We start from the raw sequence: 72,089 nt of genomic DNA on the forward strand, positions 1-72,089 counted from the left end.
ACTATATAACCGTAAAACTTTTGTATTTAGGTTTTCTCCGTATAAAATTGGTTTTTAAGACACGAATTCATAATTTGAAAGCACATCTAAAATTGTTGTAACATCGATGTATTCGATTATATCGATTATATTTTTTAGATTCAAATCATGGGATTGAAATGAGGAATCTAATAAATCTGTGATAATATTACTCCAAGAAAATACAACTATATCCCTTAATAATCTATTTTAAATCTTTTTTCTCTTTGTGATTCCGTCTTCTGAGGCACGAGGTCCTAATTTTGGTTAAAGTACGTCTAAAATTTCTGTAATCTCAATGTATTCGATTACAATTTAAAATCAAAGTCTGTCATTTAAATGAGGAAGGAAAAAGACTTTTAATCTGAAGAGGTCATTTTATTCAGAAAAAAATTGTAAAAAAGAAGTTATAATTGCACCATCTTTTTTTAATAATTTGTCCCTTTTGCAATTCTGTATTTTGAGGAATGAGGTTATAATTTTGGAAATATGTCTAAAATGTTTGCAACCTCGATGATTTGACAATTTAAAATTAAATCGTGTCATTTAAATGTGGAAGACCTTATGGAATAATATATGTAAAAAAGCAACGATAATATTACTTAAAGGAAGTAATTCACTCATAAATATAGAAGCATTTGAAAACTGTGCCATTTAAATGAGGAGGGAAATAAGACTTTTATTGTAAAAAGTTAAAGACGAACGAATTGTATAAGTTGTAACTTCGATATATCTAACTAGAATGCAAAATCAAATTATTAAATGAGGAAAGAAAAATATCAGAAAAGTCCATTTTATTAAAAAAGAAATTATTTCTAGTAAAATAGTGGTGATTTTACCTAAATAATGTTAACCATATAACCTTTCCTTTTATAATGTTTTTTTGCACTAATTTTTGTCTAAAATTTCCGTAACCTCGACGGTTTCGATTACAATTTAAAATTAAATTGTGGCATTTAAATGAGAATGGCAATTGTTGCATATTTTATCTTGTAATATTTTCATAGGCGTGTATCGCGTCAACTTCGGCGAAGGTGCATCATGCATGATACCTATCAAAGGCGAGCAGGGATGGTATGGTATGTTTTTATCATGTCAAAACGGCATTAAAGAGCTTTAAGCGACAACATAAGTAATCTAACGAGCCGAATCAGCCGGTAGACAAAGTGGCTATTTGTCTGGAATTCTTTAATAACACGTACGTACAAACAATTATTCGCAGATTGTATCGTAAGCCAAGAAGTTCACTCAACTTTTGAAAAATCCAGAGTTTATCTTTTAAATTACATAGATTGCCTTGGCTTGATGTTCCAGATTGTCAAGACAAAAATACAACAATATACTTAACTGATTCCGTTTTGTTCCTTGTTACTTTAATTAAATAAGTTTTTTTTTTGATAAACTAAAGGCAACAAAAATTAAAAACGATGGATAAACAGTAAGTTTTTAATGTAAACATTTCCAAAGTTAAGAAAATACAGAGATGTAAGTTTATATAAATTGTAATTAAATAATACACATTTATAATAAATTTCCGGTTGATGATATAAAGATAAAAAAGAACGTATTAATGTGTCAAACATAAATTTATGTATACCAAAATAATAATTTAAATTTGTCAATTAGTTATATAAGACAGTGGTGTCGTAGTTGGCTAAAAATTTATTTTTATTGCATAACATTCTTTCATAAATTCCGAAAACATTTTTCAACGGAGTTCGTAACTGTGGCTAGCAAAACCCGATCCACTGTAAGAATGTCGCCTCGGCCATAAGAACGGATATTAATTTTCCATGTATATAAATAATAAAAGTCGTCGTTTTTGGTGTGAGGTTACAGTTATTCCTCTATCAGTAGCACATTTATCTAAATAGCCGATGAATGTGAAATAGGACCTTATAAACGACCTACTGTTGGTTATGTGAAAGATGTTGATTATTGCAACATGCGTCTTCATATATTTCGAAACAAACAAGTTATACATACATACATATTGAATCTACAACTTTTAAAATGTTTATTTCATCCGTACACTGTATACGCTACTTATACCACAACATGTATTTTAAGGCAACCATAAGAAGTATCATTTTTAAATAATAATCGTTTCGCAAATTCGCATAAACCAGCATTGAGTAAAAGGGTTCGGTTTCATTAAACGTAACGTTCAGTTCCATTGAATTATTCGCCGACGGTACGGCGTGGACTGCGCTAAAATCTGGGAACGAAATTGGAGTAAATGGTTTTATTGTTTTATAGTGCACCATCTGCAGAAGGTAATACCGAGGGGAACGAAAGAGGTAAAAAGAGAGAGCGTCTGATCCTGGGGGCGAGCGTGACCTGGGCAAGAAGGATCTTAGCCCCGAGTGACCAACGCTACCAACGTCGAACTCGACCACCAACATTTAACTTTTGCACGGACGCTGAAATTGTACCTCATTATTTTGCGGTCGGCACGCCGCAATTAATTTTACAATAATTTCATTTATTAAATTGTTATATTGCCCCGGATCGAATCACAAGTCAGTTATTGACCACTATCCGTCAGCAACTGCAAAAGGTGAATGCAGTGACTGCTTCCTGCCTAAAGTCTTATGAAATTTACATTAATCTACTTTTTAGAACGTGAGGTTTCCCTTTTTCGAAAGGTTTAAAACAAATATATTTGCAAATAAATGTACTAGTTTATTAAAAAAAATTGTAACTAAATTGCTGGTGACTTCGCTTTTCTCCCGATGTCTGAGAGTAAGCAAATTCATATTTAAAAAATTAAATATTATTTTTTGTTGTTCATTTTTGAATTTATGATCCCCAATGTTTTGAATTATGAACTATATTACTATTGTATCACATTAGACCATACCGTACTATACAATATAGCATACTATGATATACCACATTATACTTATGCTATAATACATATTAACTGTAAAAAAGCAACATCACCCAGTACATATTTTTATAAAATTTGGTATACGAGTAGACACCTATTGAAATAAATAATGAATAAAATTTGAAGTCAATTGCAAAACGTATTGTCGGTTTCCTTCATATCTTTGAGATATCTCAAACAAGCGTGTGCTTATTTTCTGACATAATTTGCTTTAATCAGTAACTTATACCAAACGTTTAACATGCCTAGAGTATAAAGAAGAAATAATTTTAGCCTATTAAGCGAGTCTGAGAGAGATAGAATAGTGGACCTGCAGAAAGTTTAGAGACAGCTTTTACTGTAATACGATGTTGGCAGTCATGAGTAAAGAGGGCAGAAGAGGTAGAACAAGAGGTTCCGGAAGACTCAAAGCTACCACAGAGCCATAAGTCTTAGAATATTGGCCCTAAGGGCCAGGATGAGTTTAATGCGGGTGATTGCTGATGAATATTTTTGCCAATTGGTATTCGATCTATTTACCTCTGTATCGCCAACATAGTAACTATTGTGTGGGATGAGGGGCATGCACGAAGTTCATTCGTTAGTAAGACTGCAACGTAGAGAAAGAAATGATCTTCGCCTTGCTGTGGAGAGTCATAATCATAACATTATGGGTTTAACGGTACGGGATGCTATTGCTTATGGTAGTTGGTCCCAGCGATATGTGGATGACGTTTTGGAGCCTTGTTTTCTTCCCTATATAAGAAGAGATCTCCGAGTAATTTTGAAACAAGATAATGCCCGTTCACATATTACCACAAATTAAAAGTTTCTTATTCATTTATGATCCTTAAGATTTTGAATTCTGAACTACATCATACTGTAGTGTATATGTCACGTTGATGTCTTTTGAACATCATTTCTTTGAATTTCATTGATATGTTTATTTTTTCATATAATTATATTTCTGTTGAAACCAAATACTGTGACCAACTAAATGTAAAATTCTTAAGGTTCTTGAATTTTTGGAAAAAGAATATTTACTTTCCAAATTTTGATATTTTTAATTTTTTTACAAACCAAGCTGTCTTTATTTGCTTGCTGATGTTTTATCCATTTTTCTCAACTTAAATTTGTTTTTATAACACTATTTTTTTATTGGCCCACTCATCTAATGACGTATTTGTGGTTTTCAAGTTATAATTGTACTTACTTAAATAAAGTATAGAGTGCAGGGCAATCCCAATTGTGATGATGAATCGTACATTGTAGTATATTTGAAGTTGAAGTTGAGTTGAAAGAAATTTTTTGATTGCGATTCTATAAAGACCAATATGTCATCTATTTCGACCCAAAACCAAATCCTACAGGATAATTTTTTAAGCTGAAAATTGAAGAAATCATACAAGCAAATTTTTTATATAAAAACACACTGGTTTAAGCACCTTTTGAAATGGGCATATGCTAAAGTTCATAATATAATCACTATATAATTATTTATCCAATAGTTCAAATCGAATAAAAAATAGCTGAGGAGATGATAAAGTTTCAAATTCTCGAATCATTCAGATGAAGAACATTGCTAGAAATTATCAAATATTGAAATTACTACATTACACTAACATATATATTTGCATATTGAATATTGTTTTAGAATAAATATTAAGAAAAAGACTTATTTTCAAAGGTTTACTTTATTCTTACGTGTAATGGGGTATAAATCAAACCGCGATAGTACTACTACTCATATTAGAATCTATAAGCAACAGGTTAATGATTTATAATTCAATAAATGTATTGCATTATGATCAATAATAAATTACTTGTCAATGAATATTCATAAGTCAACCGTTTGAGGTTGAGATTGCACACATCAATTCCATATCTGACTATCTCCTATAAATTTTGTAAGTGACTTGTCACCAGAATTTATGCCCCAGCAACGACATTTATTGCAGCAGCTTTAAACGAATCACTCTGCATATAATATACTTAATTAATACACAAATGTTTTTATACGAAATTAATTAGCTGGCGTGAGTCTGGCGGCGTTGCTGGTGCGAGCGACTTCCTTGAAAATGTGCCTTTAACGCATTATTACGTAAAACGGCTACTACAACTAGTTTAACATTGTGTAGATTTTTTGTCTCGGTTTACCTACGAGGTACTTTTCTGAACACCCCCATTCTAATTGGATGATAATTAGATAATTTTTTGTTTGAGTAATTCCTACAAGTCTTGAATAGAATTAATCAACATTTTTGCGGTATATTTGTAGTCAATTATCTTTTAATTTAAATATATTTGATAATTAAAAAAACTTGACAATTTATTTTTATAAATGTATTTATAAAAAACTTGTTTAAAATCTTAATTTTACTTAAGTTACTGGTGCCTAAACTAAGAAAATATTTCAGAAACTCAATTCACGGTCATATATAGTACTTTCATCTGGCACCGAAGCATTTCCGAAGAGCTAGTGTTTAAAGAAAGTTAACATTAATCCGTCCTCGTATTATTGTCGTTCGTGCGTAGCGTAAGTGAGGCAGGCCCTAGGGCGAAATTAACCTGAACTAGATAATTTTTCACAATTAAATGTTTACCAGTAAATTAATTACCTGTCGACCAGGAAACTACTAATTAGTATTTGACTCAATGTCAACACCGCAATTTGCTATATTATATTTATTTTCTAATCAACTGACAGTTTGCACCGCTACACCCAACAGCAACAACGTTATCTCAAACCGCTCTACTCTTCCTACATATGCACTTAACAATTTACTTTACACGCTAGGGAAACACTTAAATAGTGTGAAACGTTTATAGACTTTTTATTTCAATTGATTGTAAACTAATTAGGTACAAGAACTTTATTTATTTACCCCAACAATGGTGAATTAAGAATAATACTTATAATTAGTTGCCAATTTATTGATGAGAATTCATTTTAAAAACTAAGAGGTCAACTGTTACAAAATGACGAAAAAACTTAAACAAGCATTTTGTTTTAAGTTCAAGACACCCTGGGCAAACACTAAATTGAAAAAGACTTTTTATTTTATTAAATTATCAACTAAATAGTTACCAGATTTTATTTATTTACTCCAAGAATGGTGAATAAAAAGAAATGCTTATTTTTATAATTTAGTTTTCGATTTATTAATGAGTGATCATTTAAAAACTAAGATGTTAACAATTATCAAATGATCAAAAACAGTCAACTACTTCTAAATTTCCAACAAAATTTTACATACTAGAACACACTTAAATAGTTTGAAATGTTTATTTTAATACATTTTTTACTTTTAATTAGGGACTTACCCCAATAATAGTGAAAAAAGAGATATACAGATACTGTTTTTATTCATGATAAATCATTTGAAAATTCAAGATTTTAACAGTTACCAATCGAAGAAAGTGCTTTGAACCATTTTATTATATGTTTACAACAAAATTTTACTTCCTAGGAAAACCAATGAAATATTTATAGACATTTTATTTTAGTTGTGTACTAATTAGATATATACTTATAATTAGAAGCCTTTTTATTAAAAAGAAATCGTTTTAAAAATCAAGATACTAAAGTTGCCAAATGAAGAAATATCCTTGAACAGTTTCATTTTAAGTTTACAACTTCACATTTAGTAATAAAATCCGTTAGAGTTAGTTTATAATATACCAGACAGTTAAACGAAACTAAAATAGCAAAAGCATATTTCTGGTTGAAATTTGTAATAAATTCACCACGTTCTGATATTATTGCTCGGACATGTGTAGCCAGTGTGCTTTTGTAAGAGAAGTAAGTGCTTGAAATTGTTCATTGTCATTGTATGGTAATTGCAGCCCTCTTTATAAAACACGTGTAATTTAATACCTACGACTTTTCTTCTTTCGAATCGACATTAAAATACGAGGGTTGAGGACAATGATTCATAATAAATTAATGCTTTATTATGGTATAATTTTCGGCGTTGCCCAGTTTCAACGCCGCATATAAATTAATATTTACACCTCATCAACGAAGGCACAGCCTGAATAAATTTCGTTCAGGTATTGCAACATTTACTATAATAGAAGTGTCATTTATTTTACTTTTGTTATATATATTGAAACAATAATTAGCCGCCTACGATTAATTACATGTGTACGGTCCAGTCGTATAGTATTACATGAAGAACTTGTTTACTGAATTTTTGAAAACCACAATCGCACAAAAATGTTTAACGTAACGCTGATTAAATCTCATTTATTGGTGCCGAAACATGCCAGTTCCTACGAGAAAGTATTGTGTTGTTTAATTAAAATTCCTAAAACGTTTAATTGGCCACTCTTTTAACCAAAATCATTAGACATTTGGGAGTAATTAGTGGAAATTAACATAAAGAACAGGTGAATTCTTTCCCATTTGGTCACGGCCCAAAATAAAATTGGACAAATAAGGGTAAATTGAAGAACTTCGAAAATATATTTGCCAAAATGTTGTTGTTAAAATGTGCATACCATCAACAAATAGCAATATTGTTTTTTATTCATTCACTTTTGACTAACTAAAAATGAGCTTAACAGTTATGCAAATGGTATTGTCTGAGAAGATCGTGAAGTTAATTGAATTATTTTCGTGTGGGTTTAATACTACACCAAGCCTGTGAATTCACAAGTGAAATGGAATGTTATTAATAAATAAAATCAGCCGGTTCAAGTTTTAATGTTATGCTCGAAAATGAACACAATAATTTCATTGATAAATATTTAAATCAATTCAAATATTCAGCAATGCCTGTAGCTCCTTATAATGTCGAATTGTATCACATAAATTATGTTATTATTTATGGTTCTTTTAGATTTGGTAGTTTTGCAAGGTTTATTATTGTCGAAAAGTAAATCATCAATATGTACATTTTTATCACTCAATTATTGATAACAATTGTTCAATCACAGATTAATGATCAGATTGTGACAAGTGAAATATAAATCACTTATATTGAAGAAGCAAGGTTACTTACCTAATTGCATGTAAACTAGGTTTAGAAGACCAAAATTTATTTACATTTATAACTTTTTATTTGACAACAAACGACTGTTTATAACATAACCTATTAATAATAAGTGACAACCAGTGTTTATGGGAAAACCACCGACCATTTCTCAATATACAAGGTTCGTAGTGGAAAACACACACATAACGAATGCACTTTTTAGAACATATCATAATATATTTCCTTGATATCTTGTAATCTTGGTATCCTTGACAATATTTGACCTTTAATATTTCAAGATTATGGCTTGGCGCTTGCCTTAGCAAAAACTGTTTTATTATGACATAAAATACAATAACAAACGTCGTTGCTTTCACATTTAGACGTAATCGTGGACAAATCCTAAAAAATAATTGTACGAGAAATGATGTCAACAGTTGGCCTCCACAAAGTGGCGGCACTAGTGGATAAGGATCAAAAAAATTTGCATTTTTCACAAAGTCTATCAATATTTAGTATTGACAAAAGGTTGAAAATATCTTTGTCGTAACACGTTTTTTTCAACATCTTCGTTGGATAAAATAATTTTCTCTAACTCATTATTATTACGATCATTATTTCACAAAGCTTCACGAAAATAAATAAGAAAGCATAACAATTTAAACAAGTAAGAAAAAAATGTATGTATTAATAAGAACTTAATTAAATAAAATTTAGAGACAATCAAAAACAATACATTATAATTAATATAATTTTTATAATTGGTAGTACCTTTATAAGTAAATAAAGACATTTTTTTTAATGCATAATATTCAAGGTGGACAAATTTAAATACTGTAATAAATTTCTTCAACACTTCATTTCGTTGTTGGCCATATTTTAAAATTATGCTTTAATTACAACGTGCTTTTACGTCTTCAAGTATAGTAAAGATCATTTAATTTAAAGAAAGCGTCTCGACTGTCATGCTATTAAAAAATTAACGACCCACGATTAAAATGAATAAAGCAAAATAATGTAGTAAAAGCACACCAATAGTAAACAGCTTCCACAAACAATATAATTATTAAATTAAATAATCCAACCAAAGTGATTTATAACTGAATAAAAATAATTATTATCTGTATAGTTATGTAAATAGATGAAATAATCTTACATAAATATAAAGAAGGTGGACTTAATTAGAAATACCTGTTGTAGTTATTCTACATTTTATGCAGATTATTTAAATTCATCATAAATGAAACATTTTACAAGGTCAGAGCATTGTGGAGAAACAATAATTGGGAGATAACTCAGAAAATTGATTATCATTTTAATAAGCATTATCAAATTTTAATTATACAAATAATTGGTGTTTAAATGAATAATTCATAGTATAATGTCTAATTATTGCCTTAGAGGTGTAAAAATCTTTCACTCTTTGTAATTCATTCATTCATTTAATAATTTATTAACTAATTCATCAACTGTTTTCTGTCGCATTATGGTGATTAATTGTTCGTTGATGGCAATTATAAATATATAAAATATAAATGCCACCGTCCGTGACGGATCTTAAATTTGACTGTGGGGGATTAGGTTATTTATTTATTTATTTTGTAATGTGCAAAAATATGTACAATTTTTCACATTTGTTGCAACCTCGAAGAAATTCGTAATAACATTTTTTATCACACTTTTCTTAAGGGGGTGGGAGTAATTCGATGCCATTAATGAACATCACAAGGCATTTTTTGCGATATTTAATGATAAATAATAATAAAAAATTACTAAAGAATGCACCACTTCAAAAAAAACATATTGAAAGAAAATTTAATTTAAGAACTTAGGAACATATAAATGATATACAAAAATTCTAACTTTGGTAGACACCTACACACACTTATATACATAAATTTGAGAATTGGGGAAACTTTTACAACAAGAAAATAAGGGGTTAAAGGAAACCTTCAAAATAATCAAATTAATTTGAATTTCTGTCAATTTTTTTACCAAATTAATTGAAGTTAAGCTACCATCCATCAAAATTCTAACAATTCTTCGTTCTTAAAAGAAATCAATCAATTAAACAAATTTAATTACCTGTGTTTTAAGAAAGAATTTGAGCACTTTGACATTGAGTGTAATATATTTGTTTTTAATGTGGTATATTTTTACCTTATTAATCTTAATTATATGTAGTTTTTCTTATGATGATATGTAAAGATGGCAACTAGTAAATAAATAATACAAAGTAAGAAAGTATTTTAAATTTTATAATTATTTTTACTGTTAAAAATTTATCGTTGGAACAATATTGTATTTTACAAATAATAAATAAATTATCAACCTAACCTTTTTATTAATTTTTTTTCTTTCAGTAAAGCTAAAATTCCTACTAAAGAAGCAAAGTTAATTTCAATCATTCAAATGCAATTAAACATAGTATGCTGATGCAAAGTGACATATTTCACATACTCAAAGATTTACGTCTCGATATGGTTATCGAATAATTAAACGTTTCCTGACGGTTTTTTGCATATTCAATTGTCTCATTCTATTATGTTATAAAACCGTTCTACGTGTACAAAAAGTGTGATTTTTTTGGTTACCTACTGTCATTAGATTTCTATATACATCATGGGCATAAAGGATAATGGCAGTTCTGGTTAGACCGATCTACGTCACAGAGTCGCTACGTGATAAAAGGTACGCTTATGAATGTGTTGGTTTCCCTGTTACCATATACAACCTGGCAACCTTAAAATGGAATTCCACGTGGTACATTAGTAACTAAGTCTGGGGCTTCTTCAATGTGAATATTTTCATGAATATATAAACCAGTTTCTTAAGTAATGTAATTAGTTGAAACTGGGGAAAATATATATTTTGAAAAGTTTGGTACTGGGATATAAGTTTTATCATCTTGCGTAAAATTAAGTTTACAGATATTAATTTTATAATATTAACGTAAAAATGCGTTTTACATACATGCTAGGCATCGTAGCTGACGCTCCAAGTTGCTTTATAAAGGCTATTGAAAATATCATAGAAGTAGTATTCAAATGAAAAAATTTAAAGAATCAATCAGTCTTCTATCAAAGAGTAACAGTAGACAAGGCCAAATATAAAAACGGTGGCAGGACAGGCATCGAACAGCAGTGATGATGACATTCCTCGCAGGTTAATCGAAGTATGTAAGGAGTGTCCATCACGTATTTGGTGACATTGTGAAGAGTTTCAGGACACATAGCGCGACACTATGCATATCAAACGGCTCACGCACACATACACATACCCCGCTGACAATTGACAACGCCGAACTGCATTCGAAGGTCACAAACATCAATCACAAGATCGATTATTTCGATCAAACATCAATTTCAACATATTAAATTTTGCAATATATCTAATTAGAAACTTGACAATTTTTATATTTAAAACAAGGGATTAAATGCTTTATTTACGTATTTATGCCTTTATGGATAAAATTGCACACACACGTGGACAGTTACACAACTGTCCACACTGACATTAAAATTCTGTTTAACTACATTTATGACTAAGACAAAATTGCAATTTAACATCTTCCTAGGATGACCAATTGCATATGCAATAAGGGGGCTCATTATCTTAGCCAAATTTATTGTAATATCCAAAAGTATCGAAGTGACCATGATACTGATGATCACTGCCAAAAAACAAGTGATTTATATATCCTCTTAAGCTTCACATATGAATATTAATTGTTGAATAAACGATGTGTTCCTGTTTTTTGACGTAAGCTAAATTACGTCCATACGAATTTAATTATTGGCACCATTATGGGACAAGAGTAATAAACTGATACATTGTTATCAACAATTTAAGCAGTAACCAAATTTACGTCACGTTAATAAATAACACCTACTACAGTATCATATACTAAATAGTAAAACTGTAAAATAAAATATATGTAGTGAATTTATTTATTTTATTATTTATGATGTTATTGCCTCAAATATACAATGAAATTTAAACGTGGATTAGCAATTCAAATCAAAATTAACAATATAATTTTCTTTGACAGCTCTCGGACGTACTGCAATTTCGAACAATGAGTAATGCCAGTAGTTCGAGAGCAAGTAGCGGTTTTACTTATTAATTATATAAATTATTTCAAAAGGTATGTTAATGTTATAATTTCTAGTCGGTACTGACCAATATTTTCTCAAAACATAAATAATTCATATTTTAACACTTAATTTAAATCATATTCATTATTCATATCCTTCAACGTCAATATAATTGAAATTTTCATACGTGTGCATGTTATTTATTGTTGAGATACCGGCCAAAAATTTGAAATTCATATCGTTCTTTATATTTTTATTTTTTTGGTTGAAAAATAATAATTTCAAGACGGTTCATTGTTATGCAAAGATTGATTTCTTTTAGTTACCAATTTCGATGTAAATTTTATTGTTTCTTTTTTCGTCAAACATGTAATAGCCGGAATGTAATTAAATACGTTCTTTGAATAATTTTAGGAGAACATTTTAAATGCATTTTAGGGTTAACCCAAAGGCATGCATATATTAACTGTTTAAGTCAAGGTACATGTATGTGAAAATATGTATTTTGCAAAACATTAAATGTTTCTTAAAAAAAACAAAACGCGTTTTATTGCAGTTATGAGATATTTACAGCAATTGTTTGCGGAACAATATTTTCATAAGATATAAATTATTCGCTTATTCTTTAAATAGCAGTATTGTGCAGTTGTTGGTGGCGTGTGTGTGGAAAAACGTGCCCCCAAAATATTTCATTATTTATTCTAGATTCGCCCGGTCTTGCATCCGCTTGCCAAAAATTGTTGTTTCCTGTTTCCACATTTATTTGCACTTCGTTAGTCCTCTTTGTGGCCCGCACTGTCATGTAAATAAATTGTGCAGTAATTTTTCAGCAGGAGTTTTATAAACGGTTTAAGATTTATGGTCATGAAAATATCAAATGTAAATAGTTAAGGAATATGTTAGTAAATCAACTCGATGCATCGTTTTCTATTACTTCTAAACTGTTAAGATAAAACAAAAATGTTATGTCGTTAAACAAGACACTAGTTATTTTCAGTTATTCATAATTTCTGATACTATTTAACAATTTCGGTGCGTTAATGTGTAATTCTATATGTTATATGTTGTTTTCTTATTTGGAAACTGGTATATCTAAGAAACAATATTTTTTAACAGAACTTTTTCAATTTTACAAATACTCAGAGAGATAAATTTACCATTATATTATCAATTTCCTTAACTTTTTTGGAATTAAATATTCAAGGAACATATAAAATTCTACTCAATGGGTCGTTTTTTTACTTTAAAATTGTCAGAATAAAATATTAATATTGTCAAATGTTGATACTATTGTCAATTTCAGAGCTTTAAAGTATCGTAGAATAAAAATGTTCATATTTAAATATTAAAAAGTTCATCCGAGGTGTGTCCTAATTTTTTATCATATTTTTACATTTACATCTAAGAAAGAATATTTTTTATCAGAAAGCTCCATATATATTTTTTCAAAATGCTGTACTAAATAAAAGTAGATGTCTTAATTATTGTGAAAAATAACTTTAAACACATTATATTAAACTTATTTATATTTTAATAAATTAAATACTTTGCATTACCAATTTCTTTATACTTTTGTTCAATTTCAAGAAATATGTACAAATCAATCCAATGCAGAGGTACTTTTTACTTCAAAGTTATACTGTATTACTACACGAAATTTTGAATTAATTCACCATTTCAGAGTTTTAGAAAGTAGAAGGAAAGCAATGTTGATATTTAATATGTTATAATGCTCATTCATGTTTGAAACCATTTTATCTAACAAAGAATATTTCTTATCAAAAAATTTCTATTTTATTTTTTCAAACGCAGAACTAAAGAAAAAGTGGATCCCTAAAGTATTTTGTGAAATACTTTAACTTATCAATTTATTCACATTTTTGGATAATTTTAATTATCTTCTTTGGAATTAAATGAAATGTACTCATAAAAATATGAACTCAAATATAAATATTCAAGGAATATATAAAAATTTAACCCAATGCTTCGTTTTATATTTCTTCAACGCTGCCAAAACAAAACAAAATATTAATATTGTTAAACATAATAATTGTTATCTCCTATTTTTCGAAATTTTGATACTATTGACAATTTCAAAGCTTTAGTGTGTAAAAAAAGGAAATTATCATATTTCATAAATTAAAACGTTCGTCCAAAGTGTATCCTAACTGTTTTTATCATGTTATAAAAGTATTATATTTAAGAATATTTCTTATCTAAATTTTGAATTAAATATAAAATGGGGAAAGGAGATATTTTGAAAGAATAATTTATATCACATTTATGTTTTTATTGTATTAAATCCATTATATTATCAATTTCTGTACATTTTTTATTAGTTTTGTCCAACTTCTTTGACATTAAATGATTTATAAGTCATGGAAAAATCAAATTAAACATAAATATTCAAAAATATATATACTACCCAAATAAATGTAGAGCTTCTTTTACTTTAAAGTTGCCAAAATAAAATGGAATATTAATATTATTAAACATAATACTTATGTATGTCTTTTTACATGAAATTTTGATACAATTCGCCATTTAGGAACTTTATAGTGTAAGAGATAAGAAATGTTCATATTTAATATGAGTTTCCCCAAAGACTCTTTTTATCATGTTTGAAAAATATTATATTTAAAAAAATATATTTCTTATCAGAAAGTTTCTTTTTTATTTGTCTAAAATATTTTGGGGGAAGGAATTTTTTCTAAATCAAGACACCAGCTGATATTATTGTGAAAAAGCTTTATTGTAAAATATAAGTATTTAATATTTGTTTTGAGAGGTGACATACAACTAGTACTAGATACTAGTACCAAACCTTCGTATTTCCAAAACTTATAGAAATACAAAAGCTCACACGGGTCAGTTTTTTATCTAACGGAATTGTATTACAAAAAAGTTTCATATAACTGTTTTTATAATACAATTCTGAAACCAAAATTTAAGTATCGCGTCCATAAAACTAATTTCAATTTGCGAAACCGCTACATATGTGACATCTGCAGTCGCACACCGACATTTCGAAACCGTATCCTTTTCCGAAACAAGGCACAAAACCACAATTAAACGATGATTGTGTGCAATTATCGTAGCGAGCATAAAGCCGAGATTAAAATGTTCACAATTCTGGGCGCGCTCGCGATAGGCGGCCCCAGGGGAGTGAGACGGCGGCGCGGATCTACCCCCCCGGATTCGGGACGACCCGGCACAAAAACGGGTACGTTTCTCCCGGTGGAACCGCGGAACGCACGTGCGATTTGAACGACTATAAAGCCCGCCGTGGAGGGATGTTACTATCAATGATATCCGACGCCGATAGCGCATTTTTTTAATCTTGGATTTATTTTGTTGGCTGGTCTGAATGGGAAATCAGCACGGTTCCGAGATTAAAGTTTAAATTGGAAGCCGGGTTTTATGGCCTGGACGTATATTACTGATATTATTGCCTTAAGTGACATTATAGGTGTAACGTTTAAGGAAATTAATTGAAGGATTTCAATAAATGAGTAATATATTTTCCCAACATCGAAATGTTTAATTTTATTCGATTTGAGTACGTGGAAAATCTAATTTAAAACGACATCCGTCCATATATTTTTATAATTGCCTATTGAATTAAATAAAAATATATTGAATGCGGTAAATTTTAACAATTTATAAATCTTTCTGACAATTGAAATATGTTTTCTCTTCCTAAAAATACCAACAACAGAAATTGTAAAAATATTATTTAACAATTGTTCGGCGGAATAATTTCGCACTCTATTCATATAAATAAAATATGGGCGACACTATATTCTAGCATACCTAGTCATCATCATAGTTAAAGGCTACCGCATACATCATAAATTATGGCTTACCTGCCAAATGTGATATATTATTTTTACAAAAAATATTACTTGGACGGCACACAAACCAATTAAGTTGACATGTGAAATATTAACCATTTATTCAAATTTTGAAATATTTTTTGCATGATTCGATGAGTAATTTCAATTGTAAGTTACCCAACAAACAGCTTAATCTTCACCATGATATTATTCAATGTCACATGATAACTGTTCTTTTCCAATAAATTTGTCAGACAAACAAATGTTTGTTCTGTCACTTTATTTATCATAAATCGATGAAAATTTTCTATGGTAGTTAGGACAGTTATAGTGCTACTTTGTAACTGATAGATAACTTTGTCAAGACCATTCAATTAAATCAATTATTCATTGTTTGCGCTTTGTCTCATAACTTTCTAGAGAGATATTTTAATTTTTTATTAGAAAACTACTACTTATAATTTTAACTTATTATTTTAAAAATAATCTCAATAATCTTCCACTTTTGGAAAATTATACATCATACCTTGTTCTTAATGCTTCTATTAATTGAATTAAGAAAATATTTAGACATTTTGTATTTTTATAAGCAATTAGTAAATTTAACATTTATAACACGTGATTCATTGATTATTAATGTTGGTCTGTCCCTTTGCATCTTGTGCATACTTGATGTAATAATAATATTCCAAATATAATTAGTTAATCACATTATTTTCAAAAATTCTCAAGGATTGCCCATACTGGTTCTAGTAAGGTATTTATTGTATCTTGTTCTTATTGTCTCTTAAAAAAATGTTCCTGATTATAACTTTAATAAAAAGCTCCTAATATAACTAGATCATCATAATTGAAATTATAATGTGGTACATATCACAATTTGATGTAACTTGGGCACACGGCGACTCCAATTACTCCATCATATCTTAACGTTCTTAACGCTTCTTATTATAACCGAATTAAGACAAATTATTCTTGGCAGGTACACTTGCGGCGGCACTGTAGCTACGTTACGTACGTATGTAGAAGGGACGAAGAGAATGGTGGCGCAAAACAACCAGGGGTAGATTGCAAGTCTGAAAGAGCTTGTTAGTATTTATCTGTCCCAAAGGACGGCAACTCGGCGCTACGAGTGCCAAAGATAGAGCCATACCGGCCTACAACCGAATCCAGCCATTGCACTCCATCATTTCTCGTGTTATCAGGCGCTCTTCTTGATTAATTTTAATTATTTTGGGGGGAGTGTAACTCCCATAGCATGGCGGAAATGATTCACTATTAAACGGAGATGATAAAAGTTCGCTCGTTCGAATGTCTACCGTACGATTATTGCGAATGATAAGGTTAGGAAAAATTGCACATGAACGTGTGGAGTCATTAAAATACTGTAATTGATTGAGATATGATGTAAGTTGAATGGGGTGATATCTGTGCTATTTAACGCTGATGACTGAAAATAATTAAATGATTTCATCTGGATTATTATGGCGCACTGGGATCAGAAGGAAATAACGAAATTACAAAATAAATATTTACTTACCCTATACTAGTGCGATGAAAATAATTATTCTTAATTAATTAAGTTTTATCAATTATTATACTTATAGGAACTACAGAAATTAGAATTGTACGATACGAAGATAAATTCAAAGTATTTCCTTAGCCTTTTCAATATATTGTTTTAATATTTCATATTCAATTGCAATATCAAAACTTGACATTCCGGTTACAAATATTTTATATTTCTAATTATTAATAAAATCAATAAATCAATCAATTTCAATGTTAAATGTTAACGAAAGAAAGTATGTGTTTCTGTTATCTTTGTGGTGAAATTATTATACCCAAGTAAATATACACAGTATACACAGTCAAAGTGTTTAGGGAATACTCCGAAAAATGGAATTAAATTTAATTAAAAAATAATTTAACTTATAAATTATAAAGTAACATAACTAAATATGATAGAACACACAGTATAAAACATTTTTAATGCAAAAAAATTAATGTTTTTTACTATTGTTTTATTGACCCAATATTCATAAAATTTTTATAAAAACAAAAATTCAGAGCAATTGGGATAATAGACGGTGGGTCATCACAATGTGAAGTAGCTCGTCAAATGGATACATCTATGAGTATTATAAACTGATTGAGGAGTTCTAAGACAAGAGCTTCTTAGGACCCATAATGTGATTGTGTCAGCTCAAACCGTCAGAAATCGTGTCCAAGAGTTCAGAGACAACCTGTAAGAGTACCCCAATTGCTCCCTGCACATCACGCTGCTCGTTTAGCTTGAGAACAAGAACATCTTAATTAGGGTCTTGATGATTGGAGTCGTATTCTCTTTTATAATGAGTCAAGATTTTGCTACCACCCAGATTCTCGAAGGATACGTATCTGGATAAAACCTGGAAACCAAGCATGGCTACAACTTGTTCGTAATTTGGTAAATTTTGAAGGATGTGCATTGATGTTTTGGAAAGGAATTAATACTGGCTGAAAAAACGAGCTCTTTTTAATAGTAATAGACAACATAGTTTTACCCATTGTGTTACCCAATATGGACCCAAATTCCATTTTCCAGTAGGATCACGTACTGCAAAGATCGTTGGAACAGCATTCGAATAGAATGACGTAAGTGCTTTAACTTGGCCACCAAATTCCCCACATCTTAATCTAATAGAAAAATATGAGATACTACGGAAAGAAGACTTTTGAATCGCCAAAATCATTATGGGGACTAGCAGCAGCTAATTTTGACGGTAGAGGAAGTATGGCGAAATTTGAACCAAAATCTACTTAATAGGCTGACATTAAGTATGCCAAATCGATGAAAGGATAATAGTTTTTAATAAAAAAATAAATATGATATAATTATTGTAAATAACATAATAATAAATATTTGGATATTTGGTGGGTATTATTATTAGTAAAGAACATTTGTTTTTATTAATTCATTATATTTTCTCATTAGGTTTATTGGTTTTATTGCAATAATTTAAAAATATTTGGTGTTCTCTACACATTTTTTGTCTGTGTTTATAATGGAATTATACAGTTAACTTTGACCTCTTAAATTGGAGTAAAGAATACATGTTTGATTTTTAGTTTACTATTATTAGGGAAGCAACTTAATATTGTTGGAACTAAATTATCAAGTATATTGGTAAAAAAGAATGAAAGATTGGATTAATTAACTACTGTTCATCATTAAGAAAAATAATATTTTTTGTGTAACCGGTGTAAGTTATTATTAATCTTTTGTAGTAGAATTAGAGGTTTCATAACATTGTACAATTTTCCACATATTCTTTCATGTAGAGTTTTTATTCATTTCCAAACTAGTGAATTAAGAATAAGATTCGTTTATATGTAGATGTTTCTCATTCCAGATTAGTATGGTGCTTCCAGACCCTTTTTCCTATACCAATATTCCTCTTCCATAGCTTGAAGATCGTTCCATAGAATTTTCTGATAAACTTGATCCAGATTTATTAGTTTCTCGATTATCATATGTTTTCGATGGTTTTGTTGGGAAAAAGATTACACAGTATGATAGTACGAGTCCGAAGTAATAAAAAAAACATTGGTACAAGAGAAAGTACCTGGAGACATCATAGACAGTACCAAACTTAATCTAACCTTCCAATTGAAAAAAATCAATATTTGGAGCATTATTCTATTTGTCTGTTATTCAAATGTCATTCAACACTTTCAACATGTTTCTTTCATTTTTTATTACATTCCAAAATGGATTTATATAGAACACTTTGATTTCTTGAACTCTAGGTAAGAACGCAAGTTTGATTTTTGGTTAACCTAAATTAGGGAAACAATTAAATGAAATTTGAACAAAATGATCAAGAATGTTAGTATTAACTAGGTATTATTCATCAATTAGAAAAAAATATGTTTCTTTTAAGGGCATAACTATATAAACTGGAAAAACTAGTGCTAATCTTCTTTAGTAGAAATAGAGGCTTTACGTATCACAAAATTATATAATTCTTCACATGTTCCTCCAAAATGATTATGGATGGTGGTTTACAAACATTATTTAGTTTACTAGAAATTTTGGACAAGGTTTGTAATAGAGTGGTGTTTTTGTTTAAATCGTTCATTACCTTAGAAATTTTAAATTGCGGCGTTTTGACTACTAGCATTTTCAATATAATGAATTAGAAAAAAGTTTGAGATAGTCTATATACAAGAATGTAGATCTCGTTCAAGATCAGTGGTTTTCACATCAGCAATTTGTATCCTGATTGGATGAAATCGATGAAATCCATAGGTAATTGTGTTTGTATGGTGCTACCAGGAACTTTCTCTGTTACTAATGATATTCTTTGTATATTATTTTGGCTTCGAGATATTTTCCAGGAGTTTTTGCCTTATACATTTGTCAGTTCCTCTTATTATCATGACTATTAAGTAAAAAAATTATATATATATAAAAATTTATCAAAATCAAAACTATTTACTGAAAAAATTTAGAAAATTGAGATTGTTTTTTTTTTCAAAATTTCCACCCATAATTAAATGATCAAATACGAAGAACAATGCATACAAACATGGCATACATTTTTTGTAGCGAAACGAACGGGCGCCCGATATTATCAGTACGTTAACCCCGTAATTAAAACAAACATTCAATTAACAGAAATTTTATTGACAATTAATCGAGAGACAATGCAATAAAAACGACAGCAACGAGGCAATCGAAGCTAGGTGACAATATAATTAATAATAATGTATGCACCGCCACGTTCGCGCCATCTCTGGTAGTGAAGGGGTTAAGGGGACAGGGGCACACTGCGGGGAGGACATAATGCAAGTGCACGTACGGACCATTGTTAGACTACTTCCGGTTTTCCTATAAGAATGTCGCCGAGAATTGACGCACCTGTGTAAAATACTCCTCAACCCATATCGGGCAGTCTGACTTATACTACTTATTCGGCTGCCTCTGGATAGCCAATCTGTAATTTTATTTTGTCATCAATCTCTTTATGTAATAATATAATATTATATTATTCATTTTTATTACAAATATTAATTTATATTTGATGCAAAAATTTATCAACTAAACTACAATTTTGTTTATACGTTTACACAATTCCTTATGACAGAACGGATGAAAACTTTTACGAAACACTCCGATTCCTGATAGCACAACCAATATCCGCTAAGCCTCAACTTTTTGTTGTATTAAACGAAAGGATAAATGTGTTCCTGACGGTCGAATGACAAAGCATCGAAATTATAAGCTGATTTAGTACTTATGGTTGAAAAAGTACCGGGTATCATAACATAAGACGGATTAGTTTTTTTACCGTGCACAATGTGCGTGCGAGAAGAACGAACGTTCCGGATACGTCAGTTTCGTTTCATGTGGCCCACGCTGTATTGGAAACTTTCGAGTCATTCTGGCGATGGACCAGGTGACGGCACACCCTTCACCTCTTCAATGTCTCATACAAACTCGGCCAGATTAATTTAACAAAAAGTTTTTGTATTGGCCCTTATGATGGTTTTCGTTACATTTTACAAAAACTATGTTTCGTACTTTTATATTATTTTTTAATTTCAATGGTGGCCAGAGAAATAGGACACATTATTATTTAATGTTTTTATTTTATATTTTATTTAAACTAATCACACTATGTAGTTGTTACAATCATTCATTTGGTACCTAAATTAAACTAATTTCTACTTAAATTAAATCTTAAAGAAAATAAATGTGCAATTTATTAAATAATGTATACATAACTCTTTCAATAATGATAATATCTCGGATACCTTAAAAATGGCGATGCATAGATTCAACGAGGTATCAGTAACGGTCGTTTGAAAACAAATTTATATGATTCTTCAATTATTAACCAAGATTTATCTAAATTTAATGGTTTTTGGTGTATTAATCGAGACTTCATGTTAGAAGTGCTGAACTTTACACAGGTCAATTGAAAATTTCAACATAATTAACCAATTTGAAATAACTTTAAACGCATTCTAAACATTTACGTAACTGGTAAATTGTCTTTGGCAAATGGTTCCATTATATCTCTAATGATATATGTATGCATGATACTGTCCATGTTACCAACAATTTTCTGATCTATGTCAAGAAAAAGAACCCCACACCAAAAGGTTCCTCTTCAGTGATTCAAAGTTTCTCGCAGTGTATTGAAGAAGCCGAATTTATTGTTGACTATTTGATCCTATTCTACTGAACTTGAATTTACCTCACAAAAGCATTTTTTCCTAAAATTCAAAATTCATATATATTATTTTTGTACACACTTGTTCTTGTTTTCGTTTACTGATTCTTACAATTTTTCTATAAAAAAGGAGTTAATTTGTTGTTGTGTTTTCTTATTGTATTTTCAAATGAATGTGTTGCTTCTTGTTTGTTAATAACATTCTAAACCACTGTTCGGGGGCATTTTAAGCTTTTGGCGTCGTCAGCAATATTTAGACCTTATTTTTTTATCTTAATTATTATCTCCCATTTCTCTGGAGTGCAATGTTACATTCTTCCCACTGGAAGTTATTCAATAAAATAATGTATGTCCTACTAAAAGAGTATTGTTAAATAGAGCCGCAAAATGTAAATATAGAATTTCTTTGGCCAACCAATCAGGCTAATACCTTTAAGATAATATATTGTTGTCAAAATAGTGTGTAGGATATTGAAATATGTTTTAAAATATACTTATTGGACAAATGATTTTATGAAATATCTTACAAAATGGTTAATTTTTAATTTTGTGTTATTTTTCGGGTCACCACTGTATGCATTTCAAAATCGATTAATTTATTACCTTCAAAAATTTACTAGGTTGCGATTACAAAATTATTATCCCATGTTGTCTTGGTTGACAAGATAATAAATACATTATGTGGGTATTTTATTACCGTGCTCTAATCTCGTCGAAAAATAACAACATCGTATAAATTTGGACATTCAATAATATTTAATTGTCCAAAGATATTTAACGTCCACATTGTTACAAACAATGATAACGCAGGTCTTATCTTTAAAGTGGTAGCTCACATTAAATGGGTAATTACGGAATTCCAGATAGGGAGATGTGGAGATATCACACAAGATTATGACATCGTTACTAGGATTATTAAGGAACTGAAACACATCCAACTGGGGCTTCATTTGCATAGAAGGAGATAGTGATGGAATAAAATTCATCACTGATATCAACTTAAATGGATGTAAAAATTAAACATCGATAAAAGCACAAATATTTTGATGCTACTGTTGTTCATCATTACCAAGCTCCTTTATCTTGGTGCACCCATTAATAGATTCTTTATGCAGGTATTGAGGAATTAACTTACTGTACTTCACTGTAGGCCACAGCCAATAAAACTGAATATGGTTAAGGAATAAATTAACTTTGTCGTTGTGTGCGACAGACAAGGATGGCAAACAAAGCCGTTTAAATGATTTAGGTGTAAAACAATTTGTATAGGAGTGTACAATATCATTACAAACAATAAGTTTAAATATGCCGTTGAAAAAAACCCACGCAAAAATATTCAAATTAGCTGGTGCTGAATGGTTTTTTCGCTATGTGCAATTTCAATTTGCATAACTGTTAATATTGCTCTTAGTAAGTTGTCGTTTAGTGTTTTTTATACGTTATTTGATTAAAGATGTGTCTGCCTGTCATAATTTACGCAGACGGTAATTATTAATATTATTTAATGCAGTTTCTATTGTTACGTGCCTTGTTGTGGAGATGATGTATTGAGTACGGCAAATTTATAATGCATACTATTTTTGTGGATTACAGTAATTATGAATGAATGATTACCAGTTTTATTTCTTGACTAATTAATAATGATACTAGTGATTTACGTAATAAAATTAAACCTGAAAAATTGTTACGATGATGATTCGCATCAATAAGTGAACCAATGATACAAAAATACTTTTATACTTATATAACGGTCAACAATTTTTCTGTTATACAATATCGAATTTTAATAGAGGGCAAAGCTAAAATGATGAGCTTCACGTATTTAGATTTAGTGGCTGTTACAGTAAAATGTATCTTGTACGACACTACGTCGTAGCTTTTGTAATAATCTGATTGTGAATGCTGTGAGGGTGTAGGTTAGCTGCGGACTTGGCTCGTTGGATGGCAGTAGCCTTGAGAGAATACGTGGTAATCGGCAATGTAAGTGATCCATACTAATGTCTTCCTTCACCTGATATCTATATCTACTTAGCGTCTAAAGACGACTGCTAACGTTGCCTGACAAAAGCATTTTACACGAACGTTAAATTCTTCTTAAAATCACATCCACACACCTATTTCTTATTATTAATTAATATTATCTCTACATTTTTATCAAATATTAAAATAAACATATTTCATTGCTTTTTAATTTAAGAAACAATGAGGAACTGTAATTTCGATTAAATCATCTTATATAAGAGAAGGCTTTGAGAAAGATGAAGTGGTGAAACACATATTAGAAACTTAGAAAGAGGAAATTACGTACTGGCTTGTTTATTGCCTTTTTTCTTCTGAAATGTTAAGTTAAGAAGAGGAGTGTTACCAAGATGATAAAACCGGAGGTGAAAAAGTTTACTTAACCCGAGAATATAAATTTAATTCTTTGATTCTAAATATTAAACATGTCTGATAGATGAAGAAGATGATGGTGTTAAACTGTTTGCTACAAATGTAGACATTTTAAAATGTCCCAAATAACTGGAAGACAGTATTAAAAGTACCGTTAAGAAACACGAAAAAATCACACAGGTCTCTAACTACGACGCACTAAGGTAGGTTTTTTACAGTTGTCTGTCTTTGGCGCAAGCTAAAAATCTTCAGTATCCAACATTATAGGCCCGAGCATCAACATATTGTCGAATGGACGCCTACGCGATCCTGCTTGGCCGACACCTGATGGTATTTTTTTCTCCCGAGTGGCGTTGTTATGTATATTGAATATCGTTGGCAGTTGTCACCTAATGTCATTTCTTCCGCATGCCGCACCTTGAGGCCTTGCCTCTAGATGTTAAAAGCAAAAGGCTGCTCAGGACCGGACTGCGTGCAAAACCAGTTCACGGAAAAAAATCGTTTTACTAGTTTTTATATCAGCGTTTTCTAATTAAATCTATCGTGAGTGTGATGGAAAATTTGTATGATGCGTAGTACCTCGGTAACAATCAATCAACTTTAATCAACTTGAAATTAAAAGAAAAAGAACTATGTCTTCAAATAACTACTCTGCAATGAATTTTATGTAATTGGACTAATAATTAACATTGTCATAGCCAAATGCAGTGCCAACATGAATTTCACCGATATAAACACTGCAACTGTAAGAGATTTATTACTTTCCGTCGATTACTATAAAATACTTTCCTAGACATTGCACGCTATCTATTTAATGCTCGATACATGTTTAACCTTATCAGCGGCAATTGATCGGCTCTAATATTATATTTGCACCTATAATTTGTTAATGACCATGTCTAATTGCATTAATATAACATCAGTCTCTGCACTATCTCGATTTACCCGGGCAATCGATTGTATCTCTAATTAGCTTCGACCTAATTAGCTTTTTCTAAGTTTCTTACGTTTCTTTTTAAGGTATCATGAAGCACAGTTTATAGTAACTAAAAATTATATAAATATTAATTTTTATTTATTGCAATTTTTCTAGTAATAATATTTAAACCTACTACACAGCAAAAATTATTATTGTAGCACTTTTATTAACAAATTTTATTAATTTACTATTTAATTGCATCTATTCACAAATGTATAATGATAGTGTGGCCCCTTAAGGTGGAAATACGCACCCTAAATATAGGTTAAATAATACTTTATAAATACTATAAAAATTATGTCTATATTATTTATCCTCTTAGATGATTAAATTAAGGAAACAATTATCAAAAATTTGCATATCAAATAACCAATAAGAGCATTAAAAATCATATTCTTCTAATGATACTAAATAGTAACTTTTATAATTATTATTTCCAAGCATTTATTGATAGAATTAATAATTATCCAAACTATATTTAATGACTTTATTGATTTGAAAATTATGCATAACTCCAAAATTATTGTTAAGAATATTTAATTAAAAATGTATTGCACAAAAATTATTCTAATTAAATTTACATTACACTTACATATTAAAATTCGCATTTGTCAAAAGTACCCTTACAATTTTAATGCTAACGGGAATTTTAAAATCACCGTAAAATTGAAAAAAGACATGCGTAAAGACATATGAATATTTTAGGTTATTAAAATTAATTAATTTAAGGTAATATACATATGTTCAGACGGGTATAAAATATGTAATTATTTTTATGTACACTTCGTTATTATCCTTTTAAGAATATTGCTATAAAATATGAATTACCTGTAACCACTAGGTAGGATATTTTAAAGCCTAGGTTTAATCAATCTTAATTAATTGAATTATTTTTTTTTTTAATTTATACCACACACATATGGTTTAAGTAGAATTTACACGATTTTTGTGTAGAAGTCAATAAAACAATTGTACACTGAACCTAACAAAAGTTTCACTTTAGTGCTTTTGTTTTCATTTATCACGACTTTTTCGATTACAAGTCAAATGTGATGTAATTTATTTAGAAACAATTTTATTATTTGACGTAATTGTTAAGGATTGTCACACTACTTATTGATATTAACTAGATATATCATATTTGAGTGTTGAATCTATGTTATGCTGGATTCTTGAACCTAATTTTAAAGAGCAGCTTTCCCTACTGTGGACGACTGTCCAAAAATTTTGTTTATATGCAAATGCGGCCGTCTGTTTCTGCAGGTTGTAACCTTAATAATGTTTCGTAACACCAGACACAAAATGGTGACCACTTTCAAAGCAAATATGTTCGAATCAAAGTGTCACTTTATAAATTATGTGCTAACGTTATAATGATTATTACTAATGAGTGAAATAGTAGATTGTACATATAATAAAATGTATACTGAAACGAAACTGCACTTTTGATATAATATATTATTTATCATGGTATGACAAATATATTTGTAGAAATTATAAATACGTGTAAATAATTTTAACATTTATTTCAATATTACATTTATTGTGGATTTTCTGTAATATTAATCATTTGACAAATGAAAAAGCTGCTATTGTGAGAAAGATTAAATAGTGTTGATCAAACAAGAGTTTGAAACCATGAGGAAAAAATGTGAGCAAGAAATCTATTCTACCTACAAATTTGGCTTTCGAACACAAGCAAAAAAATCAAACAAAAATTATTGAAAAAGATAAAAAGTATTTAGAACAAACGTGTGACTTAAAATATATTTTACCCACATGCAGTAAAAGCAAATTGGTTGGCAAGGGCGTACAGGGTGAAAATTATATGTAATTTTTACTTGATAACGGGAACTTCGATTACTCGAATATCTTGATAACTCTAACTAAATATTTGGCACAACCTTGGATAAGTCGAATTTCTCTCGTCTTAGATAAACTCGAGATTTTTTCTTTCCGATGATATCTGTCATATGATCGATTATTACCAATTATTAATTGATTAGAATAATGTCGGAAACTTCTACAATTTACTTTATGGTGTTTACATAATATAACATCCTAAATTCTAAATGGAAGTACATTTTTCTGGGGGCTTTTCCAATTAAATGTCTTAAAGACAGTCCCTACAATGGTAATGCTTGTGTTTTGCTGCTAGGCTTTGCGTGAGAAAACTTATGTATGAAAATGTCGACATTTGGCATTATTTAAACGTAGCTTTTTTGAAGCTTACAAATAAATACGTATTTCTAACTTTCTATGTATGTATTTTATTTAATAACTTTGATATTTTTTATGGCAAATCATGGTCCGAGTTATCGAAGTTAAGGTGTGTAAAGTAAATTCAAACAAAAAGTATCTGAATAGACAATAAATTATAATTATATATTTTATTAGGCAGAAATAATTTAAGAAGTTCTTTAAATAAAATTAAATTAAGATTTACAATTAAAGATGATTTTTTATTTTTGAATGAAGCACCAAATTCTTAAGATATCTTCTAACCACACGCAATTAAAGATCAGTAGATGCCAAATAGATATTGATAAAATGAACTATTATTTTATAATTATATATTTTATTTGCTAATACGCCTCTTGTACCAGCATCAATATATGCAATACCTCAAACTATTAATAACTCACGTATGTGTAAAAATATGTGAATTAGGTTCCTTCAATTATTTTTTGAAAGCCCAGACCTAATTGAGCCGATAATTGATTCGCGCTGTTCTCCTGCTTCTCCTCCTGGTCATAATAGATTCCATTTGTAATCACATCATTGTAATGGACTTCAACATTATTGGAGAATTTGATTGTTGATACGGCTCCTAAGCCAACGTCAGTATATGCAATACTTCGCACTAATTCTAACCCATTTTTTGTAAAAATGTGTGAACACATCTTCCTCCAATTCTTTTTTGAAGGCCCAGACCTACCTGGTCTGACATTCATGCACGCCGTTTTCATGCTTCTTCTCCTGCTGGTCATAATAAATTCCATGTGTAATCACATCATTGTAATTTACTTCAATATTATTAGAGAATTTTATTGCATTAATTCTAATGGAAATGTACAAAACAACCCATAAATAAACTATTAAATTCTTCAAAGTTTAGTAAATTTGAGTCTTTTATGTATATTTCCAAATAATACTATTTTTTTTAGAATCTAGCTGTTTGTCATGATTAAGGATATTAAAAGAAGTTAGCTACAGTTACGTTGAATGTACAAATAGGTAACTGTTCCACAAATACGTAAAAATATTTAAAATAAAACTCAATCGAAGTGTAAATTAGATGCAACTAAATACCCAAATTTCCATACATTATTGAAATAAGCAGTGTTAGAAATTCAACTTTGTGCCGTTTTAAACTGTGGCATTCACACAGGTTTGGTGTTTCCCAATAACCTCAACTAGTGAAAATAATAAATTACGGAAGAGTCGTAGCCGAAACCGATGTCCGTTTACCAAAGAAACCTTTAAAACCCATAAAGAACATTAAGAAAACTATTAATTTGACACATTTTTAATTAATTAAACTATCTGGGGAATCTCGACAACATTAAGAGATATTTATGAGCGATTCTCTGTAGGACACGAAATCGAAATCTTCAACATTCAAATGTTTTCGAACACACGTGCTTGACCTTTGCCGATTTTTATTGCTTGGTTGACATTTTTTTATAATTTACAAATGGATGTACGGTTTTCCATTTACAGTCATAACCTATACTACTATACTACTATATGTGAGCAGTTTTTTTAATGGAACAACCATCTCAGATCATATTAATTTATGTTAATTTATGTTTACTGCATTTACATTCGTAAAAAAAAAAATAGAATGGAAAAGGGAATCGAAAAACTATTAATAATTAATTCAAATAAATGCGAAATGTACATAAATATTTTTCTTGATTTATATAATCTTTTAATCCTTAGTAAATATGTATTAACATTAAAGGTGTTATTGTATCATATTTTTCATAACAGATAGAATTTTTGATATTAGGCATTTGTTAACATTTCACTAATAAAAAGTGAGTTAACAGTTTCGTATGTGTGTTTTCCGTGCGTACATAAAACTGCAAGTTAATTGAATAATAATAGAAAAATGCTTCGAATTCGAAACGAGTGGACATTTTGAATGTTAATAAATTGGCGGTCGGTGGTAAAAGCACACAAATCATAGCTCAATTATCGGTATACAAATATAGTAGTGAACCGTTCCGAATAAATTATCGCGTTGAATATAAAGTGACTGTGAGCGACTGGACCGTACACAGTCCGGACGATGCACATACATTTTCTACCTTTGTGCAACACAAAAAACAATTCGAATTAAAAGTCCTTTAATGTTTGCCAATGGAGAAAAATACTATTTCTGTTTGCTTTGTTTTGTTTCGCGGTTATAACGCTAATTGAAACCGTTGAATTTATTGCCCGTCTGATTTCCAGGCTGGAAATTTTTTTCATCGACGGGAAACGGAAATATATACTTGTGTCCTTAATTGAAGGCTTTAGAAATATGTCTCTTGACAAACATCACAATTTAATTACCGTTCATATAAATTATTTTATTAATTGAGTAATCAGTTGCACAGATTCCTTTAATGAAAATATTCATTTATTTACAAAATAATTCGTATTTATTTCACAAAATATATTCTTTGTCTTTAGAGCCGTAATTTTTAATCACTAAACGAAACAAATAGTTTTATTTGTTGGTTGAATATTTCATAACAGATACACAATCAATTTGTCAGAATTCAACTCATCTTAAACACATATTTTTTGACTATTGACAAAATATATACAAATGAATATACAAATAAAATAAATATTAAAAATGAAAATATAGTTTTTGTTACAGTTTTTTCTTCTATCATAATCTCTGCCTCATTTATACCATAATTTTTTAATCACTAAATAATACAAATAGTTTTGTATGTGGATTGAATATTTCTTTGATTTTTTCTTGATATGTGTAGTATATTTTACTCTATGATTAAAGTATTCAGAATTAAAAAATAAGGAAAAAGAGTCAACATATCTTTTGACTATTAAGAAAATATATACAAAATATATTCAAATAAAATAAATATTAAAATTGAAAATATACAAATTGTCAAGTTTTCTCTTCTCTTATAATCTGTGATATACAATTTTAATCATAAAACAAAAAGTTTTGTGTAGTGGCCATAATTATTATTATTAAAATATAATACCTTGATTTTTCTGTTTTCTGTCTACTATGCAACTGATTAATCTAATTTTATTCTTTAACACATTGTGTACTGTAATTATAGCAAATTTTTAATTTTTAATTTTTCATCGCTCTCTATTAATTTAAAATTATTATTTTCTAACAGTCTTTTGATTATTAATATTATTTAATCATAGGCCGAAGCGAAACTGTAAGAAAAATTATAATTCAGCGTTACCAAGATTGATAGAAGCAAGAAAAGGTGACTAAGAGATTATGCTAATAAGTCAATCATTTCGAAAAACAAGAAAATTGATAACTAGATAATTCGAATGTAAAAAAGTCCAATTGTATCGTCAATTGAAATTAAAGTCAACCAGAAAGAAATATGTCTTATTGAAGTTAGTTCGTTTGATCCTAGACCTACAAGTAATCCTGATTTTTACTAAAAATATGAAATTCCAATTTTGATTTATTTAAGATCATATCAACGGAACCACAGAACAGGACAAGTAGTATTTAATAATGTGTCTGAATTCAATTATTCATAGGCCCTCTTTGACTGATTTATGTACAGAAATAACAATTTGCTTCCATATATTGAAGACATGATGCTCTTAATAAACAAAAAGGATATTACATTAAGTGTTGATGTTGAATTAAATAATACAAATTTAGTCATTATAAACTCTCAAAATCCTCAAAATTCAAGTTATTATATTTATATCCAGATCAATTCAAAAAATATAAGTAACAATAGTAAATTAATAGTATTTTAACAATTCACATTAAATCAAAGAGTTATGTCTTAAATACTTAATATTTTAAAAAATTGCTATAATAAGGACTATTATTGTACATATAATACTTATTTCAGATAAATATTTCATGGATTTTCTTTTGAAATCAGTGTTTTTCTTCAATAACTAAATTGCTCAAAATTAAAAAAAAAAAAAAAATAAGGAAAAATAGTCCAGCCTATTTCAAACGCGTATTATTTGTTCATTAAGCAAAAATAAAAATTTGTTTTTTTCTTATAACTTTCACAATCTGATTTTATTTATTTGGCATACATTTTTATTCACAAAACAAAACAAATAGTTTTGTGACTAGATTGAATAATTCATAACAGAATCACAAATAATTTGTATTTATTTCAGATATATATTTAATGGATTTTTCCTTGAAACAAGAAGTACTTTTCCTCAATGATTAAACTGTACCAAGTTAAAAGATATAAAAAAGGAGTCCATCTCATTTTAAATATATATTTTTTGGCAAGTAAGGAAAATTTGTTGGTACAAAAAATTGATAATATGATACAGTTTTATTCTTCTCACTTTCACAATCTGTGTCTTTTTATTTGACATAAATTTTTATTCACTAAACAAAACAAATAGTTTTGGGTGTCGGTTGAATAATTCATACTAGATACACATGTAATTTATATTTATTTCAGATAAATATTTAATGGGTTTTCCCTTGAAATAAGAAGTAATTTTCCTCAATGATTAAAATACATTGAGTTAAACAGGAGTAAAAAGTAAAATTGTAATCATTCAAATTGTTGCAGTTTTTTTCTTCACCAGCTGAGTCACTTTATTTGGCATAATCAAAATTACTTAATTAGCATTTTAATAATAACTAGTTTAGTGATTTTTTTCTTGATAACAATATATATATTTTAGAAATTTTCATTTGTCTTGATAATAGTGTACGTTTAAATATCCATAGGTGTTTATTAATATTTGAAAATATTCAAAGGTCAAAACTAGAGCAACATAACATTTAGGCTTCTTTTATTTAGTATCTTACATGTCTATTATACTTGGTAACTTCTAAACACGTTTTCTTCATTGATTTTAGTAGCTTTTCAATATAATCGTTAGAAATTTTTGAATGATTTTTAACTTCTTCGTAGAGTTTAGTGGATTTTTCGATCAATTTCTTCCCCATTGGATTTTCCATTGGATTGGGGTCTGGGTTAACTAACTTAGACGTGTGTTTCGGATTGTTGTGGTGCTGGAAGGTTCACCTTAAACTCATGTTCTCATGTTCTACAGAGTGTCAGGATAAACAAAACGATGAATTATCCCGTCTAACTTTACCAGTGAGTCCATGCCAAACTCAGAAAAACATGGGATTATACCTTTCATTAATTAGTCCTCTCACCTATGAAATGCCATCAGATCTCAAAATTGTTTTCCCCTTCCTATCTGCCCAGTTCACATGTTCTCTTGCAAAAAATAGTCTCGCTGCTCTAGTTTAAAGAAATGAAGGGCTTATTTGCTGTTTTTTTACCATAGAGACCAGCTTCTTTTAATCTTCGTTTTATGGTGCTCACCAACACACTGAGTTGGCTCTGTTAGTTTTGCGTTTTCTATCACTCACACACAACTCCTTCCAGTGTATTCCTTATGTTAAAATCGGAAATCGTCTTCGAAATGATCGATTTAAATTTAAATTTACAATTTTACTCTGCTTTTCACCATTCCGGAACTTTTCCTTTAATTTGTAATATGTAATAAATGGTCCATTCTAGGCATTTTTACCTTTAAGGAACGATGTCCTACTTAGAAATAAATTATAAAATCAATTGTAATGAATATAAGGTTTGGTTGCTTTACTCATGAACCCTGTCCGGAATAAAATGTATAAAAACTATGTAAATAAAGATATCCGTATATAAAATGAAGTATGAAATCTTTAGAGACTTATTAATTATAAAATTAATTCAAATTAAAAGGAATTGTTGTTTTAATAAAATTTGTTTTTTAATTTATTGTTCTACATATGAGCGATAGTATAAATACTATTTTTGTACAAACTACTAATTACAAATTCAAATGATAAAAAAAATCAAACAATTAAAATTAGCAAAATGTGTCAGAAAAGACGTTTAGTATCTTAACATTTCCTATTTATTCCGTTTTTACATAAGTAAAAGTAAATTGAATTTAATGAATTATTAAATATTCGTATTTCCAAGATGACTTACACAGACTTTCAATTAACGAACGCTTAATAATCTTCCTACTTGTCATTCCATAATGTCGGTCTGTATATTTTCAAATTAGCATAACGCATCGTAATTATCGACACCTATGCTGCGATGATCTAATATTAATAACTAATTAATATAAACAATGCCTGTAATTTAATTATCTCATTAATACTCCTACTATAATATGATTATTGTCATTATGGTAGGAAATTGTTCACAATCGGTATATTATTGTAATAAACAATTATAGTTGGTCAGATGGAAAATTGTTCCAACAGTATTATGGATTCGGTTTACGTTTCAATGGCCATAAACAAATATTGAAATTGAGTCATTGAGTACCGAAATCCCCTCACCTCCACACGGTTTTTAAAAAATAGTGTATTGCAGAAATCAATAACAATATAAAATCAGTTTATGACAATAAAATTAAAAACGCAGTAATTTCAATTAGTGCCCGACGGCATCAATAATAACATAATTACTTAATCATCACAAGTAATACCGTAATCAGATGGGAGTATTACAAATAAAGAGCAAATTGCTGGACATCGATTAGACTAGATTTGAACACGTTCTTCGAGTGCCATCTTAATGATACCACACGCAAAAATCCAGTTGAATTTGCATAAGTAACTATTGTGGCGCCTCGAGAAAGACCGTCACAAGACACATGCCAATCTTTACATCTCCTAAAGGCTTGTTCACATAAATTCTTCCAAGCAACACATGACTGCAATAAAAATAATATTTATTTCTTTTCTGGTTGTTAAGTACTCGCATTCATCTTTCTGTGATGTCTGTATGATATATTGCCACTGAAAGTGACTGTCAAAAACTATTTTTACATAATATTGTAAAAAAATGTAATATATATTTATTTTCAGGCAGATGTGTTTTTAGATAGTAACTGTGATTTCTTTATGAAATCATTCTAAAGTTGTTTTGTACCATCATTTGAAGGACTTTTGTGGATTTTAGAAATTTACAGTGATTAACCAGACAATGCGACTTTTTTGTTATTTCGTTAGCAGTTTAGCCTGTGAAATTGTTATATTGCACACAATTTGATGGTATCATCGCATCCAGCACTGTGAAGGATTTTACAGTATTTCAATTTGCAAGTAGTTAAGTTTTTTGTTGTTGTTCATGAACGTACTTCCCTATTATGTCATGCGGTGTCGTCCAGTGTTATCAGTATGCACACGCCATAGTAATATGGACAGGAAGTGATCACCGACATTGTCTGTCACCTGGTAAAAACGCAATTGAGACGAGTGGATCCCATCAACTGGCCAAGATACCATCCGTATGTAATAAATACATAAAATATTCATCATAGTTGACGTATCTAACATCTATTTTAATTTTGAATGACATCGGTATTGTTAAAGGCCAAGGCGCCTTGACATGACCACGGCTTATTGATTATTGTTATAATGCACAATATTTTTTCATGGTGTAATTGAAATTGTACACAAAAGAGCTTTCATGTGTTAGTCACTAGCGATGAAAAATTAGTTTTTTTATTGCAGGTGTACCCATTGTTTCGTGGTACTTTTCTAATGGGCGATAATGACTTATTGTTTCAAGAAAGATAGTCGTTATTATTACCGAGAAAAATAGACGTTTATTAACTTTTGTGCTGCTTAATACGAAGCTAAGTCAATAATAAGTACAAGTGAACAATCATTCGGTTATTGAAGGCTTGGCTAATACTGACTGGCGGCACGAGAACAAACCATCTATATATATATATATATATACATATATACTATATATTATTGTATATAAAATATTAAACATGATCATTAAGAGTGAATTGCAAATATTCATTCATAATATAGAATATGAATAATTCGTCTTTATATAAATTCGTTCAAATCCATTAACCAGTCATAATAACACAATCGATTAACTACCTAATTCTGCATAAACAATTATTGAAATTTATTATAAAATATTCTAATAAAACAATTTAAATAACATAAATAATTAAACAATTGATTAATGTGTGCATAACAAGCATTTTAAACGATTCTAGAAGCCGAGCACTTGATTTTTGGCGGCAGCAGACGTACTGCCAGACATTGTTTGTTTTTATAAATTTATTCAAATGAATTAAACATTTCTGATATGTATTAATATTTAAACTTTTCATTTTTTAATACGCGCTATTACTGACCACCTCTACTATATTTACTAATCGTGTATTCAAATATGAGGAAACATTTTAATTTATAATTGGTGCCAATATGAATTTCATCGCCACATTTATATTATAATTTTAAAGTCTCGTAAGTGTAGTGTATAAATAAATTTTAGTTTTGTAAAACGCGAGACACTCTCATAAAATATATATTTTTCTTCCGATTTTGACAAACTTTTTTTCATTTATAAATTGAAAATATGTATTTATGGACAAAATGTCATGCTTTCTGATCCAAAACCAGAAACTACTAACTAAATTTTAGGTACGAAAATTGAAGAAATTTCACTAGTAATATTTTTATAGCTATATACAGTATCAAAAGAGTTAGATCCATCTGAATCTTGAGAGAGACAGAGACAGACTTAATTTTCAACAAATTTGGAGCATTATTTCAATAATACCCATTTTAGGAGGTGCATAATTATCAATTAAAAAATCTCGCTTTCAAATGAGACACATTATATAATTTGTGATATTTAGATAAAATATATTAATATATTTGATAAATTTCGAAATAACTTATATTGTTGTCTATGAAAGAAAAAGGGCATAACAAATAATTTATTTTCTTTATATAAGAAATATAAATTCACACACATACGAAAATTGTCATATTGTTTTTAATTAATTTTATCCCGTCATTTTAATGTTAACTTTAAGTATGGAACAAAATTACACATTTTTAGAAATTTTAGGAATATATACATATGCATTTTACTATTTTACTATTAGTTAAAAAAATTGAGTCAACATGTTATTCAACTATTATGATATTTCAGAGATTTACTAAAATTGGTCATTGGACGCTTGTCAGTTTGTCTCTATTTGATCTGGAAACACTCGTAACTCAATTAATCAGTTTGAGACAACTTGTACACTTAAATTTTAGAAAATTGTTACCTTATGTTAAAAGAAAAATAATAGTAATAAAATGTATGAAAATAGTGTGAGAATTTCAATTGGAAATAGCATTGCAATTGAAACTAATTTATCACGACAGGTTTATCATGCATGTTTTCTACACCAGTGGTCAATCAGTAAGTAGATCCACCCAGTCATAAGTACTAGTTCTAGAAACTTTAACACACAACTTGGATTTATTGTTATCTAGCAATGAATCTTATCGATCGAAACGGGAAAATATTACTTATATCGTGGGCACAGATTTTTACAACGGACCGAATGTTTATGCACGGACAGTTACACGAGCTTTCAAGTAGATACACGGTGTGTTAAAAAATGTCAATGTGTATGCACTAAATACTGGCGACTGCGTGCGAAATTCAAATAAATCGCCGTTGTCCAGCAGCCAGTTTATCTGTAATTATTACATATTTAGAATAATCCGTGTTTGGATTAAGACACACGCGCTAATTAAAAGGCCGGCTAATCAGCTTTTGCGCAACATTTCACGTTTCGAGACAGCCGATTAAATCAGACATGACGTCCGCTCCACTAGCTCATAAACAATGTCCGAAATGATTTCCGCGCTCGATTTTTTTATCATGGATTTCGTCACCGGGGCCCCCCGATCAGGTGTTTCGACAGTTCTTCGACGCACTTGTGTGCCTACACATTTTATTTTGTTCTGCCTCGCAGTGACGTATAACGTACAGTGTATGCTTTTATTACATCTCTAACAAACACAAGAGAAATATATTCTTCTAATTACAATTATTATTAAAATGTGAAAATTATATACATATTAGAAAAAAATTATAAACGTTATTTCCTTGCATGCTCAACAAACATAAAAAATACATATTCAATAGTAATATATCGAAAGAATATTATTATAATACAATTATTTTATATTGAACAAAACAACAAAAACAATATAACATATAATTCGAATGATCATTATTTATAATATAAATTTAAATCTGCAAAATAAATTTTTCAAATAACAAAAACCTCTTTTATAACAAATATCTTAACCAACCTTTGAAAATAAAAAACATGACCAGCAATATAATTTATTTATTACTGTACTTTCTGTTAGCCAATCAAATTTATGGTGCCAAGATATGTTAAATCCCTAGTTTTTTGTTCCGTATTTGTTAAAGTTTTCAAATTAGGAACTGGATTGTTTAATTCTTTAACAACAAACATTTTGTCGTACTAATTCAAACTGTAAATACAGATTTATTTAATAAAAACTCCGCTACGTCGATTTCATTTCTTACGTTAATATATTTTTTCATATTATTACAGGTGACCCTATCTCGTAATAAAGAACAAATGCAGTATTAGCCTTTCCACAACTGAATCCACCAGACACAAAAAAATCAAGTAGTTTTTGAAACTGAAGAATCGTCAATGTTCGGGAACTTCGTTTGTGTCGGTATTTGGAGTTATCTCATAGGTTAGAGGCACGCTTCAACTACCCCTCAAACAATAGTCTGGCCCTAAAGAGCATGCGCGACTATTGGAATGAAATAAGAATATTAAAGATTTACTTATGAAACAAATTAGCCTGAAGAGACATTTAAAAGTACGCCTGGAAAACTTGTGCACAAAATATTAATTGAAATTTAATATAAAACTATTATTGCTTCTTTAATAGTCGGTTTTACAATATTGTTTAAATATAAAGTGTTATTCTATTTTTAGAATAAAAGCATAAAATATATATTTTTTTAATATTAACGTTATGTCAATAAAATATCTTTTATAGAAAACAAATTTATTTTGCCATTTAAAATAAAATATTTATTCTCGAAATTTTAAGATGTACAGCACCTGATATCTCTTGATATTATATACTACTATTTGTTATTCCTTTTTTTTTTGGAAAGTTTAAACTCAAATTGCATTAAGTGTTTTTAATTATAATTATAATATCAATGGTGGTTGTGATAGGGTAATAAAAAATTTAGTTTTAAATAATATGTTCACCAAGTTATATAATTTAACTAAACAAATAAAATCGTTGCTGAATCTACTGCCTCTCACTCTCTCAAAACTAACCAAGACCATGAATCAATGTCTTTAGTAATCAAGAACTCGTAGCACATTTAGATATATTTGTCATTTTTACTTATCTCCTCAATTATAACGTGGGATTATAGGCTCTGATCATACGAAACTTTAATAAACAAACCCGTTCCGTCGATAAACGCAATTCATTACGAAATCCGTAGTGGTTTAACCGTTCTATTTTTCGGAGACCCCGACAGTGGATGAGCGAACGAACCCGACCTATTCGAATAAATATAAATTTTTATTAGAGCTTTGGATCCGTTGTACGCGGTCCCTGCCGCTCGAAATTCGTCGGGCCGTTAAATAAATGCCTTGCGAGTGTGTGGGTATTGAACAACTGCGACACGGACCTGTTGAAACACCTGATACGGTGACGAAATTCCGAAATAGTCGGCTTCACGTTGTATTTTACATATTTCAAAATCTTGATTTATTTGTCGTTCGGCTTTGGTCGCATCGGTATTAATCTATTACTGAATTTTAATGTGATCGATAAAATTTTATGTTTTTCTAGGACAACCTAAATTTAAGTGACAACATATTATTTCAAGATTTTAACCTATTACTATAGTAATAGAATTATGCACAACTATAAATTACACACCTACATTATAATATGAAGAAATACAGAGTGTTTCATACCTTATCCGAATTTTTTTAACCAAGTATGCACTTTCTTAAAAAAAAATTCTAATAAAAGTTCAACAGAAAACGACATAAAAGTGTTAACTTGTTTGTAACAAACAATGTTTGCTTCAGTGCATATCTGATTAAAAAATTTCGGATAAGTTATAAAACACCCTGTATATTCAATAACGTTTATTTATAATACACTATATTACTATATAACCATAGTTCACATATACCACGTACTCGTATCTGACTAGTTTATATTTTCTTAAACAACTAAATTATTATATAAAGAAATATGCTCAATACCTTTTATTTTAATTGCTTTTAATAATTTAACAAATTTAATTTCATACATATTAAGCTATATTTATAGTTATAATGTGAAGAAATACAGTTAATAACTTTTATTTTATTCACTATTAATAATTTAATAAATTACTAGTTTCATTTTCTTAATTAATAACCTTTATCTGAAGTGTTTTTAATAAATTATTAAATAATGTAAAATAATAAATAAATATTTTGTAACGTGACTATAGTTCAGCTATACAGTTTATTAGTATTTTAAAAGTTTTTATTTTCTTACACAGTTAAATTATAATATGAAGTGTAGTCAATAACATAATTCCAATAATTTAATACATAACGTATTAAAACAAATGTATAGCTGAGAAATTTGTAATTTAGTAATATATAATATGCAGATTATATAAACAAATTTTGATTAATTTGTAAATTATAATAGTTTCAAAATAATGCGTTTTTGTAATTAAATAAATGTATTATTAATAGCAATTTTAGTATACTAATAAATTTTGTGATTAAATTTTAATCATGTTAAATTTAAATATTATTTACATTTTATCATTATTAGTTTTACTGAAAATATTTGGAAAAAATTGATAACACTTTTTTGTGATTATTGCAGTATATTGTTGAACACTAGAAAATTTGATTAAATGTTTTTTTAAGAAATTAATTAATTTGTTAAGCTTGTTTATTTTTATAATCTATCTTTTGTATACAAGGTGTACACAACTTATCGTGTAAATTTTGTAATCCGAAAAAAATTGTAATAAAGTAACAGGAAACAAGATAAAAAATAATTCAATCCATCTAACTTTCTAACTTCCTGGGTAACCGAAAATTAAAAAAAAATATATTTTTTTTATTTAATTCGATTAAGTGGTATCATTTTTTGTGTATACTATCATCATTAATGTTTTGGAAATAGTTTGGATGCATTTTTATTATTTCATATACATGAATTTTTATAATTTATTATATTTTTTATTAATTTATTTATATATTGATTATAAAAAAGAAATGACTAAATGGAATAGTACAAATATATAAATCTTAACAATTAAAAATATTACTTTGAGATCAGCGATTGGATGGATAATAATTATGTTCAACTAGATTTTTTAAACTACTAAATACTTTTAAGAACTTCAAGGTCACATTGGCAATTATCGATTAAGTTACATAATTTCTAGGTCAGCAGGATTACTGCTTTGTTTTGTTTATAAATCTATGTTTACTATGATTGCTTCATAAAAAAAAAAAACGTTGCTAATTAATATAGTAAGACGTTTGTGAAGGTTTCCAAAACTTAATTGGCGCCCGCTTCAAAATTTTAAATAAGTTGTCAGCATGTCCACATAATAACCGCCTTCAAAGTAGATGAACTGTCTAAACCCTCAAGTTAATTTTTATGTTAAAAATTGGCTAACATTAAGTACAACTATCCACTGAGATGAGTTAAGTCAATGGTTGAATTGATCAGAATGTTGAATATGAAAAGAGATGTATAAAAAACACGCCGAATCTTATAAAAATTACTTTATTTTAAGATATCGAGTATTTGCACATTTTTGAAGCAATGTTTTGTTTCATTAAAACCTTAATCTGCCAGCCAGATTCAAGTTTTAATGAAGGTTTTACAAGAACAAAAAACAGTTTTACAAATCTTCCACTAAAACTTCAAAAATTCAACTTCAAGACATTAAATATATGCTAGTAAAACTTATTGTTTAGATTTCTTAAAGACGGTGACAGTACAGGTACAGGTTTAGTAGATTTTACTATATATATATATATATATATATATATATATATATATATATATATATATACATTACTGCATTGAATTCTGTATATAAAGTAAAATTTTCCATATGTGAATTTACCCATATATATTTTAAATTTAATTTGGTAACTGTAACACATTGAAGGCATCCACATACTTGTATTCGCATAAATCCGTGCCGTGCTTGTTTTTCAACCATTAAACCGTGTGCGATCACAAAAACAAAGATAAGCCCCGTTGTTCACAATTTAGACCCGGACTATTTCTTAAACTGGCCCATTAGCATGAGATTTAGGACGAATGGACCACGGTAATCGTGTGACGTAATTTAAGATCGCCGTCCTGTGTCCATGTTAATGTTTCCATAAAAATGTTGTTAGCCTGGAGTTTTATGCGCCATATCGGTATCCCTCAAAAACCAAAAGATCCCGCCGCGCGACCATAAAGTGTGCACCAAATATAAAAAATAAATTTTTTATTGCCCGCGCGGCGATTAAAGATTGTCCGCGTATGTCAAATGGGATGCACGCGTCGCTATGGAGTTGTTGGATGTTGCATATTTAGAATTCCAGCGATCGTCGCTTCACGAGAAATTAGCACGTTAAATTAATTGAGACGTTTTTATTTGGCCTTTAATTCTGGAAACTACTTAAAAATTAAACTCATTTTATGTAAAAAAAATATAATTAAGTTCGCAGCCTTTCTTCTTCATTGATGCTATCCACCACTCTATCTTTGTATCTTTCTATATTGTAAATCTTGTTGTTAAATAGAGAGTATATTAAGATAGTAAAGCATCATGTCAGTTAATGGCACAATCGTCGGATGTAATCCTTATTAAGACGTTGTCAGTATCTCTTCAAGTGTTCTAATCGAGTCCCATTGCAATAGTTTTCCTTGTCAGCAGAGATAAATTCCCGATAATTGGTTCCCCAGCGAATTTCATCGACTCGATCAGCCACTAGGCCAACAATCAGCAGCGTCGTCGCTATTAAAGCTCCATAAAAGTCGGGGGTGGACAATGGACGCATTGACAGCTATCGACGACATGTTTTGAGTGGTTGAGGTCACCCCCGCTGAGTGACAGACCCCTACGGTCAACTCCGTAATCTGTTGCTCGTTACGGCGGTCAACTCGACACAAATAATGTCACTTAAACGCTTCCACGACCGATCCAGATGTTCGTGATTCTTCTGTTTTCGTGTTACGCAATAAAAGCCCGGTCTAGTCCGACAGACTGTCCACCCCTGATTTATATTATTTCTTGTTTGGTGTGAGAAAACATTTGTCTCGGTATTAGGAAATTTGGCGGGCGCTAAGGAGGATAACCCCGGTGCGCAGCTGGATCTTAAATTAATTTTATCATGCAAGAAACTTTACAAGGTGATGCATTTTAATATGCATTGTTGATTATACTTGTCAAATATTATTTATTGTTTCTATGACATAGATTTTTTTAATAGGTAATTCATATATGGAATCAATTATTAAGTATAAATATTCCATAAATACTATTTACCAGAAAAACAAGAAGCAATTTACTGAATGAGCTACAAAAAAATCATTGAAATACATGTGGTGCTACTAAATGACACTAATAATAAAGCTAATACGTAACTAATGCGCATGAAGTGATTTGGTAATTAATTTTTTCCACAGACAAATCTAGCAAACGCCTAATTTCATTTTTTGTCGATAATAACATGTTATTAAGTTACATAAATGACTGCAAGCCAATAATTTCGTATATTATTTTAAATATTTTCATTACAAATTTTATATGGCAATACCTAAATACATGTTAGTCCAAGATCAAACAATAATTGATAGACTATAAATTAAAAACAGTTATTCAACAGTGACGTGAATCGATTTGAAATTTGTTTATAAATAATGGAGGTTACACCGAAACCACAGTCAAATTACAGGTCTGCATCGTCGAAGCAATTACTCGCCGTCGAATTATAGGCATTGATTAGTGATTGGAAAGAGTCAAAAAAATCAGCTTAACATTGCTGTACATCTGAATGGTGCTGGCCAAAAAAATTGTGTCCACCTTAGGCTACTATAACGCATAAATAGTCAGTTGGTCAACCTGTTTTATTTGCTAACAGCTCTGCTACTGGAAACAGAATCAATTCCTTTCGAACTAGACTTACGTATTCGGACTCTATTCCTTATCGGTGGAACAACGTGATGAAAATCGCGTCTGGGATTGGTTCGCATTCGTGTCCGAGAGGAGAAATAACATTCTCGTGGCTGGAATGTATCAACTTTGTGTAGTCTCTTCTTTATCTTATCCACAGAAAGTTGTTTTTTATTCTCTCAGTCGATCCCATTGAAGGATTTTAAAGTTCCTCGATGCAACAGAGAAAATAAAAATAGGCCTAAATGTTTTTTTTTTTTCGTCTGCAGAAGGAAATGTATAATTTGCCCACTAAGTCCGCTGACGCAAACATGCATTTATTTGATGGGTTGATTTTGTTATTTATAAACTCCTGTTACACATTTGATTACAGGTGTCCATCAGGTTAGGTATGCAGGAGGTTTTATGACCAGCTACCAATCGTCATGTAAAATAAAATGAACGACCAATCTTGAAATTATCAGCAATTAAATTAAGATGCCATAAAATTAAAAGTTTCGATGTCATTATTTTCTTGATATTTTATTACGTGGATTGACACAGATATCTGAATGAGTTAATTTCTTATTAAAGCTGAAAATTTATGTGGATTTTGAAAAACTTGACATTTTAAGAAATATAAATATATTTATTAAAAATAAAGTGTAGTGGAGGGATTAAAAATCCTATACTTGTCAATAATAAAATTAAGTTGATTTTCATTTTAATGATTGTCAAATTGCTGAACATGAATATGATCAACTAAAAAATAAATTAAAGCTAAATTATTCAAAAAAAAAAGACTTTTACACTACGTCCAGTGTTGAAACTCTCAATTTTATTATTAGAATTTTAAGCAGTGGACCAACTCCATTTATCATTAAAAAATATATCTTAACAATTGTTAACAATAAATTTAAACTGATTTTAATGGATAGGAATTTGCTGATTTGAAACTAACTTATGCAAAATGAATATGCAATATTGGATTTTTATACTTGGTACACTTCAACGTTAAAGCTCTTAATTTTGTGTTTTTAATAGTTTAATTTAAAAAAAAATAGCAGTGGAGCAAATTTCCTTATCCCAAACTTAATAATAAACGTATCGAAACTTTTTAACTTTAAATTTAAACTGATTTTTATTTTAATGGATGGGAAATTCTCGATCTTGTCTTGGATGTGATCAACTAAAAAATAAATGATAGAAGCTAACTTATACAAAAAGAAAATAAATGCAAGATTAGACTTTTAGATTTGGTCCACTTTAAAGGCCATAATTATGTAATATTAGATATTAGATAGGTTATATAAATAATATAAATAGGTTATAAAAATCAATAGAGGAATTCAAAAGGTCAATGGATCCGGTCTATTCACCCTAAATTTAAAAAATGTATCTTATAATAACAATATATTGATTTTTTATTTTAGTGAGTGAGAAATTTCTGTTCTTGTCTAGGATGTAATCAATTAAAAAATAAATGAATGAAGCTACCTTATACAAAAGGAAGATAAATTATATGTATGATTAGACTTCTACTTCAGCTCTGAAGTTCTCAATTAAGTAACTTGAGATTTAAAAAACATAGTAGTAATAATTTAAGAAATGACATGAAACTTGTTAACAATTAATTAAAATTTTTATTTTAAATGACTGAAGCTGTGCAAAAGTAAAATATATAAATGCAAGATTAGATTTTTAGACTTGATCCACTTTTGCTTTGAACCTCTCAATTATATTATTTCTACACATTTACGGAATATAATACGTATTCTTGTAATATAATATATCTTTGACTGTAGACTTACAAGTGCCAATACCTTTACAAATTACGGTCGATTAAATTGCTATGAATATATAAATTTATTTGGTCATCCATTACAGCTGTCAATAAACAAATATCGGCTCAATTAACTAGCTGATAATTTAATATTATTACTAATGCGCTTTAATGTACCATAAAATTTATTTATTGGCTATTTCTATAGAGGAAGAAAAATGCTAAACTAGATCATGGTTTTCTAAACGAATAGATTTTTTTTTATTTGAGATGAAAAATATTTTCCTGAAACGGTACTTACTACTTAAGGACACTAAATAAACTACTAAACCAGTTTCACTATTAGAAAAAAAAGTTTTTATGTTAATGGCGTCTCTGCAATTAAGCTTAAGAATTATACTAAGAATTTTATTGATAGCTAAATATGCACGGCATTTTATGGTTATAGTACAGGAATTACAAGGATTTAGATTTGACCAATTAAAAAAACTCAATAACACTTGTTGGATTTCTACTTTGGTGATGAAATATACATCGTATGGTTATTAGTTCTCATCACGTCAACGTGTAAATTGAAACTTCATTAAATTTATTAATACTAAATACAAAATTGTACATTTATATAACAAAATTAAAATAAATAAAATACTTTGGTTAAAATAATCAATCAATAAGTATTTTTATAATCGGACATTATCCGTAAAATTTAAATATACAATTTTAATGTTTTCACCGCACGTGACACAATTTAATGCATTGGTACGTTATGCAAAACATTACATACATTTCAAGTGGTTTAATCGATGTGGATTTATTTTCACACGACCGTTGGAGAAGTAGGGGGCTAAAAATCGTATTTTAGATCCAATCAAAGGGCGAATCACACACGCACTGCAAAAATCACGTAAATATACAGATTGATAATATATTCAGGCACACGTACAGATCTTTCATCGGAAGGTATTGAACAAGTATTTGTGCGGTGCATATCTCATAAATATCAAAGCAGTTTTTAAGAGTATGGCGCTGTTATTGTGTTCGGCTACCTTTACCTGACTCAATATGGTTATTATGCGCCGAACGCAACCACAATACCATTGTTACCGAATTATTTAAATCAAATTATGTTTAATTATCTTGTAAATGTTTTGTAAACAAAAAATCAATGGGGAATCGTTCCATTCACGGTGTGTTAGATATGCAGATAAATAGTCGTTCGGTTAGTACATATTACATTGGCAGTGAATTAATTATTAAAATAAATTAAATAATTTTATATTTTTCAAATGTGATAAAATAAAATAATTTTAAGTTAAATATTAAAATAAATAATTGTGATTATAAAAATTTAAAAAAATACATTTTTTCATAAATATGAATACAAATAAATATAATTGAATATAATTCATATATAATGATTACGAATTTGAAAAATAAATTAGTTTATTTTAATTTATAATAAACAGTTTTAATTGAAAGGATTATATGTTATATAATAATAATTCATATTAATTTTTACAACAAATTCACGTTTTGAAAATGATTTATTAATTTTTCTGAAAAGGTAATAAAACAGGGTGTCGCAAAGTATACCTACATCTAAAAGGCTTAACAATTAATTAATAAATGTTTTTTTTTTTGTTTTTAAATAAACTATTAGAGGGGATAGTGTCTGCAAATGTCTGTCAAAATTGTCCAAAAGATCAACCAAATCAATTGTTCTACTTATGTAGTTAATTTATTTATACACATATGATTAAGTGAAGATTAACAAAAATATTTAACACATTCCTCCTGGAAATTTAAGATAAAATTAAATTAAAATTTTATATTTTTATTATAAATATATTGTATAAATATCTATTAAAAATATATTTAAACTGATAATTTTTATTGAAATTAAAATCTACAATACATATTTTAAATAAATATTTTGCTTTTTGATTAATTTTTATTGAATTATAAATATCGTTTAACTAATTTTAATTCATAAATATATACGTAAATAATAAAAATTATTATTATTAGAATACCATTTAAAAATATAGTTTAAAATTAATTTATTCACATATGGTTAAGCCAAGTTTTTTTTAAAAAAATAAATAACATCCATTTTTTCTAGATAATTCAATTAAGACAATTAAATTAAAATTTTGTATTCTTATTATAAAAATATAGTAATATAATAAACATTATATTAAAAAATATAATAATAAATATTATATTAAAATTAATTTATACACATATAATTAAGCCAAGTTTAAAAAAATAAATAAATAACATCCATTTCTTCTTGATGATTCAAGATAAAATTAAATTAAAATTTTGTATTCTTATTATAAAAATATAGTAATATAATAAATATTATAGTAAAAAATATTTTTAAATTGATAATATTTAACTGAAATTAAAATCTATAATATTTTAAAGTAGTATTTACAATGAATTAATACAACAAGGCCATTTAAAATATATAGTTTTAAACACATTTTTAATTGTTAATTAAAATTGTAGCGAGCAACATTGTAAAATATTCATGAATAATATAATATGCCTAAGCTAAGTATTAATACATATTAAAATAGTCTAGGCATTTCTAAACTACTGTATACTAATATGTATTTACTGTTGATATATGGAAATGTAAATAGAATAAACTTGTTTGATCAGTAAATTACAGTGTCCATTATTAGGTATAATAACAATAATATACCGCGAAAACGATTTGAAATTACATTTACAATCTAAATAAAAAATGAATCAGTAATTGATTCTGTTCAGTAATCTGTAAAATGAGATATTATTTCACATTAAAGTAATGGATTTAGTATAATTATCTCTAAGAATATAATAATTTATGCATTCTAAATCGACGTTCACAGTAATAACATGCTGCGACAATTTACTATTAATTATAAAATAAATTGTTATTATTTACCCAGACATTTTTATAAACTGGGTGCAGAAACTATAGTTGTAAGACTTCATCATTAATTATTTTTTATATGAATTCTTACATAATTTGAAACTTTTATATGAACAGTAGAATGTAATATTGCATTGAAATAGTTTATTTTTACATTAACAATTATCTCCAACAAACTAGCACGTATAACTACAGCAGGGGGTTTGAACTTAATATACAGCTGATCTAATGATTTTACAAATTGAATACATATTATTCCTCGGTTGTTCCAAACTATGATTGATCGTCATAAAAACATAAAGAAGTCGTCGCAAAATTAAAACGTCACATGGATTTGTTTAGGGGACAAAAAAGCAAAAAATAATAATAAGCAACATAACATGATCGACAAGTCTGATCATTTGTCAAACGGTGCCGATAGAACACTAGACTTTTTCCAATCCGTTTTTACTCAAATATTAACAGATAATCGGGTAACTTCACGCTTGTCAATCGCCGATTAAGCACTGCATCAGCAGCTGCCCACTAATGATCCTATTTTCTTCACGGTATACATTGTAGCAGTGAGCAACGTGCGAGTTTAACTACTATAGTTTGTTCGTTTCACTGTATTTTATGCAACGGATTTATATGTATACTTGTAGATATTTGTTGTAATTGAACACCTAAATGGATAATGCAGACTTCCATTAGTCAAGAATATTTATTGAAGTTATATCATCATGTACCATCTTAAAGATTTCCGATAGACGTAAAAGAAGACACAAAAATGCATAATGTAACCTTTATTTCAGATTCAATTAATAAAGATTGTTCATCATTGATGGCACTAGCTAATGATGAATATGAAATACACTATAAATTTTATAAAAAAATTGTTTCAATTTTTATAATAATAATTAAGAGTCAAGTCTAACACATATTATTTTCATTATAACACCTCCTCTTATAAATATATTTCAAATTAATTATAAGTAACTTTTTAAGATATTAAAATAGTGACACCAGAAACCACGTAGGTACATCATGTATGTAAATCACTACAAACACCAAGACTAAATGAATGAAAATTTTTTAGCGTTCCTCAATGGACTTTTCAACTCGTTCTTGAAAGATCTCCTGGACGGTTCTAACTGCATGTTTCCCGCACTATTCAATGAGCAGCAGACACAATGTTATTTAAGATTGAATGAATGAATGAATGAGAGTATCTATCGGTTGGTCCGGCCTCTTTGATAGATTCATTACGGAATAACCGCCGTTAATCTGATGTGGCGAATCGTATTATGTGGAAACTACAGATTGAAATCTGACGTTCCCTTTTAAGTTTTCTGATATGCGCGCAACTAAATATTCCATGACTTCTGTAATGTTTGTTGTAACATGACAATGAAGCGTATGTAATATGGAGAATTTTTATTTTTTACACTTTTGAATAGTAATTTTATGTTTATAATATATTTTTTTGTACTTATATTTTATAAAATTATTGAAGATATTCAACAACTTTTTCATTGACATTTATTTAGTTTCTATGCATGCAACAGAAATCTATTGATATAATCTAACGCATTGTAAACGGAAAAATCGACAGTCATTATTCCAACACAGGACCAACTGGTATTGCCGTGTCGGTTTTCCAAAAATCCCTCATCTTGTCCGGTTTTAATTCAATACATCATAACCAAACAATCAATTTTCCCAATCTCAAGATCCAAAACATTTTTCTCCCTCTTAACCCTTTCAATTTTTTCACCTCAACAATAAACCGTTATGAAAAAACACGTATGTGTAGCATCCCCGATTGAAACTGGATGCCCAGATGACCGGATCAACTGACTGGACCAACGGTCATCTCCCGATGCCCTATTGTCCCTCCGACCCTTATTCCTCACTTGATCTAGGTGGGCCGCTCTCTCCCGTTTCTCACCCAGAACGCCGAAAGAAAACACATTCTTTAACTGATTTCTTTATAAATGTTATAAATGGGTCCTACCATGTCCAGCCATATACACGTCAAATCATTTATGCCTCATATAATTCGAACGGTGAACTACAGATTCGCTATTATATCGAACTTGTTTTTGTTTGAACATTCGATGTTTTAATACTTTTATGTGGGCTTGTTTATCCGCAGATGTTTGGATCAAGATTATGACAACAACGATCTACAATTTTATAGTTATATGTCGGAAACCTTTTTTGTTATTATTTAAAAAAATAATTAAGTATAGAAAAAAATAGTGTTCTATTGTAAAATTAAATAACATTGTAATAAACTATGTAATAATGTTCATTCTTAGTTTCTTATTCAAATAAATCCAATGGGATTCTCATGTTAGTGAATTAAATGCGAACTTATAATATAAGTTAAGTAAGTATAATCATCTAAGTATACATTGTTCTGTTTTAGATTGGTGATGCTGTAATCCACTGGCCGTTATAAATATACCTTATGTTGTAAAACCGGAAGGTCACCCTAGGTTCTTTATCTAAAACTCGTCTCTATGATAGAAAAGCTGATTAAGGATGGCCATTGTACCAAATACGTAGGAATTTTCTCACATAGACGGAGCAAGAAATTTAAATTACTTAATTTAATACTTTGAAGTTTGGTTAATTTAGAGTAACTACAAATACCTAAAATGGTTTAATCAAAAATTACTATATAACTCGGATTTTTTTGTTTACTTGAGTTACCATTGTGTCCCGAAATGGGACCGTGTCATTTTTATGAAACTGAATCTTCTCTTATACGTGTATCCGCAGAGTGGCCTGACATTTCCGTCTGCCTGACTGTTCCTTTCTTTCTCAGACACACATGTCCACGTTTCCATTTTAACAAACAATACGATTTACCTACCTGATAGGCTAAATGTTACGTGTGCTCCAAGAGATCATCCTTTGCGATATGGTTCTCTGTATGTGTCTCCTTGCTACATAAATAGAATAAGAGTACTGTGCCGACTAACAATTAAACGCAATCTGAACAATTGTGCAGTGCACTGGGGAAGTTATGAAATAAACGAAAGCTGAACATTTTCTCATACGGACTTCTCCAGATTTATTGTACCATATAAGCAACGAAATATCAATTTAAAAAAAAATGAAGATATTTTTTTCATTGCGAAATTATACTTCACTGAGAACAGTTAACAATGACGAGGAGGCAAAGACTGAGTTTTTTATTTTGTAAGAATTGGACGGAGTCAGTTTCTAATTGGCAAAGTCAATAAACTATTTCCCGACTTTTGCGGCAGCAGTTATTATTTGCCACAAGGAAACAATATTTAACTCGCGATGTAATGTATTGTTTCCTAGTGCATTTGTTATATTTCAGCTAATCGATTTCTAATTGAAAGCAATTATATTAATATGAGATTTTTTGCCAGACAACGCTGGTATAGTTTCTTGAAGTACCGGTAAAAGCTCACGGAATGAAAAAAGAATAATTGAACGGGAAACATGAGCAACTTTTGCAGGGACGTAGACAGGGGATTTCCATTTTGATTGTTTTAATAAAAAACAAGATAATTGATACCTTACTGTCCTTTTAAAAAAATTATCTGGATAATTAGTAAATATTAAAAATGATTTAATAATTTATTAGAGAAAAATTCGGCACCCGCCTCTGGCCAGAACTACACCGAACACAATCATATGTGAGTAAAAAGTAACAATTACATTTGGCAGGCCGTGGAGGCGCAGTAGTTTTGTAGCGAAGTGTCGTGTTTAGTAAAAGCGAGAATGAAATAAAAAGCGACTTCCTGGGTGGGTTTTTGAAGCGAACGGGCACAACAAAGCGGCGTACGTGCGTTCCGGATCAACTTGGAGATTCTCCGTTCCCCGACGATGGAAAGGAGATGGTGCTGTCTGATACGGACGTAGACCAACGCTGTCGGTCGACTTCTCTTCTCTCGACATCCTGTCCCTTGTACTTTTTTCATCGGTCTACGGGCATTCGATAGTAATGAAAAAGTTAAGACGTTGTAGTTGTATTGAAACACTCCTTTAAATTGATAAAATTTAAAAGGTAAATTTAGCTGTTAGGTTTCGAAACAACAAGATTTACATGTCCCTTTGAAAAAGTTAATGAAGATCAAGAAGCTTTTAAAAAGAAACAAAATTAAAAAAAGTAATAACCCTGATAGATTTACATTTGATACTAATTTAATTAAATAAAATAACAAATGTTAAAATATTTGCATTATTTAATGTCTATAGAAATTTATTATTACTATTATTACAAGTATGATAACTTATGCAACCAGTCAGCCTATAATTTACAATAATAGCTCATCTTGGGACTCCCGCTTACGTATTGTCTTAAATGAACCAGTATTGTTTACTTCAATTATTTTATAGACCCATAATTTAGATTATATAATGGTTATTTACCAGGAAAGTTTAACCACTTCGAGATTGGTTCTCAGATTTGACAAATGTATGAAGGTAAACCACTGCCGTTTATTTTTATTAAAACAATAAAAGTTTAATTTGTTTATACTAGTATTAAACGATATTTCACAAATTACTTTACGAGGTGTGACGCAAGCCAATTTATAATTTACTTCCATTTTATTAAGTGATTTTTTTATATTTTTAAATAGTACAAACACTAAAAGATTTGGTATTATCACAACTATATTATCCATAAATGATATCCAATTAAAAATATTAAATTTCATGAGAAAATCAAGAGTGTGTGACGTAACGTTGCATGGTTTTCAGGCCCCTCAGCACAATACCAGTGTGGTCCACTACACAAACACAAGATACAAGATGAATGGAATCCTACATCTGAAGCTACGACAGTGCGATCCGTACCACTTTTTAAAAACAGGAGGGTGGTACAATACAAAGGCTGTCAAATCCATCATCCGCGGCTCATTTTCACAATCTACGTTCACATATAATTATTTCTTCTTCAATCATAATGTCGCTGCAAGTTTCATCAAAATACGTAAAAAAATGGTGTTAATGCGTTAGATTGATATTTTAGTTATCGATGATGTTCAAGTTTTTAAATTGTGGTACGGTTAGGTCGGTATCCCATTTAAACAATAAAAGGGATGCTTTGTGACTTTATAGTGAGGGATATAAAAGATAGAATAGTTGAAAATCTACCAAACTCCATCAGCCCATCGAAAATTGGTTTTGTTGGTATGTGAGAAAGCCGTTAGTACTCTCGTAATTACCACCACCCTACTTTTGTTCGTTACGCTTTGTATTAACAAATTATTTGTAAAATCAAATTACACATCTGGTATTAAAAATATATGGAAAATAGTTCGTGTTTATTTGTTTACTTACCCACAAAAGGAATTAACATAATCGTTTTGCAGGTTGCAAATTTTTTGATGGGGTACATTTTTAATGAGATGTGCAACATTTGGGTAGGTAAAAGTGTGACACCTCGAAGCATATTGGCATATTTGCATTATAAAAGACATTTGTCAAAATTGGTAGATAACATCTTATTTTTATTTGACAGTTAATTGTTTGAAAAGATATATGAAAATAATTTGATGGGACTATTATAATTTATGGATATTTTTCCATTACTTTATTTATGTCTAGTATAATTTAAATATTTATCATAAAATAAAGTTAAAAATATGCTTTATATGTTAAAAGCACAAAATTTGTAGATATGCATATGGAGCCTAAATCATCATATTTCAAATATGTGTAAATAAATATTAATAAAAATATCATAAATAATAGTTTATGGAGATTTTAAACTACACTTTTACATACTTACAAAGATTATTTATTTATTATAATTGTTGATCATTGATTTATATTTTTATAAAGTAACAGAAATATATTTTTATTATTTCTCATAAATATTATTTTATATTGAAGGAAAATATAATTAATATATAATCTTTTAAATACTGTATTGTATATGTGTAATTAAGATAATTACTTGAGTAACTGAAATAAAATATTTCACATATAAATATATATTTTTATTACAATTAAAAAAAATATATATCATTACCGATATTATAAATTTAAGTAAAAAGATATGTAAAGATAAATATTAATAAAAAACTTCAAATACAACAATATTTAAACTAATTGAAGTTTAAAACTACAATCTTACACGCGTACAATAAGTATTTTTTTATTTATTTATTATAAATGCTATTATTGTAAAAATTAAATGCAAGCAATTTATTTAATTTATTTTTTATATTTAGAGATTAACAATCTTATTTGTTTCAATTTTGAAGCAAAATATGCAAAAATAAGAATTAATAAAAACTGTTCAAAGATTCGATAATGTTTAAATTTATAGAAAATTGAAACCATAAACTTATCCACATTTATATATTATATAATTGTTTATATATTTATTACCAATGTTGTCAAAATAATTGGTAATAACTTGTAATAATAACTAGTCATTTTACTATGATAGTAAAATGATTAAAAACATTTAAATAACTATAATTAAGTTTATTGGAACAAACTAAAAAAAACATCATAAAAATCAGTTAAATTTAAATAATAAAAAGAAAAAAAAAACAAAAAAAAAAAAAGATTTTAATAAAAATATATATATATACGACAATATTGAAATTTTTCGAGATTTGAAATAATCTTAATCACATACAATGATTATTATTTATTTATTATGAATGTTGTTCATTTGTTTTTATTATGCTAGAAAATAAAGACAAGCAATTTATTTTATATATTTGTTTGTAATAATAATATAAAACGTTTTAAACGTATATATAGTATTTTTACTATATTAGTAAAGAGAGATTAAAAATTATTAGAATAACTATAAATAATTATATAATTAAAATAACTGTAAATTTATAATATAATAATACAAAATTAATAATACAAAATTAATAATACAAATTAGATAATAACTTGAGTAACTGAAATAAAATATTTCACATATAAATATTATTTTTATTTATTACAATTTTAAACCCAAACATCATTACCGATATAAACAATTAAATTTAAATAACGAGACCAAACGCAGCATATTTATTTTTATTATGCTAACCAATATATAAATGCACAATGTTTAAATAAATAATCATAATTAATTTTGTAATATAAAATAAATACACAATTTTATAAAATAATTTTTAACACTCAAAAATGCTGCATGTGTTAGCGACAAATTTAATATAGGAAAACATAATTCAAACTTATAGTATATTTGTAACCGCATTGGTGCTTTCCCAGTTATCTCAGATGCCTTTCGTAGTCATCTATCATCGAATTCGATACATCACCCAGTCGTTTTGGGACGTCTGACGTTTTCATACATCCCGTGTTCTCCGTACACACTCGAATGCATTTTGACAACGGTCAAAAAAGTTTATGAAAGTTACTCTGGACATGCTGAACTTACATATAAAGTAATTCACCTCCAACTACACACGACATGACGTATTGTTCACATGAATGTTACGAACACTTTAAATACGTTTCGAATGTCTAATTTCATCCACTAAAATAAACGTGATCATATCGTGTGTCCTTAAACATATACAATAAAAACTGTGAACCAATATTTTACCATTTTGATATTTCCTACATACTTTTGGTGTGACATAATTTACTTTTAGTACTACCCACAATGGGTGTTATAAAAGATTCTATGGTATATAAAATAATTTATTAACCACAGTAGCCACAATGAATTATAAGTATAATAACTATGAAAGTAATAAATAATTCTATTCTTAACACAAATTCTAATTTTCTAATTGCATTCACATTACAGTTATGCTGATCAATTTTGTAGTTATCCCTGGGTAATTGCACAAACAACAATTCCACACAATGTGTTATTAAACATAATAAAGAGAAACATAAAATGCACAGATATATTTTCAGAATTGAACGAATTTTTATGCGAATATCCCGATCATGTAACTTATAAAGTCATTAATTGAATTCACATTGACATATTTAAAATTAAAAACCAGGTAATATAAGGCCGTAGGAATTTTTATAGCAAAATTGACGTCTTAAATTAGCACGACTCCTCATCATTTCAGATAAAATGAAATTTAATTTCTTCTGACTGTAATTGGTTTCGCATTTCTAAAAGGCTTTCAGCATTATGTAATCAAATCATTAAGACAAATTTACAGATCTTAATATTTAAAACGTTTTAAGCATTCTGCAATAAACGTGATTTATTGACAATAAAATATTATTGGATCGGTCAAGTTGAAACCAATCTCGTGGTAATTAAATTTAAGGTTATTTTTATTATTCGGACATAATGAATACTTCTGGAACTATGTTCGGATATAAGAAATAAGACGTTGTCGTAAGCTTTTTAATTACGTAAATCACAACGGAAAAATCAATGAATATTTCGTTGTGGTTACAATGAATTTTTCGTGGCGAACAAAACACAATAAGCGAAAAAAACAGTAGCCAAAAGATGTGATTTATCACGAGGATTGTTTTGAATGGCGTCGTTTTTATAGACATTGTATAAAATCAGCTAAATGACGTTTTTAAAAGCAATTACTTTTGCCGCAGCTGTCTGGTCCATTGAGCGACAACAATTACACGGAAAAACGGGGCAAAATACACGGAATTCGATGGATTGGGGAGGGTTCGTACGAACACTGAATAAAATACAACTTTTCAATTTCTAAAATATCACATTTCTGCATACGGTATAATGTGTATCCCGGATCGGACTCGTTCATTACACTTCCCGTTGACGAATTAAAATGCACACGTGACGGCTCCAATATCGGAAACATTATTTTTCAATTTAGGGAGGTCGTGAGTCGAAATCTTGAATTATTGTGACTAAACGGCATTTTATTTTTGTGTTAATATTTTATAAAATCTTATTAAAATCTAATACGTAAAAGATAAAATGTAAATAATTTGGAAATAAATTGATGCTGTAACAAAGATGATTAAATAAAAGACCATAAAATTAAAAATAATTATTATTATTATTAAAATAAATAGTATACAAGCATATTTATTTAAAAAAATAATATAATAAAAAAGTAATATTATTTATAAAATATGTACACACATATGATATAAATATATATTGATATTGTCTATTAATGTATAGTAGATATGCATGAAATATTTTTTATAAAATTAATTATTAAAAACATTTAATTCATAAAATTACAATTTTGATATCGTATATATACTTTTATAATTAGATGCTGGAAATTAGTGACTGACCTATTTACAAACATGTTGCACGAGGATTTTGCACGAGATATTGCTTAATTTTTTCTTTGGTGGAGGTTTCAAGATTACCTTAACGATGTCCATCTACAACCGTGGAACCTCATCACTAGAAGAGCATTTTTTTCAAAGACATTGTGAATGTGACGTGTCGCTTCTGTTGCTTTAAATTGATTTTTGAATCAGTGACATAATAAGTAAAGCAAATACACGGGCTATGTCACTTGAATAGCAGCATTTTCATTCCGGGAAAATATTTAAATATAATTAGAAAAAAATAATTAGTACTGTTGTGTTGTTTGCACAAATCTTTTTATATATTATTATATATACAGATTAACATTTTTTTACAGATTTAAATTAATTTACACAATAGTATTATTATGAAATACCAAAATAAAAAAAAAAAAAATAATTATAATTAATTTAAACAAAATCATTAGGAAATACCTTGGATCATTGGACTAAATAGTATTACTTACGGTCAAATGAACATGTTTGGATGCAAATGCAAGGAAGAAGATTAATAATGTTGAGAAGCGAGGTTCGTAAATATTTTTTGTCTTCGAACACCGAACAGATTTATTGCTGGTTAATGTGTTTGCTGTAATAACTTTATGAGATCATTAAGGTGTGTTTTATTCCTTGCGATTTATCTTAAATTTTTAATTATTCATCCATTTAATTTGATGTAGTGGCTATTAGTGGGAATTTCTTGAGGTGGTATTTTGAAATTCGATAGCGCGCAATTTATCTAAATTAAGTTATTTTACCGGACTACTTGATGAAATGTTCCAATTTAAGTGGGTAAAAAATTTATTAATAATTTAGGTAAATTAGTTTTAAATAAAAAACATACAATGAAGAACTCGTTAATTAATAAATCCTGTTGTAATCGTTTTTATAAATTATAGTGTCAATTTTTGTATTGGTTATGTGGTTGATAAATAGTTTTCTGAAAGTATTAGCCTCTTATATAGACAAATCTTAAAGGTGAAATATAGCCCTAATCCGTTCTGTCGCTCATATCTATTAAATATCACTATTAATCATCTTCATAGTATTGCACAGAAACCAAATTAATTTTGTTTCTCCGTATCAAACAGTTATTAGTTTATTTCACAACAAGACATATGTGAAGTAGAACTGGTGTCGGCGGGGGGTCCACGGCGTTTTGGTGGTTCTTTATGATCGTGTGGAAACGATGTTTGTTCGATCACGAGAAAACTCAGACGTTATTTTTGACCCATTAACCCATAAAAAAGGATTCCAGTCAGGTAAAACGAGGGGGATAAATTGGTACAGAGTGTCGTTGTCGCGACCAGGTAAGTATACAGATATGAGTTGCTCGTCGGTACTGTCTTCTCCTTTATGTGAAATGTTAACTTTGATATCCGGTTTCACAGTTTCATATACTAAAGGTATATTAGGATTGTGGTTAATGCTATTACTTTCAATTAGTAATTCAATATCTTGGGAATTATGTATGTCTACTTCGCATTGATAAATGCTGGAAATCCTTTGGATTTCATATATGGTACTGCTAGGATATTTTTTGAAATACCATCACAGTATTGACATAAATAAATACTATAATACATTTGTTTGATACATAATAAAATGACAAATACATTTGTCAACAACTACTTTAATTATGTCGTAATAAAAATGCCCACAGACCTCAAACTAATTCTGACAATTTTAAAATATATTAATGACTAAAATATAAATTAAATCATAAACTTACTTGTTTTTTAGAATGCGATTCGATTTTCGTTTAAAAATAAAATTAAACGAGTAGCGTCGGTTACAAACGGTGCCGGGTGGGCCAAGCGGAATAAAAATTAGTAAAGCACACTGTCCTAAAAAAATCCGTGAGAGTTTAAGCAGCCAATTTGCTTTCCAATCACATACACACAAAGAGAAATCACAAATGTCACCAAACAAATTTAGCTGGCGACGCAGCATTCGATAATCCCAAATTTAATTTGGCTTATCGCGGTAATCCACTGCAAGAATTTAGATCGTGTTCAAAAATTTGTGGTGCTGTTTAAAATTTTCAGTCAATGAACTGATTGTAGTGCATTTTTTGAAATTGTTATTTTGTTAATGTATTCAGCGAAAATATATTTGTTTCCATGTTTTCTGTAAAAACAATTTATGACGCATCTTTTGTCGATATGTTTATCTTTGAAAAATAAATTTAATTTCCCCATTTGATATTTTAACGGTAACATTCAGGTAGCTCTTGTTAAATGGTTTAAAATGTTGAGTTAATCTTCAATTTATCAAAATAGGGAAAGGTATATAAGTAGAATTTTGTATAAAAGATCAGTTTCGATTTACCCAAATAAAGGAAACTTATTGACACGTGGGTCATACAAAAGTTTCGACTTTTGAAATAAAAAGGTAAAATAAGTTCCTTCAACCATTACAGATAAATACTGAATAAGTATGGGGAATTCTTAATATTTTTTATAATATTCATATATTAATTGATTTTGAATATTAACTATATTTAATATATTTTAACAAATACTTTAAAATAAATTATTTTAAAAATACTTACGAATTTTAATATTATTTTTAGCGTATATTATAAAGACAATCCTTATAAATTTATTCCTAAAAATAATATATCTAAATGATATTTTTTATTATATGTTTTCTTAGATTAAAATGGATCCAACGGTTAAAGTAGAGAAGTGTGTGCCCATATACCTAGACAAAATATTTCTATCGTTCTCTACCGATAAGCAAAAAATAGAATAACACCCCGATATTTCACCCCTGTGAAATACTCCGATAGCAATCAGAAGTGTTTCCATATTTAGGGATTTTCAATAGCAGCCAGGTAAAAAAAATCTGAAAAGGCGAAGCGAGTAAATAATTCGGATTTGATATAAAAAGTCGCGCGTGTTTTTACAAATTTATGGAAATCGATTCCGGCACGCGACCATGTTTGGTAGTAAAAGTTTTTTTCACCCTATTTAATAGGATAAATAGTTGGTGGTTTTTGGAAAGGGTCGGTTTTGCTAAAGATTTGTACGGTTTGGGGAAAATTATGGTTTTCTATAATTATATGTTTAATGGTTCACCCCTTTTTTATGGAAATATTGTGGCATGTGGCTTTTTGGTAACTTATTTCCCTTTGACATCTTTATTACTGCCTCATAATAATAAAAGAAACTTATATTATATTAATTTTATACATAATTATACAATAATTGAAATATACTTAGACTACTTTCTTATTTTTAATGTATTTGTTATTAATATGAACACTATTAAAAAAATTTCCTATACTTTTGTAAAATACTAAAATTTTAATACAATATTAAAATTTATTTAATCTTGGGTAAAAATTCCACTAGTTAACATTGATTTTGTCCTTGTATTAAAGAATATTCTTCTCAGTGATTAAAATATCGTGAATCTATAAAAAATAAATTGTTTTAACCTTTTTCTTATAGCTTTTCGTTTTTTATAATGACCTAACTTTAAATGAAGAATCCTTGAAAATTTTGTTAAATTTCCTATTGCTTCTTCCAACTCTTTGGTTCTGAAATGTATAGCTTTCGGTATTTTATAATTGACAGTAACTACCTACCAATGATCCAAAAATTTTTGAAACTTTTGTTAAATTACTTATTGCCCTCACGGCATTAGTACTGAAAAGTCTTGTTATTGAACAACTCAAAATTTGAAATGATAAAAATAACTTTTTATATACGTATACACAAATATAATAATACAAGAATTTATTTATATTCTATATATTTTAATTCTAAGCCAATATTAAAGTTTAAAATCTGTTGGTTTTCATAGATTTTATCCTCGTATTGAATATCCTCAATTTATTGAGAAGTATTAAAAATTAATGTTTTAAATTTTATAACTTGATTATAGAGAAAAAAAAATTTGGTTCCTCCATATCACTGAATTTAATTTTTTTTCTTATTGGATAACAGAAAAATATAAATAATAAAAATAATCTTATAGAATTTAAGAATATAAGATATATTTTATTTCTATGCCAATATTAACATTTAAAATTGGCTAAAATTTGTTTATACACCATATATTTTAATTCTAAGCCAATATTGAAGTTTAAAATCTACTGATTTTATCCTTGTATTAAAGAATATTTTTTTCAATAATTAAACTATCCTGAGTTTATTGAAAAGTATCAAAAATTAATTGTTTTAAATTTTATAACTTGATTATAGAGATTTTTTTTTATTTTTGGTTCTTCCATATCACAGATATTAAAATTTTTTCTTATTGGACAAAAATTTAAAATAATAAAAATAAACTTATAAATTTAAGAATATATTTTAAATAACAAAATAAATTGTTTGAACCCTTTCTTATAACTTTTGTTCTTCTTAATTAATCAGAAGTGATTGATTCCATAATCCTTAAAAATAATATCAATGGCACTAATTTTTTTATTAAGTAACTCAAAATTTGAAATAACAAAAATAAGATTATTATATGGCATATTTTAATTCTAATCGTGTATTATTGTTTGAAAATTGTCTAAAAAATCCGCTAGTTTATATTGATTTTTTCTTATATTAAAGAATATACTTCTAAGTGAATAAAATGTCCTGAATCTCTTAAAAGGTTTAAAAATTAAATTGTTTAAATCTTGTCCTTATAATTTTTGGTCTTCTATAATTGATTAACACTAATTACTATTACTACTATTAATTATTATTAGAAGCAACCTGAAATAATAAAAATAAGTATTTTTTATATGTTATCGACTTTTAAATTTATTAATTTAATTTAATTAATTAAATATAAATTTTTAAAAATCAGTAATTTATATTAGTTTTGTGATTGTAAGAAAAAATATTTTTTTCAATGATTAATATATTCTGAATTTGAAAATAACAGGCCAAATTAAATAAGCAGGAAGCAAAAAAATATTACAGGAAAAGAAAAAAAATTGTGAAATTGTTGTCAATAAAAAAAGGAAAATAAATAAAAATATTACTATTTATGTACAGCTACGAACACGTACGCAAAGTACTAAGTCTGTTATTAATTCCAGAGTTGGATTGTCTCCATTGATTCACGTTGCAGTCGAAATAAACAATCGCGGGCATCCATAATGGATAACAAATTGCAGTGCAACCCACACCGCGTTTGTGTGTAGATATGTCTGGGCGAAAAATAGCGGCCGGGTAAAGAATGGGTCGCTGGGTTGCGACGGGCAGACGGACGGACCCGCATGACCCTCCCACCTACGCTTTCGTAAATCAACACAGGAATTGGGGATACATATTTTATTTATTGCCGTTGAATACCTGTCGACATTACTCCTCTTTAATAAACTTGTAACTTTGGCCTCATACCGGCAGGACTAGGCGCGATGGTACCGCGGCAGAGACGGCACGGAAATAGGGTGTAAAGGGTTCGTGGGTTACCTATGCGAGTGTCGTATGTCGGAGTGGCTAAAAATGACTACAGTATCGTCTTTCTAAACGGTTTTGGGTCATGGTACTCATTTGTACTCATTCCAATAACGTTTGACATTTTTCTGATGATTTTATGCAGGGGTTACGTTTTTCTATCCACATCGTTACGATCTTATTTTATTTCCTTCTCTACCTTCCAATAAGTACTTATTCATTTTACTATTAAAAGACAAAATATTAATTGATTTTTTATATCAAATAATTCACATTGGTCAGATATTATTTCCGAAAATTTGAGAAATCTTATTTCTCCCTTCTTAAAAAATAATACAAATTATTCATTAAAATACAAAAATTAATTTGGTACGCCCATGAGAAATCTTCAGTAAATGTATCATTTATAAAATTTATACCTCCCCTTTCTACAAGAACTTGCTGGTAGATGTTAGCAAGCCGGGAGAACAAATCTATGTAGAGCCTCTGTCCAGACATAGGCCTGTTTTTATTAAAATTATGACACCAAGTGCCTTTGTAACATCCAACATAAATAAAACACGTCCTCGCTTTAAAAACGTATTAGCATTAACATTAATTTCATAAATCAGCCACTCAGCAACGAACAAGCTTCACACAACGTACACGATACGATGCCCTTCGAAAATTATAACAAATAAATAAAGTAACAAGAACATAAATTAGTTTTAATGTGCGTTAACAAGCTTACTAATTTAATTTTAGATGATAGGTTGATTGGATCGTAAACTTACACTTTCTTTATAGGATTTGTAACTGTAATTTAATCAGTACTTTCAAGTCAGGTTAATGTTTAAAGGCCGTTCCAACAATTTTGCATATGGTTGTAAAATGTAAAGTTGCTGTTGTTAGCTTAACATTTAATTAATTGATATTGAAAGATATTAAAAATGAAATATCATTTGATGTAACCGTTAGTTTGGTATGTCCTCCCACCAAATAAATCTTTATTAAAGTGAAATTAGAAACAAAAACCACAATATTCCAAAGTTGATGTGGCATACTCAACAGGCATCGAACAGACAGACGGACAGTGTGATTGAGTCAGGCAGGTGCGTGTATGGCATGATGTTTTTTTAAAGAAACCACCCGCGGGGCAAGTGACGGGTTGAACATCGTCCAGTAAAAAAGGGTCCAGCAAGACACTTTAGGCATCCACACAACACGCTGCTCTCCAGCTACATTCTTTTAATAACAACACTAGTTTCTGATGGTACCGTTGATATGCATAAACCACGATTTCTTTTGAAACAGTGTTCGTCGCTGATTTTTAATTACCCTTGATAAAATTATAAAATATTAATTACACTTCCTTTAATTTATTTCAGGAGCATGTCATTAGCGGCTTAAATAATTATTTAACATAAATCACACCTAACACAAATTAGTATATTTCAGTCATTTTAATTAGGTATTGCGGACTAATAAGTAATTCATCAAAACAGAGTGATAATTTTATGAATATTCATTAGCCGATGAAGGTCCTTATTTAAGCCTGTACAAAAGCAAAAGAAAATTAAAATAATTTTTACTTTCGGTTAGTTTCCTTAATTGCTCTTAGTAACGACTGATAAGTACATAAACTATCTATGTTATCGCCTGCCTGTGACAATAATTAGTTACCGGCGATGCCTGATTTTAATAAATTAACAATATTTCGAGAGGTTATGAATTATTAATATTAGATTTTACTACCCTACTATTACGTATATACTACAAGGACGATTCATTATAATTTATTGATATTTGAGAATCAAATTGTCAGCACATTTTGAAGTATTATAATATATACTTATAAAGCCACGTGTAATAAAACCATTTAAAAACCTAAATAAACCCAAATAGGAACAAATGTTTATTTGACAGAACTTAAAACCAATAGGAAATACGAGGCTTACTGCACGATTAAATTGTCCGATTAATTTCCGAACGAACAGAGTGACTTGTTCAATTACCAACACAATCTCGACGATTTTTCATTATTTGTAGCTCTTTGCATACAAGCTGATCGTCCATGAATCAAGCTGATACAATCTACGCATGTCTAGGTTCAATCGAGATGTTGAGTACGGAGGACTTCTCCTGGACCGACCAAGTAATTTGACTCAAGTGCCAACAGTTATGTTGAATAAGCGACGATTTTTCAAGCAATATCTTCATACCGATGAACAGCTTACATGTTTTTCTTTGTAATATTATACTCTGTCAGGCAGGAATCTGTTATTTACCTTTGCTTTTTTACTCTACCGATCGTTTGTCAATGAACGAACTATCATATTCAATTACAGCAAATTGAACGGGCTATTAGATTTCTGTAAAATACACGTGACAATAAATTTGCCATTGCATCTATACAGTTTAACTAGTTGTTTACTAATCCTTTTTTGCAAAAATTTCATAATGAAATAAAATTATTAATTAATTATTTACTTGTGTATATATGTACTTTACTTTTATATCTTTTATTAGTTGTTAATTGCACAATTTACATAAACAAAAATATTATAGTTACAAGTAATCAAGATGACATACACCTGTTCGTTAATCACTTGAATAAATTTTATTTTAAAATTAATTACACTAAACATTTATTAATGTATGTAAATTGAGACTAAATTAATTAAACAGATTTATTACGCATTATTTATTTTAATTAAACACCGACAAATCTAATTTATGGCCCTTTTTATATTTTGCAAATGTAATAATTGGTGCTACTTATAATTGGAAATACAAGTCATAAATAATTAGAAGGACTTAATCATAATCCCTATAAACATCCATCTTAAGTCTATGAAGACAATTTGAAGAAAACTTCGGAATAATAAAATTGAGAACACATGACGTTTGATTAATTTTAATCAATCCGATATTTTAATTTCAAATAAAATTTAAGTTGTTTGCTATATTGTTTCATGTTTATTATAAGAATTTTTTTTCAGTCAAATAATAAATAAGATCAAAAATATATGGAAGAAATTATATGCATCCTAAGTTAATTTTTGCTATGCAGACTATGACTAGATATCACTTTTGTTACCTAAAAGTTTCAGTGAACACTATGAAGATTAAACTTAAAATCCTCACTAAATTCAAGATAGTAAAAAGGATATTACATATGTTTCTAAATTTATTTATATTTATATAGTTCTTTATTTGCGTGAATTCTAGTGAATGAAGTTTAACAGAAATTTTATACTTGTAAATTAAAAAGATTAAATTTAAAATGCTGTTGAAATTTATTTAACAAATCCTATCAATACCGCATTACTTATCAATAAGTTACATTTTGAACCTGTGAACAGACAAAAGGAGGATATTACATGTGCCTTAATTCATTTTTATTATGAGAACTATAACTAGGCTCCAAGTTTGTTTGTTACGTGGAAATTTCAATGATCTTTCATTTATTTGTATAATAAATGTATTTTTTTTTTTAATTTAATTAAAAACACAATTATGGATTACAATATAAAACTTATATGGTAATTATACTGTTTATACTTCTTTAATACTTAATTACATCTTTATCTATACACCATATTTAGACATCTAATATTAGAATTACTAAGCATTTATCTATAATTCGCTTATGCTTTCTGCTAGCAACTATTTAGGTTGATCAAAAATATTGATATTTTTGAAAAGTATACATTAATTATATGTTTAATCTCAACACTACTTCTTATCTAACATATCTATTAGTATCTATCATTCTAGTACCTGTTTTTCTTCTTGCAAATATTCCGAGAACACACATACATTGTAAATATAAATAATAAAAACAATACTCCAAGAATAATGAATTAATAACAGTGTTTGATAGATGATGAGAGGGTAGAGCGGCAGTCGAATGTGGTTGTGCAATAAATGTTTGTCATCTTGAGTAATAATTATCGGGAGTGGATCCTGATATTCATTTCATTTGCAATTCCATTCAGACCGGGCTGGATTCGTCCTCGACGCTCCTTCCACCATGTGGGCTCAAATACCTAGTCATTTATGAAAGCAACAATCCCAACCAACTGGATGGGTTTTTTTTCTTGGAATTCCTCCACTTCATTCATAATTGTTTTACACATACACTTGAATATTTACAAAATACAATCATATAGTGGGACAACATAAATTGATTGCTCGAACTGTGAAGAAATATTCTTAGAAAATTAGTCGGAAATGTTTAAAAATTAAATTTACTATAAGTATGTATATGAGCGCAAGCACACGCCAGTCATAAATTTATTTAACGGTCAATTTATAATTGCACCGTACATCGGAGTTAAACGATTATCAATTGAACTTACGCGCTACGTACGAAGCGTATGTTCGAAACCAGCTTATCCTTTATGAAAAGTGTAATACAAGATGATGGCCGTCATGGTAACGAGTTAATAGCAATCATAAGTCACGTAGATTGTAGAGCCGGACCGGCTACTTAGTTACGCGTATGTGTACCCGGTGCAGGCCGACGGCCGGCGTTAAGGCACGTCAACCGCACAGGATAATTAGCATACAGAGACCAGGATAATTCCGCCATCAATAATCACGAATAACCACTCCTGGCGACAGAACATATCGCGTCCGGGCACTTACCTCCTACCTCGCCTATGACATATTGTCGGCCATCCAGACAGCATCTTCACTCTCCTCGCCATCGTACTGCGTGAGCACTGCTGGTTACACCACTCAACGGACTCGCAAAATATAATACTACAAATGCATAAATTCCTAACTGTAATTCATTTAAAAATGATGCAGATCTTAAACAGCAAGATTAATTGAAATAACTTCCTTACTGTTTGATTTTATTCAAACAGTTTTGTTTGTTTTTATTACCTTGTAGAAAAAGTTAAATAATATTTTATTGACGGTACATATTATATGTTCCCATGTTAAAACGAAATCCGTTGGATATTACGAAGAATGCCACAGTAAGAATTCAAATTATGTGACAGGTCATTATTTATTAGTTTTCAACAGGATTTTAAATTTTATTTTTGCAGCTTTCAAGTGGAACATTTCTTCTACGTGAAGCTTTTTTGATTCAACTTTCTTGTTTCATTAACTTATTACTAATATAATCAAAATTGAAATGTAATTTATTGGTAGGTTTTACATCTTACGAGTTACGATATTAAAATTAAATTTTATGGCACTGTTCATTAATTTTGTTAGTAATTTTTTGGTGTCATGAAGTAAAATTGATATTTATTTATATCTGATCTTTTAGTGAATTGGAATTTCATTTGAAATACAAAGGATTTAATATTTTTAGTTAAAATATTTTTCTTAGTATGACACATCATTTTATAACAATAAATAAGCGTTTTTTTTACTTTTTTCTGAATGAAATTAACAAAATTCCTTAAATCTTATGGTGTCATTTTTTAAAGTTTCAATTCTTCAATTTTCTCTCTCATTCTCTTCGTTAATTTTGTTAACGAATTTGTAACTGATCTTATAATTAATAGAAATTTTAATGGAAATAACGAATTTTTGAAACTTCATGTCACGGCTATGAAAATTTGAAATTTCCTTCTTCCTGTGATAATTTTTTTTAATTCATTTTTTATTATCACGCCTTCAATTCATATTTATTAATTTAGTTTACCATATTAAAAGACTAGTTACCTTAGTGTATGTAATGAAAAAATGAAAATAAACATAAATGACAATGGGTTACCGATAGGTGCAACAGATATAAATAATAATATAATAATAGCAAATTAAAAAATTTAAGACTCGTGCTCAGAATAGGAATACAAATGTGGGTCCCCTTAGATTGTATTATTGACTGAAAAAAAAAAGATTTGCCACATTCCATTGGTCCATCAAAGAAGTATAAAAAAACCCGCGAGCTTTTAGGGCAGTGAAAGCAACGACGGTCCGGTCAAGCCGGAGAGGACCGCTGTGGGGCAGCGAGAGCGAACATTAGATGCCGGCGCGATAAGTAATACCGGTCCCCCGAAGATTCTGCGTTTGGACCGGGGTCCCGCAGTTGACACCGACCTGTCAAACTGCTGCGTTTTCTACTCTTTTGTAGCGGACCGTTGCCGACCTTAGGCCTTTCTACTATCCCGTCCTTTGTTTCTGATCTAGACGGATTCTGGTCCCCGCAGGTCCGAGCAGTCCGACACGCTGGATGAGAAACTAGACGAAAATCGACTCCCGACCGACACAATAACTGGACGCTACATAATTTATATCGGGCTGTAACAATAGATTATTAATTGACAGGCGCATCCAAGTTTTATAGCTGCACATTTTTTATAACGTTTCAAGTTCACATACTTCAAAATCCATGATACCAGTTTCAGTCGTATTATCCTAATAATAAAACTTTATCTATTGTGTCATAGTTATATTCTGTATTCCAATAATCTACTATTTTATGAATATATGTAATGATATGTAATACATATCATTAAAAGAAGAATGATAAACCGTAAGTCACCGCAATTAACAAACATATCAATGGACACGTAAATTAATTTATCAACCACACATCTGGTTAAGCAACATTTTTCTCATTTTTTCTGAAAGTTATTAATGCCAGTCCTTGCTTTATCAAAAATTTATAACCGCCTGAAAAACGGCTATAAATTACCACATTAGACATGAATAGCCGAATGTTGGCAATTTTTATATCTACGGGAATACCTTTTCAGGATTATAACGGCTAAAACAAGTTTCGTTCTTGATCAACCGCAATATTGGGATTCTAACGTGGACGGACGCACATACGGACAGTGATTTTCTTTTAGATCGAAAACAGCGTTAAAAATGCGGTTTTTAATAGTCAATAAACGTGGAATCTTTAGCAAATAAGACTAGATAGTATATCTACAGTACCATATCATTGGAAATCACATGGCAAATAGAGATTGTAGATGAAGGGAAAAAGTGGGAAAGCAAGGTTTGTAATTTTACTTAAGCTGTTTAAATAAAATAGTAGTAATTGATGCATAAGGAGGAATAAAGTGCTCATTTAACATATAATCAAGTCAATCAGTTGACACTTTTAGGATATTGCTTTTAAATTGTTAATTATCAGTTAGGAACTCCTATATTAATTAATATAATTAATCAATAATAATTAAATTAAATATTTATAAATTTAGTATCATTAAAAAATAAATTTTGATGTTAGCAGTGTAATTTGTGAGAACAAAACACTTCTTAAACACGTTGATATTTGTTTTGCATTCTCAGTAAAAATTGTGGTAAATTAAAAATGTGTGAAAGAAATAACTACATTAAAATCAGTGTATAATTATTAATTTCATTTGCAAAGTGATATGAATTTATATTGAGAAATGTTGAAATGACAAAGCAAGGTTAAAATTAAAAGGAAGAAGAATATTTCTATTAAAATTGTAAAAATTATAATTAAGTGTGAAGTACGCTTCAACAAACCTTGATCCTCCCAATATAACAATATAACAATTTGTAATAAGACAAATACGCACGATAATATTTTTACAAACAGACGAATGTTATGTATGCTTAGCCATTTTAATGGTGAAGAAATGCATATAATTGAACAAGTCACGAGATAATTTGCCACGTCCATCAAGAGATTGAAAGACGGAAGATGGTTTTATGCACAGGTAAATCTGTGTCCATTATCGCATAAGTATGCATTGCGCCGACATTGAAATAAAGACAAACTCCTGTATGTCAAGATAATCATCTCAGATTACCATAATGAAATCAATATCGCATATTAGTGAATATATGAATATATTACTGCGGCGCAATACGAGGCTGCTGGTCTAAGGTTTTGGTTCCAAGTTCTCGTTAACGGAGTTTCGACACCAGTTTTGTTTCTTATTTTCCTTGAGGTAACTGAAATTAATCGTCCTGGCTAAACCATTCCAAATTAGTGTCTTAAATTTTCATGGATTTTACGGTCTTAGTCAATTCTATTTGGTGTTTATAGCTTCAAGCTAATTAGAGAAGTTAAACCGAATAATCTTTATGGCAAATGATGAAAAAATGTTTTTATCTCTAACAAAATATTCATAAAGAATGTACATTTTAAGGACAATACATAAAACATTAGGTTAATTAATTGAATCATTAGTTTTGACTTGATTATCCTATTTTTACTAAAACATTTTAATAAAATTAAATGTTCATTAGCATTTGTAAACCAACATCCTTTTAGGTAAACGTAAATGTAATTCACCGTCGTGTGAATTTGTTTAATTATTGTTATATTATAATGCGTGATTTATTGTCACACTTAAAAATCAAAGTATCTATTAATTAATTCGCTCTGTCAATAATTATGTTAGTATAAACGAATGTAAATAAACTGGACTGGAATAATGAGGAATCTCTGAATCGTAGTTCCATCGTTAGTTAACTGTGCATCGCTTGATTTGCATATATAACGAAAATTTCCCACAATTATGTATTCTATAATATGATTTTCTCAAATGAATCTTTGTTACTAATAGTTATGAGGAGAGAGTCTTATCTTCAAGTTCATTGACAACTAAACGTTATTTAATCACACAAGGAAGTCAATATACCAATTAATAAAGGGTTGTATCCAAATGAACCGTGCACTGAAACTTTTAGTAAATCAATCAATCAACAAAGATCTTTAAATTTTTGAATATTTCATAGTTAAAATTAGAATTCTTCTATTTTCTTTCTCATTCTTCATTAATTTAGTTGACAAATTTTTTGGAGTTATAAAGTCAAATTGAGATTATTACCCATTCAGATTTACCTTATACTTAATTTACTTTGTATTGAAAATACAAGTGATATTAGTATATTTAACTACAGATACAGCTTTTAGATAGTATTTTTAACTATAATATTTTTACTTTTTTTCCAACGGACAGAAGTTTTAATATATAAAACTCTTTTAGAATATGATCATCATCTTATAACATTACCATGGTAAGTGACGAATTTTTAGAACCTCTTATTAAAGAAATTCAATTCATTGTTTCATAAATTTTGGACCATGTCACGGATATTATAATTTTATTTCATCACGAAGAGAGTCTAATCTTCTAAGTTC

At 28.9% G+C, this 72,089-nt stretch overlaps 1 protein-coding gene across 1 annotated transcript; it reads left to right on the forward strand.

Moving 5' to 3' along the window:
• The first annotated feature begins 34,629 nt into the window (after nt 1–34,629).
• On the forward strand, nt 34,630–53,594 carry LOC126265342 (uncharacterized). The gene is made up of 2 exons (XM_049966427.1): nt 34,630–34,918; nt 53,094–53,594. Exons 1-2 carry the CDS (start codon nt 34,778–34,780, stop codon nt 53,349–53,351), a joined length of 399 nt encoding a protein of 132 aa, XP_049822384.1. The 5' UTR covers nt 34,630–34,777; the 3' UTR covers nt 53,352–53,594.
• The last annotated feature ends 18,495 nt before the right edge of the window (nt 53,595–72,089 follow it).

Source organism: Aethina tumida, chromosome 4, assembly GCF_024364675.1.
Source record: "Aethina tumida isolate Nest 87 chromosome 4, icAetTumi1.1, whole genome shotgun sequence".
Lineage (NCBI taxonomy): Eukaryota > Metazoa > Arthropoda > Insecta > Coleoptera > Nitidulidae > Aethina > Aethina tumida.

Excerpts from the sequence above, each read along its gene's own strand:
- LOC126265342 (XM_049966427.1), top strand. The coding sequence starts at position 34,778 with ATGTCATGCGGTGTCGTCCAGTGTTATCAGTATGCACACGCCATAGTA. Across the intron at positions 34,919-53,093 it reads AACTGGCCAAGATACCATCC|GCCCCTCAGCACAATACCAG; the intron begins GTATGTAATAAA and ends CATGGTTTTCAG.